Raw genomic sequence first — 72,089 nt, 5'->3', positions numbered from 1 at the left:
GAAGTTCAAAGTTCTGAGAACTTTGAAATGTTTCAGTTTAGAATTCCATTTGTAATTTCCTTCTTTCTCAAAGATTGAGGGTTTTGCTTTAGAGACCATGAAGTTTTTCAATAAGTAACAAGGCCTTGAAAATCTCTTAAGTGAGATCTCTAGCAAAATGGGTGCTCCATCACTGGAGAGATAGCAAATGAAAATCAAGCAGTTATTTCACCACCACCATAGCTCAGCTGTCTGGCTGGAAAACCTCCAACCAATCCTGAGAATAAACAATGGCCAATATATATTTAAAATTCATTTTATGGAGAGACAAAAGGTCCTTACTCTTTAGCACAGGAAACTATCCAAACTATTCAATATCCAGTAATAAACCATATGGAAAAGAATATTAAAAAATGAATGCATACATAAGTATAACTGAATCACTTTGCTGTACAGCAGAAATTAACACAACATTATAAATCAACTATACTTCAATTTAAAATTTTAAAAAATAAAATTCATTCTAGTTGTTTGTTAAATAACATTCATTTTGAGATTTTCATAGCTTTGGACTGCTGGGCACAACAAGGTAAGGGCCTTGATGAGTAAGCTGTGAAATATGGCTGATTTAGTTGTTTTACAGTATATCTCTCAGGAGCGAGAACATCCTGGAGAAAGCATCTGTTTTTTGCTTGATCTCAATATTTTTAACACAGAGACAGGAAAGTGGGCTTGGCCTCAGTAATACATTCCATGGGAACAAGAAGCTATGTTGGTTTCCATTTTCAAGAGCAAAGAAGTAAAAGAAACAAAACAGATCAGAGAACTATGTCTAGGAAAGAACTTTGGGAATGATTCCTGGCATCAGAACCTACTCAAAACAAATGGATCAGGAGCCTACTATATCCCTAAGACAAATACATTGCCAAAGAAACTCTGGGCTAGGTTTAAAAATTCTTTGATTTCTTTAAGACTTAAGACATCACTTGAGCACAATAAAATTGCACCAGCACAAACTGACTGTAAAGTTGTACAGCTCCCAAGGAGGGCATACTCCCCAATTCCTATTTTTGTTGTGGCCATGGAGGATAATGGACAAGGAAGAATCTTTTGTCCAATGGAAACAAGAGCGCTAGATAATGTTGGACAAGGAAGTTCCTTCCAAGGAACAGAATCAAAATCTAACAAATATCCTCCAAAGCTCAAATAGAGGGTCTTCGCCGTGCCTTCCACTAGAAAGCATTAATGTTGTGGACCAGAGACAACTGTGTCTTTCCCATTTGGGTAATGGAACTTTCTAGTGTGTTATTTTGTCTCTGCTTTGCCATTGTATATGAGACTTGTGTGGAACCATGGGTGTGAGGTGAGAAGGGTGAATAGTTTGTTTTAGTTTTGCTTTTTAGCTCACAGATGACAAGAAAACATGGACCTACATCTAGACTTATAAAAGAGGATGCTACATAACAATGAGATACTGAACTTGGATCAACAACTAGGTTGTCTCCTTTGGGAGGTGTATGGGCATAATTTCTTGTCCCTGTTTATATAATACTGAGACCAGGCATATTTTCTTGCCTCTATGTTAAAACAATATTGAGACCAAAGCAAAATTAACTTAGCTACTTGCTCTGGGACATAGCTGTTCCTAAAATAGAAGATTGGGAAACAGCTATCAATATATATAGATATATAGATATACATGCAGATGTAGACATTGAGTTACAGACATAGATATAGCTAATAAGCAACCAGAAGAGCAGAATGTGGCAGAGCCTAGACAACTGTTCACCGGAACTTTTCTTCTTCTTCCTGAGCTCACAGCCAGGTTATGTTTTCCATCCTCTCCTGAGGTTGGATGTGGCATGAGGATGAGTCCTAGCCAATAGAACATAAGCAGAATTGATGTGTTCCTACGCCCTTATACACTTCCTACCAATGATCCTCCATGCTCTCTTCCCCTACGTGGCTTGAAGTGAACAACCACAGTGACCTTAGTAAGAATAGTAGAATCACAAGATGCAAGGAGACTCAGTCCCAGAATCACTATATGGAGGAAAGCCATCTACAGACCAGAAATGTAAATTGGATGGTTTTGTAACCCAGAATTAAACATTTATTCTAAGTCACTGAAATTTTGGGAAATGCTTGTTACAACAGCTAACACCACCCTAATTAATAGATTAGTTAATTGCCTTTTGGAGCAGATTTAGACTCAAACACACACCTGGCTTGGTAAACAGAACAAAAGCAGGGTTTCCCACCTACACTCCCCTCCACCACACCCCCTACATGAACAAGTATACAGAGAGGCCCACTACTACCTTCATTCACCCTCCCTCTTCAGATAGACTATTGCAGCCTTCAAGGCAGGAAATGTGTGTTAGATTTCTTCTGTGTCTGCCCAGTAAAGCACAAGGTGGACACTCAACGATATCCATTGAATTCAACTTAATTTCTCAGTGCTTACAATCTAACACAAACTGCTTCTCCTTAGTAGCTTGAGGCCTCTCAAACTTCTTTCCAGCAAAGACTATGCTTTACTGAAGTTCTTCTACTTTGGGGGAAAGCATGAATTCAAATAAATTTCCAGTGGAGAAGAAAGAAAACACTACCAGGAAAACAAGGTTTTCAAGTGACAAGTCAGTACTAAGCTGTCAAAATCTTCCAAGCAGTTAAGAAAATCCTTAACTCTCATAAATCCTATAAATAGGTGTCAGTCTCAGGTCAGGATATTCTGTTCATGCTGCCCTGGAAGTGGATATGGGAGAGGAATTTCTGTTTGTGACCGTAGGAAATTCTATATACAAAATGAGTCAAAAATCAATAGATAACAGTCATTGAAATGTAGTTCAAAAACCTTGGATCCTTTATTTTTTAACATAGCATTTGCCATTACCTCCTAAGTAGATAGTTTGTGAAAACTGGCACATTAAAAGGTACTAAGCAGAATCTAAAATCTATACCAGGTTCTGAACTAGTCCTAATAATAAGAAAATTTAGCAAAAACACATCTGTAATTAGCAAGTGCCAACTAAAGAATGTCACTGGCCATCTGGCTCTACAAGAATGAAGTCACTAGCCACTTCAGTCGCTGACCTTCAACACACACTGAAAAGAGTTCTGGGCAGAGATCAGGAATGAGGCTTTCTGTTATCTGGGAAAAACTGGCAGAGCAGGCTTTCAGATGGTTAGATATTTTCAGGAGAAAATTTTATGAACCCAATTTCTTGCATCTTCTCACACCTAGAAAAGCACTAAAATCATTAACGGAAACATCTGCTCCTCGTGACTAGCACCAACCTTCTATTGAGATGTGTGCTTGATAACATGTACCCCTTTCACCAAAATCATATGTATACTGACCTTCCCCTGCCACCTCTTCACAGCAGTTCCTCAGAGCTATCTGAGAGTCTGTCTGCTAAGCTATAGTCCTCAGTAAAACCCAAATAAAACTGAACTCACAGCTCTCAGGTCGTGCTTTTTTTTTTTTTAGTCGTCAGTAGCCACTTCCAAAAAGTATAATGCCTCTAGAGCCAGCCAGAACAATTTCCCTTTTTTTGTAATCTACCAGCAACCCAAGATCCAAGAAAACAAAACTATTTTAGTCACAGTATTTCATCCTACTTCTTTGTATATCAACCAGGGAATCGAAGCAAACCACACCTCATGTCAGCATTCTGGAGAAGGCAACCCAGGAGTATCAGAGACTTTCTGTGCCTTTAACTTTATCACATTAGCCAAGAATAATTAGCAATGGTCTGAAAGGAATCGGATTTATTTCTTTTTAAGGCAACAATTCACACTTCAGCATTTATGCAAATTTGGGTAATTTAAATGTATGAGATGATTAAGAAAGAATCTTCTCTTTAATGCCCCAAGAGTGTGTATGTTCTTTTCTCCTTATGCAAATTTCTAGGATAGTCTGTTCTTTGATTCTTTTCTTAGATCCTCTCACTGCTTAAAATAAAGCACTGTAAATGTACATAGTAGAATCAGAATCTCGCCTATGGCTTCTTATGAGTCTATGTAAACACTTGGCAAGAGTGGTATTTTAACTATTTTTGAATTGTAACTTGCTTACTTGGAAAATGGTGGTGGAGGAAAATATAAACGCAGATATCTATGGAAACTCTTCAGGATGATTTGTCAAGTCTGATAAAGGTAGTGCCCACATCTAAACTCTTAAGTGCCTTACTGCTCTGTGACCTTGCATCAATTAACATTTAATTTGACTTTTTAACAACCTCACTTATCACTAGTGTTTTCATGCCTGTGAAGCTAACAAATGTTAGCTTTTCAAAGCTGATAGTTTATGATTACTTATAGCCAACACAATTTCAGGGCAATGCAATAAGAGATTAATGGACCACAGGGATGATGCAGCCACAGGGCTTGCTATTAAAAAAAACAGAGATGAACTACAATCCTGGCGAATGCCTCTTTGGAAAAAAATATATTTGAAAACCATGTAAACCAATGTCAAGAGGGAAAACTTCAACCTAATTCTATTAACAGTGCTTCTAATTGTGCACTTCAGAAGTGATTTAAGGCCCTTGTTTATAAAAATTCTTCCACTACATAACATATGTGGTATTGGAAGTGAAACGAAAAAATGTGTCAAGGAGAAGTTTGATTTAATAGCATGAAGAAAGCAATAATTTTAGACTCAAATTAATAAAACAGTATCACTATTTTGCTACAGGAGAAAGCAATAGATTTGAAAGTAAATATATATATATTGGTGTTTAGAAAACATACTGAGACATTAACTGCATTAAACGTAAAAAAACAATTCTAGTCCTGAATGAGTCAATGCCTAAGAGGAGTCACTAAGCCGTCTTTTCAAGGATGCTCATAGCATTTTACACTTCAAAAGGAAATTCCTTGAATAGAGAACCAGTGTTAAAAAGAAGATTCACGTAGGTATTTGGATATCACCCAGATATATAAAAATATATGATATATAAATATTTGTGACACTTATAATATATATTTATATATATGTATGTATAAGTATATTAATAGCATTACTTTACAAGAAATCAATGAACCTTGATACCACCGCATGTTTAAGTTTTCCTATCCTTCGAGATCCATCCAATAAATATTAGGTTTTCAGCACCTTTTCACTACCCCTCTCTCCAGAATTTCCAGAGCCCTTTATCTGTTCTCTCCTTGTACATTTTAATGTCTATCATAATTTTTTCTGTAAAAGTTTTCTCTCCACTATTAGATTGTGAGCTCCTTTCTTCCAGGGCCAACAAGAGTAATTGCTTTATGTAGAGCACCTGATCAATACATTTTTATTGAATGAAAGGAGACATATATATATTTGAAATATATGTATGAAATACAGATAACTGGATATATAACTGAACAAACAGCCTAAATGAAAGTATTAAAGCTCAAAAACTGCATATATCAAGGGAAAAAACTGCAACAAATTTCAAGAAATATGGTTGGATTTAAATGGTCTGAAAACATTTGTTTTAACAGTATATAACATATGTATCCTATAAAACATTTCTCATTGTCATTCAAAAAGATGAAAGAAACAAAGGCAGCTGTTTTCAAATTAGGCATATGTGGAATGTCTATTACCAGCCATGCACTGTGCTGAGTGTCAAAGGATCTAAAGATACATAAGACAAACTCCCCACCATCAAGAAGTATTGTTTAATTAGAAACAGAGACATCAATTTGTATAACTGATCAAGCTCCACTTCCAGTGGGTCCTTCCCCAAAGACAAACTTCAGCTTGGGAAAACTAGGGAAGGTGTCAACCACAGATCAACAGTGTGAAATTTCTAAAAAGCTATATTGCAAATACAGAAAAACGTAAAGGAAGCAATAATCTTGAATAAAAAGACAGCTTGGTATAGTGGTTAACAGCCCAAGTGTTGGTATCAAATGACCTGGGTTCAAATTCTACCTCTCCTACTCCTCAACAGTGTTATCCAAAGCCTCCTATTTCCCATCTTTAAAATGGTATCATTAAAATACTAATCAACTATTCAGCTAGGAAGCTGTTAGGATTAACTATAATAGTAAATACTTTCCATAATGCTTCCCAAATAGTAAATCCTTACATAGTAATAGGTGAAATTATTATAATCGATTAGTATTTTATTACTATAATTTCTTTGGGGAAAAGAATCTCTTCCAAAGAATAGATCTTCCCAAAAGAACACTAAAATTGCTCCCAATCAAAGGAGTATTGGCCTAGAAAAGGAGTAGACTAGGGAGTGATGGGGACTGTGACAAACAGGAGCACAGGCCACATCTCAAGGACAGGCTCAACTTAGTTCAAGTCAGTTGTTTCCATTCAGTAACACAGGCCCAGATTTTCTAGAGCTTCATATTTTCTAAAAAAAATTGAAATCATTAATTTCATATGAAATTTTCCAGTTGTTACGATAGTGGGTAGTTTGTGACCTCTGCTCTGAAGGAAAACTGACTATGCTGTGATGGGGTTCAGGACATACTACTCCAAAATACAGCATCTTGGCGTTTTGAATATTTTAAGGTGAAGGAGTTTGAGAAAACAGAAAAAGCAGGAAAGTCTCTTTGAATTTCCCCCCATCTTCTCCCCTGAAGCAGGTCATAAGACTTTCATGTGAGAGATACCCTCTCTATACCTGGAGGGAATGAACACCCTTATCTCTAAGATGGAGGGATGCCAAGAAGAATCGAAATGAACAGGACTTGCTCAGTTTCCCCCAGTTTACTGCACTTACCTTGTACTCTTTGTCTTATCATAATTCACCACAACTTTCCACTCTTCATCAAACCTGGCATAAAAACACTCAGGTCCAATCATTTCTTCAGGTCTTCATTTCCTTATGAAGGCTCCCATGTCATGTAAAACTTACACTAAACAATTTGTATGCTTTTCTCTTGTTAATCCATCTTTGTCAGTTTAATTTTTAGACCCAGCCAGGAACTCTTGGAGGATCAGGGAAAACTTTCTCCTCCCCTACAGCTGAAAGAATTTCCCTGTCCCTCACACTCAACAGAATTTGCTTTCACTCTCAGAAGAATAGAATTCTCACTGGGGCTCTAGAAATATAAACCAGCTACTAGCAGTAAGCAAAATCTTCATCTATGTAAACAAACAACCAAGAATCACCAAACATCTGAGGGAAACAAACAGGTGGTACCAAACACCACAAAGAGAAAAGGTAACTTCTGAGGAAACTTTAAGATTTAAGAAAAATAAAATATTCAATAAGTATAATGAATATATTCAGAGATTTTGGAGTCTTACAAAGAAGAAAAGAGAGGAGTAATTGGAGAAGGAGAAGGAAGAGGAGGAAAATAAGGAGAAGAAGGAAAAGGAGAAGAGGCTCCTATGATAAAGAAGCAGTGATTAAAACAAAGAATGAAATAATGCCACTTGCAGCAATATGGATGGACCTAGAGATTAGCATACTAAGTTCGTCAGACAGAGAGAGACAAATATTATATGATTTTTCTTACACGTGGAATCTAAAAAATAATACAAAGGAACTTATTTATGAAACAGAAATAGACTCACATATATAGAAAACAAACTTATGGAGAGGGACCTTCAAGATGACGGAGGAGTAAGACGTGGAGATCATCTTCCTCCTGACAAATACATCAAAAATACATCTACATGTGGAACAGCTTCTACAGAACACCTACTGAACACTGGCAGAAGACCTTAGACTTCCCAAGTCAAGAAACCCCCCACATACCTGGGTAGGACAAAAGAAAAAAGAAAAAACAGAGACAAAAGAATAGGGATGGGACCTGCACTTCTGGGAGGGAACTGTGAAGGAGAAAAAGTTTCCACACTCTACGAAGCCCCTTCACTGGCAAAGATGGGGTGGGCAGGGGGGAAGCTTTGGAGCCACAGAGGAGAATGCAGCAACAGGGGTGCAGAGGGCAAAGTGGAGAGATTCCCACACAGAGGATTGGTGTTGACCAGCCTGAGAGACTTGTCTGCTCACCTGCTGGGACAGGTGGGGGCTAGAACATGAGGCTCCAGCTTTGGAGTTCAGATCCCAGGGAGAGGACTGGGGTTGACTGCGTGAACACAGCCTGAAGGGGGCTAGTGCACCACAGCTAGCTGGGAGGGAGTCCGGGAAAAAGTCTGGAATTGCCTAAGAGGCAAGAGGCCATTGTTTCGGGGTGCACGAGGAGAGGGGATTCAGAGCACCGCCTAAACAAGCTCCAGGAGACGCTAATACTGCTTCTGCAGACACCAAGAATCCTGTGTGCAAGCACAGATCACTATCTACACCTCCCCTCCCGGGAGCCTGTGCAGCTCACCACTGCCAGGGTCCCGTGATCCAGGGACAACTTCCTCGGGAGAACCCACGGCATGCCACAGGCTGTTTCAACATCATGCCAGCCTCTGCTGCCGTAGGCTCGCCCTGCATTACGTACCCCTCCCTCCCCCTGGCCTGAGTGAGCCAGAGCCCCCTAATCAGCTGCTACTTTAACCTCTCCCCACATCTGGGCAAAGAACAGATGCCCTCAGGTGACCTACATGCAAAGGCGGGGCCAATTCCAAAGCCGAACCCCAGGAGCTGTGCAAACAAAGAAGAGAAAGGGAAATTTCTCCCAGCAGCCTCAGGAGCAGTGGATTAAATCTCCAGAATCAACTTGATGTACGCTGTATGTGGAATACCTGAATAGACAACAAATGATTTCAAAATTGAGGCAGTGGACTTTGGGAGCAACTGTAGACTTGGGGTTTGCTTTCTGCATCTGATTTGTTTCTGGTTTTATGTTTATCTTAGTTTAGTATTTAGAGCTTATTACCATTGGTAGACCTGTTTATTGAGTTGATTGCTCTCCTCCTTTTATATTTATATATATATATATATATATTCTTTTCCTTTTTCACTTTTTCTGAGTGTGTATGTGTATGCTTCTCTGCATGATTCTGTCTGTATAGCTTTGCTTTTAACATTTGTCCTATGGTTCTGTGTATCCATTTTTTTTTTTTTTTAGTATACATTTTAGTGCTTGTTACCATTGGTGGATTTGTTTTTTGGTTTGGTTGCTCTCTTCATTCTTTCTTTTTTAATTAATTTTTTATATTTTTTTAATTTTTTATTTTAATTATTTAATTTATTTTTTCTTTCTTTCTTTCTTTTATTTTTTCTCTCTTTTCTTCTGGGCTGAGTGGCTGACAGGGTCTTGGTGCTCTGGGCAGCTGTCAGGCTTGAGCCTCGGAGATGGGAGAGCCAAATTCAGGACATTCGTCCACCAGAGACCTCCCAGGCCCACGTAATATCAAATGGCAAAAGCTCTCCCAGAGATCTCCATCTCAACGCTAACACCCAGCTCATTCAATGACCAAAAAGCTACAGTGCTGGACACCCTATGCCAAACAACTAGCAAGACAGGAAAACAACCCCACCCAATAGCAGAGAGGCTGCATAAAAGCATAATAAGGTCACAGACCCCCAAAACACACCACTGCACGCAGTCCTGCCCACCAGAAAGACAAGATCCAGCCTCATCCACCAGAACACAGGCACCAATCCCCTCCACTGGGAAGCCTACACAACCCACTGAACCAACCTCACCCACTAGGGGAATATGTCAAAAACAATGGGAACTATGAAACTGCAGACTGTGAAAAGGAGACCCTAAACACAGTAAGTTAAGAAAAATGAAAAGACAGAGAAACACACAGCACATGAAGGAGCAAGGTAAAAACACACCAGACCAAACAAATGAAGAGGAAATAGCAGTCTAGCTGAAAAAGAATTCAGAGTAATGATAGTAAAGATGATCCAAAAATCTTAAAAATAGAAGGGAAAAAATACAGAAACATTTAACAAGGACTTAGAAGAACTAAAGAGCAAACAAACAATGATGAACAACAAAATAAATGAAATTAAAAATTCTCTACAAGGAATCAATAGCAAAATAATGGAGGCAGAAGAAAGGATAAGTGACCTGGAAGATAAAATAGTGGAAATAACTACCACAGAGCAGAATAAAGAAAAAAGAATGAAAAGAATTGAGGACAGTCACAGAGACATTCAGGACAACATTACATACACCAACATTTGAATTATAGGGGTCCCAAAAGAAGAAGAATTAAAAAAAAGGGACTGAGAAAATATTTGAAGAGATTAGAGCTGAAAAATTCCCTAATATGGGAAAGGAAATAATCAATCAACTCCAGGAAGCACAGAGAGTCCCATACAGGATAAAACAAAGGAGAAACACTCCAAGACACATATTAATCAAACTATCAAAAATTAAATACAAAGAAAAAATATTAAAAGCAGCAAGGGAAAAGAAACAAATAACATACAAGGGAACCCCCATAAAGTTAACAGCTGATCTCTCAGCAGAAATTCTGCAAGCCAGAAGAGAGAGGCAGGACATACTTAAAGTGATGAAAGAGAAAAACCTACAACCAAGATTACTCTACCCAGCAAGGATCTCATTCAGATTCGACAGAGAAATTAAAACTCTTACAGACAAGCAAAAGCTGAGAGAGTTCAGCACCACCAAACCAGCTTTACAACAAATGCTAAAGGAACTTCTCTAGGCAGGAAACACAAGAGAAGGAAAAGACCTACAATAACAAACCCAAAACAATTTAAAAAATGGTAATAGGAATATACATATCGATAATTACCTTAAATGTAAATGGATTAAATGCTCCAACCAAAAGTCATAGACTGGCTGAATGGATACAAAAACAAGACCCATATATATGCTGTCTACAAGAGACCCACTTCAGACCTCGGAACATATACAGACTGAAAGTGAGGGGATGGAAAAAGATATTCCATGCAAATATGAAAAAGATAGCTGGAGTAGCAATTCTCATATCAGAAAAAATAGGCTTTAAAATAAAGACTATTACAAGAGACAAAGAAGGACACTACATAATGATCAAGGGATCAATCCAAGAAGAAGATGTAACAATTGTAAACATTTATGAACCCAACATAGGAGCACCTCAAAACATAAGGCAAATGCTAACAGCCATAAAAGGGGAAATCAACTGTAACACAATCATAGTAGGGGTTTTTAACATCCCACTTTCAGCAATGGACAGATCATACATAATGAAAATAAATAAGGAAACACAAGCTTTAAATGATACATTAAAAAAGATGAACTTAATTTATATTTATAGGACATTCCATCCAAAAACAACAGAATACACTTTCTTCTCAAGTGCTTATGGGACATTCTCTAGGATAGATCATATCTTGGGTCACAAGTCAAGCCTTGGTAAATTTAAGAAAATTGAAATTGTATCAAATATCTTTTCTAACCACAACACTATGAGACTAGATATCAATTACAGGAAAAAATCTGTAAAATATACAAACACATGGAGGCTAAACAATACACTACTAACAACCCAGAGATTACTGAAGAAATCAAAGAGGAAATCAAAAAATACCTAGAAACAAATGATAATGAAAACACAATGACCCAAAACCTATGGGATGGAGCAAAACAGTTTTAAGAGGGAAGTTTAGCGCAATACAATTCTACCTCAAGAAACAAGAAACATCTCAAATAAACAACCTAACCTTACACTTAAAGCAATTAGAGAAAGAAGAACCAAAAAATCCCAAAGTTAGCAGAAGGAAAGAAATCATAAAGATCATATCAGAAATAAATGAAAAAGAAATGAAGGAAACAATAGCAAAGATCTATAAAACTAAAAGCTGGTTTTTTGAGAAGATAAAGTTGATAAACCGTTATCCACACTCACTGAGAAAAAAAGGGAGAAGACTCAAATCAACAGAATTATAACTGAAAAAGGAGAAGTAACAACTGACACTGCAGAAATACAAAAAGAATCGTGAGAGATTACTACAAGGAACTATATGCCAATAAAATGGACAACCTGAAATAAATGGACAAATTCTGAGAAAAGCACAACCTTCTGAGACAACCAGGAAGAAATAGAAAATATAAACAGACCAATCACAGGCACTGAAATTGAAACTGTGATTACAAAACTTCCAACAAACAAAAGTGCAGGAACAGATGGCTTCACAGGTGAATTTTATCAAATATTTAGAGTAGAGAAGAGATAACACCTATCCTTCTCAAACTCTTTCAAAATACAGCAGAGGGAGGAACACTCCCAAACTCATTCTACAAGACGACCATCACCCTGATACCAAAACCAGACAAAGATGCCACCAAAAAAGAAAACTACAGATCAATATCACTGATGAACATAGATGCAAAAATCCTTAACAAAATACTAGCAAACAGAATCCAACAACACATTAAAAGCATCATACACCATGATCAGGTGGGGTTTATCCCAAGAATGCAAGGATTCCTCAGTATACACAAATCAATCAATGTGATACATCATATTAACAAACTGAAGAAGAAAAACCATATGATCACCTCAATAGATGCAGACAAAGCTTCTGACAAAATTCGACACCCATTTATTATAAAAACTCTCCAGAAAGTAGGCATAGAGGGAACTTACCTCAACATAATAAAGGGCATATATGACAAACCCACAGCCAGCATCATTCTCAATGGTTAAAAACTGAAACCATTTCCACTAAGATCAGGAACAAGACAAGGTTGCCCACTCTCACCACTATTATTCAACACAGTTTTGCAAGTTTTAGCCACAGCAATCAGAGAAGTAAAATAAATAAAAGGAATCCAAATTGGAAAAGAAGAAGTAATGCTGTCATTGTTTGCAGATGATATATTATACATAGAGAACCCTAAAGGTGTTACCAGAAAACTGCTAGAGCTAAATAATGAATTTGGTAGAGTAGAGGGATACAAAATTAACGCACAGAAATCTTTTGTGTTCCTATACTCTAGTGATGAAAAATCTGAAAGAGAAATTAAGGAAACACTCCCATTTACCACTGCAACAAAAAGAATAAAATACCTATGAATAAACCTACCTAAGGAGACAAAAGACCTCTATGCAGAAAACTATTAGACACTGATGGAAGAAATTAAAGATGATACAAACAGATGGAGAGATATACCATGTTCATGGATTGACAGAATCAACATTGTGAAAATGACTATACTACCCAAAGCGATCTACAGATTCAATCTAATCCCTATCAAATTACCAATGGCCTTTTTCACAGAACTAGAACAAAAAGTTTCACAATTTGTATGGAAACACAAAAGACCCCGAATAGCCGAAGCAACCTTGAGAAAGAAAAACAGAGATGGAGGAATCAGGCTCCCCAACTTCAGACTATACTACAAAGGTACAGTAATCAAGACAGTATGATACTGGCACAAAAACAGAAATACAGATCAATGGAACAGGATAGAAAAGCCAGAGATAAACCCACGCTCAAATGGTCACCTTATCTTTGATAAAGGAGGCAAGAATGTACAATGGAGAAAAGACAGCCTCTTCAATAATTGGTACTGGGAAAACTGGACAGCTACATGTGAAAGAATGAAATTAGAACACTCCCTAATACCATACAAAAAATTACACCCAAAATGGATTAAAGAGCTAAATGTAAGGCCAGACACTATAAAACTCTTAGAGGAAAACATAGGCAGAACACTCTATGACATAAATCACAGCAAGATCTTTTTTGACCCACCGCCAAGAGAAATGGAAATAAAAATAAGGGGCTTCCCTGGTGGTGCAGTGGTTGAGAGTCCACCTGCGGATGCAGGGGACACGGGTTCGTGCCCCAGTCCAGGAGGATCCCAATGCCACGGAGCGGCTGGGCCCATGAGCCACGGCCACTGAGCCTGCGCGTCCGGAGCCTGCGTCCCACAACGGGAGAGGCCACAACAGTGAGAGGCCTGCGTAACGCAAAAAAAAAAAAAAAAAAAAAATGGGACCTGAGGAAAGCTTTTGCACAGCAAAGGAAACCATAAACAAGACAAAAAGACAACCCTCAGGATGGGAGAAAATATTTGCAAATGAAGCAACTGACAAAGGATTAGTCTCTAAAATTTACAAGCAGCTCATGCAGCTCAATATCAAAAAAAAAAAAAAACCAATCAAAAATGGGCAGAAGACCTAAATAGATGTTTCTCCAAAGAAGACATACAGATGGCCAACAAACACATGAAAGGATGCTCAACATCACTAATCATTAGAGAAATGCAAATCAAACTACAATAAGGTATCACCTCACACGGGTCAGAATGGCCATTACCACAAATCTCCAAACAATAAATGCTGGATAGGATGTTGAGAAAAGGGAACTCTCTTGCACTGTCAGTGGGAATGTAAATTGATACAGCCACTATGGAGAACAGTATGGAGATTCCTTAAAAAACTAAAAATAAAACTACCATATGACCCTGCAATCCCACTACTGGGCATATACCCTGAGAAAACCATAATTCAAAAAGAGTCATGCACCCCAATGTTCATTGCAGCTCTATTTACAATAGCCAGGACATGGAAGCAACCTAAGTGTCCATCGACAGATGAATCAATAAAGAAGGTATGGCACATATATACAATGGAATATTGCTCAGCCATAAAAGGAAACGAAATTGAGTTATTTGTAGTGATGTGGATGGACCTAGAGACTGTCATACAGAGTGAAGTAAGTCAGAAAGAGAAAAACAAATACTGTATGCTAACACGTATATATGGTATCTAAAAATAACAAAAATGGTTCTGACGAACCTAGGGGCAGGAGAGGAATAAGGATGTAGACATAGAGAATGGACTTGAGGACATGGGGAGTGGGAAGTATAAGCTGTGATGCAGTGAGAGAGTGGCATGGACATATATACACTACCAAATGTAAAATAGATAGCTAGTGGGAAGCAGCTGCATAGCACAGGGAGATCAGCTCGGTGCTTTGTGTCCACCTAGAGTAGTGGGATAGGGAGAGTGGGAGGGAAACACAAGTGGGATGGGATATGCAGATATATGTATATGTGTAGCTGATTCACTTTTTTATATAAAAGAAACTAACACACCATTTTAAAGCAATTATACTCCAATAAAGATGTTAAAAAAAAAAGAAAGAAAGAAAACTTATGGTTATCCAAGGTGAAAGGGGGGGGAATAAATTGGGAATTTGGGATTAACAGATACACACTACTGTACAGAAAACAGATAAACAACAAGGACCCACTGTATAGCACAGGGAACTATATTCAATAGCTTGTAATAACCTATAATGGAAAAGAATCTGAAAAAGTATATATATATATAATCACTTTTTTTATACCTGAAGCATTGTAAATCAACTATTCATAAAAAATAAACAAATGAATGAATGAATAAAAGAAGCAATGAGAATTCTTAGAAATTATATATCTCTTTTCCAAAGTCAAGAGATCAATAGACTAAATAGTATAAAAGTCTAAGTTGAAGATAAATTATTTCAGCTGAAGAAGCAAACACAAGAATAATCTTCAAATACAATATAAAAGGACAAAAAGTTGGAAAAGTTTAAAGTAATATAATTATCTGGAAAGTCCACAGTAAAAGTAATAGGGGCTCCAGAGGAAGAAGCCAGAGAGAGGGAGGGAAAGAAACAGTCTATGGAAGAAAATTTCTCTGACTAAGAAATGATTAAAGACTTCAGATGGAAAGAGTTCTGTAAGTAACTGAGAGAAATTTACCTAGACAAATGAAGGGTAGCAGAATGTGCCACCCCAAAAAATAACTCTTTGGCATAAGAATTTTTCTGAGCTGATTATTTTGAGAAACAGCAGATGCAGTAGAAGCTCTGAAAACAAAGAAGTTACCATTTTGTAAGGGAAATTTACATTTAAAACAGAAATCTCCATTTGTAGAAGTGTCTCTCTCACTATATCAGAAAAAGAAGGATGACTCCACATCACAAAAGAATCTCATCAAGGTAGAAGATACTAATTTATATCTGCACAGAAAACCTTGTCCTTGTTACCATACTTTTCCTGGTAAATTTCCCATAACTGGCCTATCTCACAGCTTTCTTTCTTTGTTCCTAAGCTGAAGGTGGTTCTAAGCCAACTCGAAGAGTTACTCATTTTTCCCAGAGTTCTAAGTTAGAGTTCTAAGCCACCTTGAAGAGTTACTCATCTTTTTCCTGGGTATCTCTCATGTATACATAAGGTATACATATTAATAAACTTCTGTTTGTTTTTCTCTCATTAATCTGTCTTTTTTTACAGGGATCTCAGACAAGAATTCAGAAGGGTAGAGGGAAAATTATTTTTCCTCCCTTACTCATATCCTGGGGAAATTTCTGAATTCCAAGGATAAAGAGAAAATTCTAAAACAATCCATAAAGACAAAACAGTTTCTTCTAAAAATTGACATTATATTTTTAAAGGATACTAAAAGTAAAATAGAAGTATGTTATCAAAACACAAGTTTGAGAAAAATTTAATGACATTTTGAAAGTTTATTGTATATTAGCTCTTCTGAAACAATTCCTTGAGAATTTACTCAATATTGTACTTCACCAAAATAAATAGATACAAGAAAAAGCAAGACATAATTTAAGAATATAGAGAGATCCAAAAATATTAATTATATAGTTCCAAACATCTGTTTTTTTAAACACATGGAATGTAAAGTTTCAAATAGATTTGTTAAAATTTTAAGATAAACATCTGGGAAGAAAAGAAGTGACTGGAGGAAGTAGAAAAGGAAGAGAAGAAGTAAAGTAAGCACAACAAATAGGTAAGACAAAAACATATGGTAGTAATAATAAATTCAAAATTATCAGTAAACATAAAATATATGAATAGGTAATATTATTTTTTCTTTTAAATTTTTATTGGAGTATAGTTGATTTACAATGTTGTGTTAGTTTCAGGTGTGAATCAGTTATACATATACATATATTTACTCTTTTTTAGATTCTATTCCCATAAAGGTCATTACAGAGTACAGAAAAGAGTTCCCCGTTCTATACAACAGGTTATTATTAGTTATCTATTTTATATATAGTAGTGTGTATATGTCAATCCCAATCTCCCAGTTTATCCTCCCCCCTACCCTTTATCCCCTGGTAACCAAAGTTTGTCTTCTACATCCGTGATGCTACTTCTGTTTTGGAGATAATTTCATTTGTACACCTTTTTTTTAGATTCCACATATAAGCAGTATCATATGATATTTGGCTTTCTGTGTCTGAATTACTTCACTCAGTGTGACAGTCTCTAGGTCCACCCATGTTGCTGCAAATGGCATTATTTTGTTCTTTTTTATTGCTGAGTAATATTCCATCATATATATGTACAACATCTTCTTCATCCGATCCTCTGTTGATGGACATTTAGGTTGCTTCCACATCCTGGCTTTATAAATAATGCCACAATGAACATTGGGAAGGCATGTATCTTTTGGAATTATGGTTTTCTCTGGTATATGCCCAGGAGTGGGATTGCTGAGTCATATTTTTAGTTCTATTTTTAGTTTAGTTTTTTTTTTTTTTTTTTTGCAGTACTCGGGCCTCTCACTGTGGCCTCTCTGGTTGCAGAGCACAGGCTCCGGACGCGAAGGCTCAGCAGCCATGGCTCACAGGCCTAGCCGCTCTGCGGCATGTGGGATCTTCCTGGACCAGGGCACGAACCCGTGTCCCCTGCATCAGCAGGCGGACTGTCAACCACTGCGCCACCAGGGAAGCCCTATTTTTAGCTTTTTAAGGAATCTCCATACTGTTCTCCATAGTGGCTGTACCAATTTACATTCCCACCAACAGTGTAGGAGGGTTCACTTTTCTCCACACCCTCTCCAGCCTTTATTGTTTGTAGATTTTTTTTGATGATGGCCATTCTGACTGGTGTGAGGTGATACTTCATTGTAGCTTTGATTTGCACTTCTCTGATAATTAGTGATGTTGAGCATCTTTTCATGTACTTTTTGGTCATCTGTATGTCTTCTTTGGAGAAACGTCTACTTAGACCTTCCACCCAGTGAATAGGTAATATTCTATCATAAATATACAGATTGTCACATTGGATTCAAAACTATTAATCCAGCTGTAGATTGATAACAAGAGATGATAATTAAAAGAAATGACACAGATAGATTGGAAATAATGAGAAGGAAATATATGTATAATTTAAAAATATATATGTCTCCGGACAAATGCTCACATCACCCCTCAAAAAGAGAAAAAAGCAGCTGTGATAAGATAGAATTCAATGTCTAGAAATTATTTAAAATTATAGGAGAAACAATCACAAAAAATTTTACAAATACCGTTATGCAACAAAAAAGCTAGCATCAAATATAAAACAAAATTCTAGAACTATAAGGATAAATTTACAAATTAATATTCATAGAAGAAAACTTACCACACATGTCTCCAAAAATGGTCAGATAAAATACATGCAAAATTAGGAGAAAGAGGATTCAAATAAGGTAACTTATAGGCACAATATAAGGTAAAATAAAGACTTTTTTACCCATCAGAGAATGCACATTTTTATATAGGAGCATTCAAAGATTGTTCACAAATCACTTAAAATTTAGAAAAGTAAAAATCATGGAAAACTATAATTTTTACCAAATACAAAACTAGCATCTAAAAACTGAAGAATTGACCAAACTATATAGTATTTGTAAATTTTAAAACAAATGACTTTGATCATCTTCCATTTACATCCTTAAATTACAGGAAATGCTTACACTTTGTAAAAGAAAAATCAATATTGGTAATAATTCTAAATACCAGGGAAACTTAAACAATTTAAATCCTGGGTCTCAGCCCCTGAGCGGTAATATTTTTAAAAGCTTCTCCAGGTGATTCTAAAATGCAGTCGGTTTTGAGAGGCACTATCCTATGCAATAGCCAGCAGACAATTTGCGATGCGGTGCTGAAGCTTTGGGGAGAGGCCAGTGAGAGATCACATATTTGGGAGAAAGAAAGTCAGATGCTAAGGGCAGAACTCATCTGGAAATAAGTTACACTTATTTTCCTAAGTGCAACTTTAAATGTCTTTAATCATTTCCAGAATGCCACAGGCTTCATCATTTCCTGTTGTTTGCACTGTTCCAATTCATATATTTAATTACCTGCCTGACTTCAGCTATTAAGGGTAGTAAAAATCATTAATATGTAAGATCACTCAAAGAAAAGGAAGAAGGCCAGAGTCCTGCAAGGACTTTGAGTGGATGGGCAGTGGAAAAAGACCCAGGCGGAAAAAAAAATCAGAAGGAAATGTAGGAGAGATAAGAGGGGAAACCAAGAGAAGGTTACAATTCAGTACTAAAATGAGTGTGGATCAGTGCCTATACATGTAACTGGAAACTTAAATTAATTTAGTCCTTATTTTATGGTCCTCAGTTTCACCACTGGTTGGAAGAGTTGAAAGGAATACAGTTGATAAAATTGTACTGTATGTATATATGTATTGCACAACAGGAAAAGGAAGTTTGCAAAGTCATGGATTGAGTCCATGGTTTATCTTTCACGAAACGCTCTACATCTAGCAAGTAAGATCTGTCAGTTTCTACCTCAAAATAAAGTGATTAAACAAGGTGCAGCTTTAATAACAACTTCATCCCTGCCCTCAACTGCAACAACCACCTGCTGGATTAAAGGATAAGAGAACATTCTCTTTTTCATGTGTAATTAATACTGTCTTGCTTAGACATTGTTGAAGTGAATGCCAATTAGAGTCACCAGCCAGCAACTGAATTTTCACACAGCTTTAGACAGCATGGAAAAGCTGATAAGTTCTGGAATACCATTATTGTTTGATCAAACTCTCTTCAATTTGTAATAATTAAGAAAATCACACATCTCTAAACATATAAACTTTCATACACCATTTCTAGGAAGAAAATACAAAATGCAGGAAGACTATGAATTCAAACACATGGCAGAACAGATGCATACTTTCTCTTTAATATCTGAATACAAGCTCCTTAAGGTAAAGGACTGGTCGTCCTTGTATCTGTACTGCTCAGCACAATCCCTAATACAGAACTGAAGATATTTACTATGCTAAACACTGGCCATCAAGAGCTGACAATTAGGAACTATAGGATCTGAGTAACCAACAACTGGTAAGTATCATAGAAAGGATTACATAGAGGAGACAAACAGCATTCCTCATTCCACTTCCAACCTCCACTTACCCTAGGCTTCAACCAGGATAACGTTGCATGCATTCTTGCCTTTGTCCACTATTTCCATACCAGTCACATCAAGCAATTCCCAATTGCCAGGAATAAGTCTAAAGGAGTGCATGTAACCCAATTCAAGCAAATAAAATGTAAAGGCAAAATGCTTGGGACTTTTGAGAAATAGTTTACTTCCTCAAAGAGAAAGTGGCTGAAAGGCAGTCTTTTTCCACTCTACTCCTTTCTTACTGATTGTGAAGATGTCATGTGTAGAGATGATGTTTGGAGGATCGGCAGCCACGTGATCAGATGGTAGATGTCACCAGCAGCGGAGATGGCAGGAAAGAAAGAGAAAGTGCCTGTCCTTGGTAACAGAGCTGAGCCAGCCGCTGAACCAATATGGAGACTGCCTAGCTGTGAGCTTCTTGTTAGGGTAACAAGAAACGTCCTTCCGGTTTAACTCACTGTTAGTCAGATACTCTATTGTTTTTACCAAAATATTCCTATATAATATTATACACTAAGGCAAAAACTACTGACAGCCATTCTCCCATTGTCTTTTTTTTTTTTTTTTTTTTTTTGCGGTACGCGGGCGTCTCACTGTTGTGGCCTCTTCCGTTGCGGAGCACAGGCTCCAGACGCGCAGACTCAGCGGCCATGGCTCACGGGCCCAGCCGCTCCGCGGCATGTGGGATCCTCCCGGACCGGGACACGAACCCGTGTCCCCTGCATCAGCAGGCGGACTCTCAATCACTGCGCCACCAGGGAAGCCCCTCCCATTGTCTTTTTTGCCAGAAAAGAGGCAGTTCGCTATGGGACTGAAAATGCCAGGGGCTTGCTTTCCCATTTTCACTTGCTCAGTTATGAGTATCTAATGCCATCCTGGCCTGTCATTCTGAGGGGAAATGTATAGGGGTTTTTCTTGTTAAGATTTTCTCCTTCCTAAAAGATGCCTAAGAAGAAGCCTTTGTTTCTTTTTAACATTTTAACATGCTGTGTGAAGATGTGAAATTGGAGCTATAACAGCCATTTTGCAATCATGAATGGAAATCCAACAGAACTAGAGAAAAGCCAACCAACATCCCTGACACCTTTGCGCAGTTGAACCAATACTGGAATCACTTGTCTTACTCTGTACTTGTGGTTATGTGAGCAAAATAAAGTCCTAAATTTAAGCCACTTTTAGTTGGACATTATTTTATTGATGAAAAAAATTATGAAACATTCATCTAATAGGGTAGTTGTGAGAATTCAATGAGAAAATTCATGTAAGCTGCTTAGCACAGTGTCTGTTACAAAATGAGTACTAGAAAACTTTAGCTAATATTACTAGTATTAGTAAGTATATGTAATTTCTGCCGAGACACTTCCCTTCTTCTAGTATTAGTCTCCCTCCTTATTTTGAGAAAATGGTCCCCTCTCTTTCCAGCTTCCATCACATTATCTGATGGGAACTGTCTTCTAAAAGGATCCAAATTCACAGGTCACACTATTGGTCCAGTAGAAATTAGTAACAAGCTGAGTTAAGCATCCTGCCCCCTCACCCTGGTTACATTCAACGGTCCAGTGGTCAACATATCGAGTGCAGCAGAGACCTCCAGGCACTCATGATTATAGGGTCATGGGAAAAGACTGCCTGAGAGGACGAAGCCAACACAGAGAGAAAAACAGTGATGAGAAAATAAAAATAACCTGATTGTGTTCAAACCTCTGGTTTCACTTTCTCAGGTCCCATTGTTGCTCTGGTTATTGCTTTCCTGAACTGTGGGTATATGTCCCTTCTGTGAAATACCCTAGTATCATGTTAACATATCAGTTAGAATTGAGTTAGAATTATCCGTTATTAATTAGAGTTCTGATTAACACCTTGTTTTCTACCTTATGAAATCTCACTCACCCTTTATCAAAGGTCAGTTGTCAACTCCATTCAACAAATATTGATTCAGTATACAAAATGTCAGGCACTGTGATAAGCACTACAGATACAAAGATGACAAAAACATACTCTTTGCCCTCAAGTTGCTTAATCTTCACAGATATACATGTGTCAAGATCATTACCAAAGAGGATATTATGTGCCTGAAAGAGCTGTGGAAATGGAGTGATAAAAGCAGGCAAGAAGGCTATTTACTCTAGCCTAGGATGATGATCCAGGTGCTAAAGAAAAATTTCCAAATGGGATGACAATTGAGAGTCTGAAAGGACAAACAATTTGGCCAGGAAGATTGCTCAGCGAAGTAACTGGATCAGCTATATGTTGCATCACCAGGACTTACAGACCAATGAAGCAAGGGGCTGGAATAAACTCTACTTTTACAACTTGGGTTAACTCTTGGCTTCATCACTAGGTTAGGAACTGTAGAAAAAGAAGAGAAGTGACTTGTGGGAGAAAAAAATGTAAAATATGGACACGATGAGTTTCAAGTACCTTTGAGAAATTCACATGTAGATAGTAGAAACTTTGATATATGGGCTGGACCTAATTTTTTTTTAAGTGGCTTGTCCTGAAGATATATATTAAGGAGTTATCAGCATATAGATGACAGTTAGAGCCATGAAAGGAAATGGCATTGTGAGAAGAGAGAGAAGAAGGTGGAGGAGAGAAAAGGTACGAAAATGGAACCCTAGGGAACACATCATGCCTCGAAAACCAATAGAGTAGAATTTCAAAAAGAGAGTAGTCAATAATTCAAACCCAGAGAGAGAGAGGAAAGTAAGATTAGAACTAAAATATATCCTTTGATTTTAGCAACAACCTTGACAACAGCAGGTTCCGTTTGTGGAATATGATTATACGGATTGAATAATGAATACAAGGTGTGCAAGTGTGAATGGAACTGTAAATTACTGTTACTCTTTTGAGAGGCTTAGTGATGAAGGGGAAGAGAAAGATCAGGTCATACGTAAAGTCTTTGTTTTTGCAGTTTGTTTATTCAGTATAGGATAGACCTTCACATGTCATGTTTATACGCTTAGAGGAAGATCCAACACGTAAAACAAAAGATGAGCCAAAAGAAACAGGGCAAAGAATTCCGAGAGTGAAGATGACGTCAGTGATGTCAACAGGAGTGAGATGAAGCTGGATTCAGCCGTTCCTCTATCCTAACCCTTCCACAGTCCGCAAGACCCTGCATTACTTGGTGCCAAGCTACTTCCCCAGCTATGCTTCTCCTCCACCGCCTCGTTTTCACTCCACTTCAGACGCACTGGTCTCTTTGCTGTCCACAAACAAGCCAAGCACACTCCAGCCTCTGAGCTTGTGTACTTTCTCTTTACTGCTCCTAGAAAGTGCTTCTTTCAGGATCTGAAGGGCTCCTTTCCTAATTTCCTTCAAGTCTCTGAGCAGATATCACCTCAACAGTGAGGCCTGCCATGACGACTCTAGTATATAAAGTAACCACGACTCCCTTGTCCCCCGCACTCTCCAGCCTTCTTAATTTGCTTCATGATTTTCAATAAATCTTATCACGTTCTGACATATTATAAATCTGCTCGTTTATCTGCTTATTGTCTGCCTTCTTTCCCTAATAAGTATATGCCATAATAAATTTAAATTTATTTGCAATGCCGTATTTCCAGTATCTAAACAATGACTTGCCCTTGATAGGTGCTCAATAAATAGTGGTTAAACAAATGAATGAATTAGTAAAAAGGATGTTTTAGAGAGAACAAGCTAAATTAGAAGGGAGTGAAGCCACAGGGGAGTGTCAGATGAGGAGGAAAGGAAAGAATAGAGAGGCCAAGAGCTAAGAAACTCTAAGCAATGAGGTAAGGGGTATGGTCAGAGCTTAGAGCACCCAGGTATAAGATCTCGGAAGGCATATGTATGGAGGTTGCCAACATCCACTGTGGTGCCTGGAGAGTGGATACCTGAGGAATGATAAAGGGGAAGCTCTTTGGGGTTCAGAGAACCAGAAAGCTCTTATGCTAAGGTGTTGGCTGTGTCATGGTCATTATAGTGAATGTTTCCTGGGGTAATGGCAGGAAGTGGTATGCAGAAGCAGACAACAAATGAGTACCATTTCTGAGTGAACTAGGGATATCCATGGAATAAGTGGTGATAGCAAGGGATGAGGTGGAGGGTGGGGTCAGAGGGTGTTGGGATGCAGCCACACAGGACAGATTTGAAGCAAGGTGAGGATGGCTGGCTTGAATTTTCTACAAATACACAGCTTGTGATATAAACAGATGAAGGTCTGTATTTTGCTTTGTTTTGTTTTACTATGGTGACCTATCTAAAAAACTTTTCTTTAAGTTTCAAATTAAAACAAAAAATGATGGAGTATTTTCTTGATGCCCCTATAGAATGGAATCCAGAGGAACCTTGCTGTAATAAAGAATCTGACTCTACTTTTGATGTTTGCTGACAGCTTTTAACTTTCCTCCTGCCCATGTGACCTTCCACTGGGAAAGCTGATAAGAAAGCATGGGTTCCCTCACCTTGGACCAGCAGGAGAGTCAAACCAAGTAAGCCCCTGCTCTGTGTCCAGCTCCAGCCCCCCAACCACAATGAAAACCCACACCGGTCTCCTTTCCTTGCTCTCACAAGCCATTTTCTGACCAGCTTGGAAAGCCTGCTCTGCTCTCCCCCAAAAGTCTCATTACATAAGTAATAAACCTTTTCACACCCTCCGTGTGTATCTCAGTCCTGACATCTGACCCAAGTTTTGGGTGGAGGTTGATTCTGTGTCTGCAGTATACCCACAAAACCTGACTACTAAGGACACTTTTCAGCAAAGCCCTCACTGATCTCATCAGGCAGAATTAGTCACTCCTTACCTTATGCTCTCACTTCTGTTTATTTATACCTTTAGTGCTCACTATAGTCTAATATTTATTATAATTGACTGTGCGTGTTATCTATTACTCTAAGATTCTTGAGGATAAAATGGTGTTTTATTTATCTCTATATTCTCCGGGACTTTAAGTCAGAATGCTTAATAAATATTTGATTTATTGAAATTTTCAGGAGGTACAAGGGCAGAGTGGCATTCCCTTGGGAACCTGGACGTTTCAGTTTTGATCTGAAGCTTTAAAAACACCGCTTGAATGTACTCTGTCCCTTTTATGCTCTCAGAGTTCATGGTATAGTTCAAATCATGATATAAAAACAGCAAAGCATGATATAAAGACCACTTTAAAAAGATCAATTCCTTCCAAGCTGCTTCCATTCCCCTTATGGAATTACTAAACAGAAGGCTTAGTTGAAGATCCCTGAAAGTTCATTCATTTTCTGTAAGAGCTATGAGAATGCTCGTAAAATCAGTTTTGAATAGGAACCCACCCATATGTTTTATGCTGTTTTTCAGGCAGTTAGCCTAATTAAGCCTCCTAGGCAGGTTAGAGTCCCCCTGTGGAAACTAAATTGAGTTTAAATATAGAATTATCTCAAAATCTATGAGCTTTTGCTTGATGCCCCCAGTTAATTTTGACAATTGAAGTGGCTTCCTGCTTATCTTCACTTTAGGAAGATGAATAGTTATGGAAACGACCTCATTAACTCTTTGATGCCAGTCATTGGAATTTATAGTAGTTATTATGCCTAAACTTGAGGCTAGGAGAGAAAAATAATCAGTCTATTAGGCATATTCACTTCATAATCTTGTTCCACTTCACCGTCATACCCACAGACACTGCCAGAAATGTGAAATTGTGTGTCCAATGACATAAGAGGACATTAAGAAAAAAGTCTCCAGATGAACACGGCTCTCACCGGTACCAGGACCCCTTACATCTCAAGATTTTTTTTTAATCTCAGGTCGCCAACAGATTGCATCCTCTGTGCCCTCATATCATCTCAGCCTGAATAAGCAAGGATTCAATCACCATAATAGAATCTTTACTCTGAAGAAAGGGGTACATTATGAATCATCTGAAAATAAAAATAAGTAAATGAATGAATTCAGGAGGGTAAAAATTATTTCCTGAAGGTAGTTTCAAATAGTTATAAAAAGAGGGAATTAGGCTAGGAACTTAACCTAAATTGTACAACTGAGGTTATACATCTAATATCTCCTAGGTTCATCAAGGCTAACTTGATAAAAGAGCTCTATATATTTTCATTCATTGTTAACACTTTACAAATAAAAATCTCACTCATTTTACATTTTTTACACTTTACTTCTTTTTGAAAAGTAGGTATATTTAGGGTGAAAATGATTTAAAAAAGAACTCTCAAACATCACTTATCACCCTCAATGTTTTCCTTTAGGAAATAATATTGGTACTACTTCAGAGAGGTCCAGGAATGATCTCAGGTGATTTTACTGCATTTGAAAATGCTTTTTAAATGGAAAAAAATTACTAAATCAATATTTGTTATGTAGAACAAACACTAGGCAGATTTGTCTTTCAAATGCTTAGATCGCTGAAAGTGCAACTGGGGAGAAAGGAAAGAACTTTGAAATAGAATTTAAAAGATTTAGATCCTTTTCAACTCCATTCTAAGAGCAAGTTACTTACTCTCTCTGAGCCTCGTCTCTAAAGAGAGTCCAGGGTATTATGATCACTGTGGTAGATTGTAAAAATGGTCCACATTTTTTCCCTCTTCTTGTCCATGTCTTTTGACCAGGTGGTACCTTCCCACTCAACCTCTGGGGTTTCGGTTATAGGACTAGATTTGGCCAATATAATGACCTAGGATTAATAATGTGCCAGTTCTAAGCATAGTTTTCCAGAGGCCTTGTGTGCTTCCATTTGTTCTCTTGCACCCTTGTCGTCACTCTGAGAACATACCCAGATTGGCCTCCTGGAGGATGAGAAACTTGTGGATCAGAGCCCAGTTGCTCAGCTAGTCCCAGCCCAGTCCATCCTAGTTCAGCCAACAGCCACCTAACACCCAGTCATATGAACAAGCCCAGCTACAATCAGCAGAGTTGTCTAACTGACCCCAGATTCATGAACAAGAAATGGTTATTATTATTTACCACTACAGTTTTGTGTCTATTTGTTATATAGCAATATTGTGGTGCTAAATAACTGCTACAGTCACCAGCTTCCCAAGCCAAATCATAGTATTACTATGTATCAGAAATAAAATCATATAAGGAAGAAAAATGTTTTATAAATCATAAAACTCTTTTCAGACATATAATTGATAGAGTTGTCTGGATGACCTAAAATTCTAGGTAAAAGTCTGCTATAGTTCCCTGGTACACATATGGTATATATTTTACCAACATTTCTAGTGTGGTTTTATACAATTTATTCACTTATTCATTCATTTATTCATATATGAAAAGTCCAGAAATATTTCAATTCCAGAATTCCAGTAAAAATATAATAAAATTACCTATAAATTATTTTGGGGGATTATTACATCAGTTTTTTTAATTGGAAATAAAACACTATAATTCTAGAGAATGATTGCATTCTTCCTATACATCCTTAAACAAGAGTACATGTAAATCATTCCAGACAGTTGTCTATCATTCTCTTCAAAAATCTTCTGGGAAAGAAGTCTATATCTACTTATTAATTATGTCAGGTTTTAACGATCCTTTCTTTCAGAGATGTTACCAACTCATAAATTTCTTCTGAATTCATCTAAGATGCAATATTTCTTCTATTGCAACCAAAGTAAAAGTTAAAATGACTAACTGAATTCTCACAATCATTCTTTATATATTCTTCAGGGCAACTAGCCTTTTTTGCCTTTAGGCTTACCAGCAATTGATTTTATTTTCATTATGAGAACATGTATTCTAAATATATAATTACTAACCAAGAAAGCTTTTAATAGTCTATCAGTAATCTCACATTTTCAGTTCTAGAGTTTTTAATCTATAAAATGGAGATACAATCCTTCCAACCTTGAAGGACTTCCCTCAGGGACACAGATATCCCAATATACCCCTAAGCATATTCTTATCTTTCATGTTCAACCATCTTTCTAAGCACAGTACCTGCTCTGATAATAATAGTTAATGAGATCCCCTAAACCAAAATGGTGGGGGGGTGGGAGTGTATGCCTACAAGGAATTCGTTAGAAATTTTAGAGCAGTTCTGGTGGCCAAATAGCAAAACTCAAGCCCCCTCCCACAGTCATGATTCGTGGACCTCCCATCAATGCCCAAGGGCAGAGGAGTAGACTACGTTCTTCCCCTGTTCTGAAACTCCCCCAGGTACTTTCAGGGCTGTTTATTGGTTGTTACTATACCAAGAACAATTTTTCTAGGAGATTATCCAATACTTTCAATGATGGACTTTGCTTAATGAAGGCAAGGGACATTAAGTAGAATATTCCTTCATTTTCATTGCAGAGCATGGGATCAGATAGAATTCTAACAGAAGCATGTTAAACAACTGTGTTGAACCAGGATTATTATTATATTTAAGATTTTATTCAACTGGTTAAATGCCTTGCCTTATGTAAAACAGGGTACCTCTAAAAAATACCAGTAAGGATTGTGTTCCCACAAAATATTTAACTTGCTTTGGGCAACAGTACAAGAATTCATAGAAGTAGAATTATGCTTTAATGAACCATGCAGAACATCAAAGTTGCCTCATGACATTACAATTTCACTTAAGCAGAGAATTACAACTGCTAGTGTACAGAAAAGTACACTTTTCTGGAGTTTGGATTGTTGGTTTTTCTTACTTATTTTTGCGAAAATATATAGGGTAAACTCTTCCCCCCCCATCTCTTCTCCCTAAGTACTTCAGGAAGTATTTTAAATTAAACTCTGTTATGTGCCCTGTAATATCTGAAAAATAGCAATGTCAATTTCTATAACATTTGTCAGCGTTCAAAATTCATATGTACATCAATATTCCTTAATCTTTTCTTAAGTTCCAAACCTCTATTTTCAAATGTCAGCCTCTGCCATTGACTGACTATGTGATTGTAGAAGAGGACATTTACTGTTCTGGACTTTAGTTTCCTCATATGTAAAATGAAGGCATTAAATGATTAAATCACATTTATGATCACATACAACTTCAATAGTTTGTGATTCTAGCACCTCCTTAAGGATCTAAAAGGTATATCCTACCCAAAACAACCAAAAATACAGTTAGATGTTTTATAAACCTGATTATTCTCAAGTATTTCCAATTTTGATACCAACCAGGGACCGCTCAGTGTTAAAAACTCAGGGTAATGGTTGATTTCTTAACCTTCTGTCAATCCGAAGGCCACAGTGTCCCTCAAATGCCACTTCTCTCTTTTTCGTCTTCTTTGGAGAAGCCATATCTTAGTTACTTTTCCTGAATTAGGGAAATGGTCTCCTGACTGACCTACCTGGTAGCAGTTTCTCTAACTTATAAACCATCTATCACCTCAATATCAAAGTCACCTCCCTCAGTCATAGATTTGATGAAGCCATTCTCACTGCAAATGGTTCCTCATGTCCTTGAGAAATAAGTTCATATTCCTTATCCTGGTTTAAAAAGTGTCCCAAAATATAAACCTTTTTATTTCTGCTTACTACCCACCTTATATAGCTACCATTCCCCAATCAGGGTGATAATGAAGCATCTACTTTTCCCCGTGGTAGCGAAGATCAAAAGACATGATGTGTGTGACACAGGCTTAAAACTGTACCTAGTACAGAACAAGTGCTCAATTAGTGTTAACTATTTGTACACGTCCTCTCACTCTGACCTAAACTTTCCACACCTGCCTTTTCCTTGCCTATGCTTTATATCCAATTCAAATACCTCCTCTTCTGTGAAGTCTTCCTCATGATGTGTTAAAATTAACCTCCCCTTGCACTGTTTCCACAGCATCGCCCTTAAAAATCTGCTGTATCAATGTTCAGTACGCCCCACAGTATAGACAGTTCATCCAGTCATTCATTCATTCAATGAATATACTATTTCAAGTGCCTACTATGTAGCCAACATTGTTCAAGGTTTTAGATATAAATGAGTAAATAACAAAAAATATGTGTTCTGCTTCCACCGAGCTCGCATTCTAATGTGGAGAGATGGGTAATAAAGTAAATACATAATACGATTAAGTGTTCTGAAGTGCCCAGGGCAGGGACAGGAGCACTTCTTCCACACTGGAAGTTCCCTGTAGCCTGAGCCCATCTCATTCTCCTTTTCTGCCTCTAGTTACCAGCACTGTTTGCCATTGTGTACAACGAATGCGTATTGGGTCGAACTTGAGTTTGTAATGAAAACAACATTTTAGGCAAAAGGCTTAAACTCTACGATTCAGTTGCCCCCTCTGAAAAAGAAATTAACAATATTTATTTACATGTTACTGGGGAAAAGAAATGAGATGTCTATAAAATACCTATATTTTATACTGGCAATAAGCAGACTCCATCAGATGCCACTATTGTTGTTTTTAATAAACTTTTCTAAAAATCTTGTAATAGTTGATTCATAAGAACATGACCTGGTGAAAACATTCATTTTAAAGACTATTTTGAAAATTTTCAGTAAAATATTGTTATTCTTGGCCACCTGTGGAGATGTGGAAATAGTCTTGTTATATGAAACTAGACATTTTTATGGCATTTATTAAAACCATGTTTTACTCAGAAAATATTTTAAAATTTCCAGCAGATTTTTAAGACAAGGAAGGGTCAAAGAATTACTTTTTGAATGAATGATTTAATAAAATAATAACCGCGTTCAGGAATAGCTAGAGATATTAACGTAAATAGTAATAGAAAAGCCATCAGCCCAACTCAAGGGCTATTTATGATCAAAGAGACCTTCAAAATCTTTTGATCTAACCTTTAATTTTACAAATGAGCCACAGAGGAGAAATGACTTGCCACATACATCACAAAACTTCGCAGAGCAGGCACTAAGTTTCACCTTCCAGCACTTCCCTTCAAAGAAAAGAAAAACAGCTCTGCGTTTTCTCCTTCAGACTAGAAAGTGGTCTGTTTCCTCACAAAGGAAAATTATTTCTGTCCACCACGCTCTAAGACTTTTCTGAAGTACGTGCATGTGTATACTTCCGTAGTTTCCTGCCTTCGGGTAATCTTTGACATTGAAGAGTGGCTTTCTAGTATTACCCAAGTGATCCGTTTGGGCGTTTAAAGGTTTCCTTGAACTTTATTCCTACATGGTAAGCACGGTGAACCATTTTCCTACCCAGCCCTCTAGGCAGTGATCCGGCACATGGTAACCAATGCTAAATATTCTTTCTTATGCAGCACTGCTAAAGAAGATGGCCTCCCCCTCCCCCCAAAAAAACGAACAAACAAACAAAAAACAGAAAATCAGCAGTAAACACAGGCTTTTTTTTTCACATAATAAAGTCTTGAGAAGGAGCAGAGAAGCAAATGAATTTAATACAGACACTGGATCACAGATGAAAGAATCCAATCAAATACTGACAAAAGAAAAACGTCCAAACAGGGTAAAATATGAGAAATCACAACAGTAATAAGCCTCACTCCCATACAGCTGTGATGGGAATAAAATAAGGCCACTTCATGACATTTCTCCTTTAGGATATTTCCCTTTCAAAAATACCAAAAAACCTCTTCAAAAACCTTGTTTAGGGAAAGACTAACTTGCATTTCTATTGCTCTAAATGAAATGAAAGTTGTCTTAGGCTAACAACACTAGTAATCACAAGCTAAAATAAATAATACCGTTAGTAATAATATTTGCAATCATGCAGTCTCAGCATCTTCATCTCTACTACTTAGTCCTGGCCACCATCATTTGTCTCATTTTCTGAAAGAGACTCCTACCTGCTCTCCCTTGCCCTGCTACCAACTGAGCTGAGCTTTTAAATGAAGATTAGATTATGCCTTTCCATCTACACTCTGCAGTGGCTCCTCATTCCTCTTTGAAGAAAACCCAACATTTCTCCCTTGAGTAGCCAGGTCCTGACTGACCTGTCCTCTCCCTGTCTCTCTGACCTCCACCCTTCTCCCATTGTTTACCACCATAGGGGAGGAAAAATTTTTCCTCTACCCTTTATGGTTCTTAGGCTGATCTAATAAATAAATTAAAATAAGGTAGATTGGTAGGAAAAAAAAACAAGTTCAATTATATATGTATGGAGGCCCCATAAGAATATGGGACCCAAGGCCAAGTTGGGCAGTTATGTCATCCGGAGGTAAGGAATGGGTTAGGGACCTGGGCCTCAAAGGGGAAAAGGGCAACTCACAGGACAATAAGAATTTTGGTAATTAGATGCTTGTCCTGCCATACAGATAGGTCATTCAGATAAAAAGTATCTCTAGTAACAGCCCTTTTTCTGGGCCAGGTGCCCTATCTAAATTCTTTCAGGTAGTTAAGGGACAGGTAAAGTTCTTCTTGAGCCTGTGAATCTTGCTTGCCTTCAGCTCAAAATAATCCACACACCAATGTGGCACATTTGGGGAAGGCTCACTCTGAACCCCTTCACTATTCTCCTGTCATGTTGGGTGTTTTACTGTTCTTCACACATGCCAAGCTTTCTCCCATCCTCAGGGCCTTTACCTTTGCTATTCCACTTGCCTGGAACACTTTTCCTCCCCGGTCTCTGCACCTCTCCCTAATTCACCTTATTCTAGCGTCTACATAAATGTCACTTTCTCATAATGACTGCTCATCCTCACCCTATCCAAAACCAACCTCAGTCTCGAATTACTCTCCTTGTCTCACCTGGCTTTACCATCTCGCTGGGGCTTTTCACCTCATTGCAGTTATCACTATCTGATATTCGAATATATAGGCATGAGTTTATTTATTTACCATGTGTCTTTCTTCACACAGGTCAGCAGCAAGCAGCAGGGACTTGGCTTATTCTATACCATCTCTCCAAAGCCCAGAATAAGGCCTGACCCATAATAGGTGCTCTATAAATAGTTACAGAATGAATCAATAAACAATAATAATTTAGTAAGTATCTACTACGTGCTGACCGCTCTATTTAAAGTATTTCTAACACTAAGCACATAAAACCCTGCCAGATAAAAATCATTCCCATTTTCTTATCTGGGGAGCAGAGAGTTCAGAGAGGCTGTGTAACTTTCCCAAATTCATACAGATAATAAGGGGCTGAGCCAGAAATGAATGCAGATCTCTCTGACTCAAAAGTCTATTTTCTTTCTGTTATACAATACAATGTTGAAGATATCAATAAAGTTGATATTAATATTAGTATATATTTATAAGGAACTTACCAAGCACCAGACACTGTTATAAGTACTTTATATGTATCAGTTTATTTAAAGCTCAGGAAACACAAAGTATTGCTGCTTTTATCTCATCTCATAGATAAGGAAGCTGAAGCTCAAAGAGGTTAAGTCATTTGCCCAGGATAAAAAGCCAGTCAGTGGAATAATTAGGATTCTAGCTGAGGTCATCTAGACTTAGAATCTGTGCTTCTAACTGTCATCCTATAAACTGAGATTAGATGCTTCCTTTGTGTCATTTCTAAAGTAAAACAGGTGAGGCACAAAGTGGTGTCAATTTCTCCACAAAGGTCACACTACAGCAGTCCTGCAACAGCCCCTCTGCCATTCAGAGTGTCCAGTCCCCAGAGCACACACAGAGCTCAGAACTATCTGGAGAAGGCCATGGTCTACCATGCTGGGAGCCGAAAAAGTAGGAATAAAAAATAATATTTTGGAGAGCATTTTAATGTATAGTTTACAAAGCACTTTAGCATAAACGTCCTGAACTAATTTTTAGAAGGTATTCATTTCCGATAAAATCGTCATACTGAAATAGGGCAGGACCCTGTGGGGCTCCTGGGCATGGAAGTCTTTCAAACAGTTGCCAATCAGGCCAGGGAAGGGATGCAGAGACAAGGGAGGAGCAGTCAAGAAACCATAGTGCAGCCTTGGGGCAGGGTCCTGGTTCCACCTCAAGGGATACACATAATATCTTTGAGCTGTTTACAGAACTAAAACCCCCAACAAACGGAAGATGTTAGCATTTTTCATTCCAGAGAGAAGGTCATGGTTTGATAGCCTTGAGAACCAGAGAAGCTCATCAAGAGACCACCTGAGGCCAGATTAAAGGAGTGCAGGCCCTGCACATACCTTCATTCTCATCAGTAACCTCGCCCTTGAATCATTACTACAAAACTCCTCACCAAATCCTCCTGAGTTGGGACACACAGTTTTTAAGGATCATGAGCCCGCTGTGTCCCCCTTTGCCTGACAAAGCAATAAAGTTATCCTTTTCTGCTTCACCCAAAACTGTGTCTCTAAGATTCAATTTGGCACCAGTGCACAGAGGTCAAGTTTTCAGCATCAATATAAATCAACCTACTTTATAACCTATTGCTTTGAATTAAATAGTTTTGTGCCAAATCACTGGTAACTGGATTCCAAACCTATTTTCCAGGTGAGAAAACTGAGGACCAGTGAAGTTAACAAACAGACATCATATATGTCTTCAGGAGTCAAAATAAATCATTGCTTCCAAAGCAACTGAAGTAGGAAAGTTTGCAGGAAAGAGCTAATGCAACTTCCCTGAGGCTGCTATCTTTAGAAGTTCTTGCTTTCAAGACTGGCCCTTGGCTGGCATCTGGGAACATGGCTTTTAAAATGTTCACTAAGTGTAAGGTTAGACTGCTGTGCCAGCTTACTTAAATTGTACAAAAAATGTTTTTTATGGTGAGCACCTACCCTTTTTCTGTATTAGAGTCTGGAATTTTATTGGGCATGGGTGTCTCTGTGATCAGCCCCCAGTGAAAACCCTGAAATCAGTCACAAGCAGCCTTCCCTAGGCAGACACATTGCACATATGTGGATGTACTTTTATTGCAGAGGGAGAGTGTGCTGTGTGCGACCCCTCCCAGGAGGAAGAGGGCATAGGACGCCTGCACATGGATTTCTCCAGTCTCTGCCTAATATGTTTTACCCCTTTCTGATCTGGTTGTGTATCCTTACTGTGCTTCTCTAATAAATCTGAACTGTGAATATGAGAGTATGACGCTGAAATCTGTGAATACTTCCAGCAAACCACCAAATGTGTGAGTGGTCCAGTAGGGCCATGAGACAGAAAGCCAGTAGGAGAATGAAGGGCCCTTGACAAATGAGACAAGGGAGAGTAGAGAGGCCCCTCTGTGGATAAATCTGGAAGCTAAGAGATTCACTGGGGCTACACAGACCTTGTAATCTACACCTGAGTAGGAAGCCTGCCCCATGGCTATGGAATTCATTGATACAAGAGCAGGGATGTGCCTCTAATAAAGAATTGTTAGTATTTATTCACCATCTGTCAAAACGAGGAGGGGAGGCTACCTGAGCAGTTGAAGTATAAACCCCAACACTTTCCAAGAGAGTTAAAAGTATAGGAGAGAAATTGGCTTTTCTTGGCTAAAATTCTGCATACTGATTAGCAGCCCAAAGAGGCAAATTTATTCAAATCTACCTCCCTAAAACAAACGTCATCTTTCCCGGGGGAGTAAAATGGTGTGGAACTATATATAGGGTACACCATTTAACATTACATTCCTTTTTCAGGAAAATTCCTCTCCACACTCCTTTGCATTAGATGTATTTGGAACCTGGATAGCAGCTGAACCGCCTTTCAAAAGTATTGGCTAACTAATCCCTTAGGTCTTACCTGATCCCACGCTGTGCAATCTGTGTATACACTGCAATTTATGTTGTGTAATCTCTTAATAGATGACTACCTGACAGCAAATTCATTTTGGTATTTTAATAATCAAGCTCACTTCTAGTCCAAGACACACCAGCTTTCTTTTAACACTTCCCCCATATTAAGCTTTTCAGAAAGAAAGTGACCTCCCCATACACTTACGCACATATACACTGTTACAAGTTCCTTCTATCAAGGGAGATTTGGACTCAGAAAGCACTTAAACAGAGTTGGAACCACTCATCCAAATGGCCAAGAGAGAGCCAATTAGAGCAAGAATGGTGACTCTTATAATATAAAAAAGACCTAGGAGTCCACTGCTCCCATCACAATATTTACAGGGAGGACTTCCCTGGTGGCGCAGTAGTTAAGAATCCATCTGCCAATGCAAGGGACACAGGTTCATTCCCAGGTCTGGGAAGATCCCACAAGCTGTGGAGCAGCTAAGCCCGTGCACCACAACTACTGGGCCTGTGCTCTAGAGCCTACGTGCCACAACTACTGAGCCAACATGCCACAACTACTGAAGACCACGCGCCTGTAGCCCGTGCTCAACAACAAAGGGGCCACCGCAATGAGAAGCACGCATGCTGCAGCAAAGAGTAGCCCCCGCTTGCTGCAACTAGAGAAGGCCCACGCGCAGCAAAAAAGACCCAATGCAGCCAAAAATAAATAAATAAAATAAAGTTTTTTTAAAAATTAAATATTTACAGGGTTGTCATTTCACAAAGGGCAGGGCTAAAGTCATGACAACAGGGGAAATATCCCTTCCATATATTAGATATTTTTTTCTTGGAGAAAAAAAAAAAGGATGCTCAGACTAAAAAAAAAAAAGTGCTTTCTTCTTGGTTAGCTGGGAGGAAAAGTGAATATAATTTAGGTCATCCCGTCACCTTCAAACACAGGGCTGAAGCCTACTAAAACACCTACCCTGACTTTGGAGTCATCATATGGACTGCATGTGTCCCCCCAAATTCATATGTTGAAATCTGAACCTCCAGTGTGATGGTATTAGAAGGTGGAGACTTTGGGAGGTATTTAGGCCAGAAGGTGGAGTCCTCATGAATAGGATTAGTGCCCTTATAAGGAGAGACGTGAGAGCTTGCTACCACTCTCTGCCATGTGGGGAAACAACAAAAAGGAGGCCATCCACATACAACCCAGGAAGTAGGATCTCTCACCAGACACCAGATCTGGCAGTGCCTGGATCTTGGACTTCTTCACCTCCAGAATGTAAGAAATAAATGTTTGTTGTTTTAGCCACTCAGTCTAAGGTATTTTGTTACAGCAGCCTGAGCTGAATAGGACACCCTGATCATAAAAGGAGTATCAGTCTCTTGCATTCACAAGCTATCAGGATGTTCAGAAAGAGACAGAAAGTTCTCCTTAAGTGAGAAGTGAAACTTCCTAAGAGATGGCAGTGTACCAGACTCCATGGGTCTGAAATCAGGGTTCTCGAGAAAGAAGGGAGAAGTGGGGTTGGAGGGAAGTCAGAATGAAAGAACATTCACATAACTCACACTATTGTAAAAGGTCTGCCTTCAAAAGCGTTACCTTCCCATTACATATCTCCATCAGTGCAAAGTAACTGGATCTGAGGAAAACTAGTGAGTTGGGATATAAATTGGAAAGAAAGGCTGAGGTTTCTCCAATCATCTTATGAAGAATTTGTGGGTAAGAATTGGAAGGATTTTTCCCACTAAAATTACTAAGAGCACCACTAGAACATCGATCTCCAGTAGCAGAAAGGATCCCTCCTGGCACACAAATCCAATAAGACAAGTCTGCCCAGGTAGGAAGTTTCTAGAATCAGAAATCAGGTTTATTCATTTTAGGATGCCATTTTCTACACCAGGCAGGTATGCAGTAGATGCTTAACAATTTGTTATAGAAGAATGAAAGAGAGTTGATTCCTATATCTAAAATGTAACCATCTCTACCTCTATTTTGGTCTATTGAAAATGTATACATCTTGGAATCCTCTGCAACGTTTTCTCTAATTCTCCTGGCTGTGTACAGTCTCTTTCTCCTTAGAATGCTTATTGCACTCCATTATTAATGATAATTATCTTAATCAAGCTTGAAATAAAGACATCTGTTTATTTTGTTCTCATCCTTTTCTCTAGTCCACTCCATCCCTGACCCCATGTACTATAAGCTCCTTGAATATCATCTCTCTGCCCATAGACTGTTCTATTATAGTATAGAGCAGAGTGCCTTACCTATAGGAATTTCCGATTTTTTAATTTGATTTTATACTCATGCAAAATAGTCTACAGATTATTTTTTTCTGCTTTCACTTCTCACATGATAGTACTATCCCTAAATAACACCACAATATTCAGTCCCAATTTATTTTGTAAAGCAAATAATTACTGCTATATTTATTATGCACATTCCATAGTTGTATCATAATATCGCACATTTTTCTATTCCTTACCACTAACAATAAAAATCTCTTCATTTATGAATATTTTTACTGTTTTGGAACGTCTATTTCTTCCATCCTGTGCTGGATAAATAAGCTCATTTTATCTACTCACCTGATGTTGCACCTCAGGTCAAACTGGATATATTCTGTGGGGATCCTGAGGATAAGGTTTGACTCACTAGATGACTTGTTAATCCACATCGGCCAAAACACTTCTGACTTCTCATTTGTAAAATGAGATTTAAAAACCTTCATCATTATTTATTAAGCATCCACTATACCCAGGGAACCTAATAAAAGAGACTGCATTCAAAGAGCTTAAAAATAAGACCTCTGCTTGCAGCAAGGGGACATGGCAGGAACTCTCACCGGGATCATTCATTTCAAGCATTTTCCATATTAAAAGGTTCCAATCATATATGAGTTCCGGTGCACAGTTTGTGAGAAGGCTGGCAAATGATTCCTAAGGGAGAGGTTGTATGCTAGTGGCAGAGAAGGACCAGGATTTGAGACGCCCACAGCTGGAGCAGTCGAATAACATAGGGAGAAAGGAAGACAATATTAGAGGTTAGTTCAGAGCATTAAAAAATTTGTAGCGACACTAAGGCCGTTTCCTTTGCAGAGATATTAACAAGTTGTACACATTAAGACAAATACTTTAACCACTTCTTGTGTTACCTATAAGGATCCATTTCATTTATAACCACACTGAGTACAATAACCACCAACTCTTTATTCAGGTCACAAAATTCCACCCCAAACCAGTCATGACCAGACTCCAAAACAGGATTTTTTTTTTCTTTCAAAAATAATTCTAATTTTTCTACTTTTCACTCCAGACAATGAGTCAGACCCTTTCTACCCTTAGCTCCCTCATATATTAAATCAATCAGAGAGTGTCAGCTTTATTTACAGAATTGATTCACCAAAAATTCTCTCTTAGAATTGAGAATTCATTTTTATCTTTGGCTCTGTTCCCTTTATTCCTTTCCATTTATCTGAGTGGGGTAGTTCTTGTTTTCTCTAGCTGTGAAATTAATAAATTAAACCCAAGGTAATTGTTTTCATGTAATCAACACCAGTGGTACAAGCACCAAAGAATTCTAAGAAACATCCACGAAGAAGTCAAAGTTTTTCATTGTACAGCCCTATTTTTTAGTTTCCTTTTCAATTGATAGCTTAAAGAAGTATCAATTATTTTTATTGTTTCTACCCTATTTGTCTCATAGTCACAGAACTTAGAGCTCAGGGGAACTTTGGAGGTCATATAATCCAATTCGTTCATTTTACAGGTAAGAAAAAGAAAGGTATTTAATAGCAGAGCTGGATCCCATGATCCCAGACCAAGTGTTCTTATCCCTTTATTGCCCCTCCTCCCTGCTCTACAGTGTTCCTAGGGGGGAAATCTTAAGCTTTATTTCCATCTCCCATTTGGAATGCAGCTTCCAAAGACAACTACAACTACAAGTCCCCATATAAATCACGTCTTATGATTTGGAATGTGCTTGTGGAGCTTCATATCGAAGGTTTACCTCTGAAATCCACACTTCATGTTCAATAGTTAATGTTTCTTAGGCAAATACATCCCTTCCTGAGAAATTAATTAATCCTGATTATAAAAATTCAGCTCCCAAGGATTTGAAATCACACTTATCCAAGAGATTTAACTTAGGTAAATGATTTCCTGTTAATTAACCCTTAAATGCATGTTCATGTTTATAGAAAAAAAAAACTAAAGTTTCAGTTAAAACTCCAGGAAAGCATACGCTATTTGCAAAACATAGCTTCTGATGAAATGTTATTTTCTATTTGTCAAATATAATTTGCAGCTGTGTATAAACAAACTTTCCAATTGCTATAGAAAGTCTAACTTTTTAATTTCCTTAAATTAAAAACATAGAGGGCTTCCCTGGTGGCACAGTGGTTGAGAGTCCGCCTGCCGATGCAGGGGACACGGGTTCGTGCCCCGGTCCGGGAAGATCCCACATGCCGCGGAGCGGCTGGGCCCGTGAGCCATGGCCACTGAGCCTGCGCGTCCGGAGCCCGTGCTCCGCAACGGGAGAGGCCACAACAGTGAGAGGCCCACGTACCGCAAAAAACAAAACAAAACAAAAAACCAACCAAACAAACAAACAAAAAAAAAAAACATAGAATATGAAGCAAACAGCTAAGAGGAGATATATTTAAAAGATGCAAATTTTTATTTTGTTCTTGCCATAGTTTTCTCAAAATGAAGCATCTGGTGTCAAACTCAAGAATTAGCACTAACTTTTAAAAGGCATTGTTTCACTGTTGAGTGGTGAAACAGTGTTCCTAGAAGAAATAAAATCATCTGATAAGTATAACAAAAGTATATTAGACTTAACATTAAAAACAAAAAAAAATTATACAAGCTATAAAAATGTTTTCTTGCTTATTTATATTTCTGGTTTAATCTTTGAGTTAAAATGAAAATAGCTTCCATTATGAAATGTCATATAAATAACAGATACACATATTTATTTCTGAAATAGTATCTCAGAATGAGTAGCTTTGTGGTATACATTATTGGAATGCATTAAATATAATGAAGGGTAGCAGAATATGCCACCCCAAAATATGCCTCTTTGGTATAAGGATTATTTTGAGCTGAAGGCAATTAAAATGATGTGGATATGAAAAAATGCTCTCTACCCTTCCTCTGTTTTGCCTAAAAGCGGGACATAAAATTTGTAAAGATGTCTCTCCTCCCCTTTCTACCAGGAAGATAAAAGTTAACCACTGGAGACAACTCTAGACGCTTATCAACACAGAGATATCACCAAATGAACCTACATAACAATCATTACAACTAACCTTTATACAGTCAATCATCCATATCCGTGGTTTCCACATCCACAGATTCAACCAACTTCAAACTGAAAATATTTCCAAAAAATTCCAGAAAATTCCAAAAAGCAAACCTAAATTTGCCACACAGCAGCAACTATTTATATAGCATTTACACTTTATTAAGTACTATAAGTAATCTAGAGATGATTTAAAGTATACAGGAGAATGTGAGTAGGCTATATGCAAATATTACATCATTTTATATAAGGGACTTGAGCAACCACAAATTTTGGTATCTGGGTGGGGTCCTGGAACTAATCCCCGTGGATACCAAGGGATAACTATTTTCCATTTGTTCCCCAAATTATTTATCTTCCCACAATTTGCTACCCTAGAAACTGAAGGTCTCTTTCCTTTGTCTTGTCACCTCTCTAAAAATTTGTTGTTCTTTTGTTAAGATGCTACAAAAGCCCAAGTTTTAAACACCTCTTTGATTTACTCATCAGTAAGTGACCCCATGTATATGGGTAATGCACATGTTAATAAATTTACATTTGTTTTTCTGTTGTTAATCTGACTTTTGTCACTTTACTTTACTGGGCCCCAGTTGGAGAACCTAAAATGGGTAAAGGAAAAATAAAAATTTTCCACCCCTACAAAAAATTTATAAATATTTGCAAAAACAAACAAATTTAAAGAGCTTCCTGAAGTCAAAGTCCATGCCTGTCATGTTCACAATTGTATTTTCAGGATCTGGCCCAGTACCTGACACACAGTAAGTGCTTGTAAAAATGTCTCAGTGAATGTGAAAGCAGGCATACTTTCTGCGTTAGTCAGCATCCTCATTGACTAACAACAAAACACACAAGGTAACTTTAAGCAGAAATGAAATTTATTGAATAACTTTAGGTAACTTCCAGAACTAACTTGAGAACCAGAAGGTCAGGATTCAAGTCTCTGCAGGCAGAAAAAACTCCCAAACCACAGAGTGGGACTCTTCCAGGGAAGAACCCTGTGCCGCTTTCACTGGATACAAGCCCTGTAGTTTGCACTGCTGATAATTGGGTGGCATGGTCCCTGAAGCTGTACATCAAAATTATCATCTTTTTCTTGCTATTCCTCACCAACATGCAAAGCTCATATCCTACTCTCTAATCTCTTACTCTATCTAGCATACTAATCACTAAGGACATGATCTGCTCCCTAGGTGAGAGTTTTACCAAATATTTCCTTCCTGAATGCCACGAATCATGACTTTAGCTTCTGTTTCCTCATCGCCAGTCAACTAATCATGCTGTTAGCTTCTGCTTCCTTATCGCCAGTCAACTAACCATTCAATCAACACTACATAACTTAGGGTCTTGTTATAGTGGCATGCCAATTCTGACAACAAATGTCCATACCAGTCAGGATAGACGAGGTCTGGCTGCAATAATAAAAAAAGCTAAAAATAGCAGTCACCTAACACAACAAGAATTCATTTCTCATTTCAGTATGGAGACTCTGCCCACTGCAATCATTCAAAGATCCAGGCTGACAGGAGCCCCTTTGTGACATATTTTTTCAAAGATTTTGAGTCAGATAAAGATGAATATGCCCATGGACATAAAAGCTCCCACCTACATTTTGTTGATCAAAGCAAGTCACCTGATTATACCTACAAGTCACAAGATAACACCCAACTAGAAAAGGGACAGGGAAATGCCATCCCGTCATTGACTAGAAAAAAATTCAGACATATTTGGTGTACAGTATTTATGACAGAACACCTTTAGTAGGCAGGATTGATCATGTAAAATATTTCTGAAACATAAGGAAACATGTTCTGAAGTTCTGAGTGAATACCAAAAAATGATAACATTTTCTTCAGTGTCTAAAATTGTTTCTCTCAAATATATAACGTCAATAGTTCTTAGAAAATAATTTTACCATTTCTTAATTTAGTTTAAATTGAAGATAGAAAACTATATAGAAATGGATGAATCACATTTATTTGACTTAGTAATTTCATGCTGTGGTAGACCAACTCTAGAGTGCCACCAGTAATTCCCACTTTCTGGTGCCCTCTCCTTTGTGTAACCCTATTCCCTAGAGCATGGAAGGGTCCTGCAACTTGTTTCTAACTAATAGAATATGGCAAGGGATGGACAGTCACTCCTTTGATTATGTTATGTTACATAAGAGTCTGTCTAAGCACACTGGAGTCAGACACTCTTCTGCTAGGCTTCAAGAAGTGAACAGCCACATTGTGAACTGCCTACAGAGAGGACCACACAGCAGGGAATTGTGGGCACCCCCTGGGATCTGACAATAATCTTCATCTGACAACTAATAAGAAGTTGAGACTGTCAGTCATACACCAAAAAGAAATGAACTCTGTCAACAACTTTAATGAGTTTGGAAGCAGACCCTTCCCCAGTCAAGCCTCTGAATGAAAACGCAGCCCAACCAATATCTTCATAGCAACCCTGTGGGACACTGAGCTAAGCTGAACTTAAAATCCTGCCCCATGGAAACTGTGAGATAATAAATGTTTGTGTTTTATTAAGCAGCTAAATTTGGGATAATTTGTTACAGTGCCATAAAAATGAATACACCTACTTATTGCAATTCAACTTTACTACCCTTATTTATCTTTTGCATTGTTTTCCTTTTCTTATTTGAAACTTTTTATTTTGATATTTTAAACTTACAATTATGAGAATCCTGCAAGAAAGTCCAGTATGTTCTATATCCAGATTCATCAATTGTTTATATTTTGTTCACTTGCTTTATCATCTTCTCTCTCTCTCACACGCACACACATATGTGTGAATGTGTGTGAATAAATTTTTTTCTGAATCATTTGAGAGCAAGATGAAGAAATGCCTCTTTATCTCTAAAACCTTCATTTCTTAAAAAAAATAAAAGTAGTATTTTCTTACATAGCAGTATAATTATGAAAAACAGGAAATTTGTTTAATTTTTTAATCCACAGTTGATATTCAAATTTCATAAATTGTACCAATAAAGTCTTTTGTAGCTATATTTTCTTCTCTCTCTCAGTCCAGAATTCACATTAAACTCATGTCATAACACTTTAGTTTCTTGTATATTTCTTAGCCTATCTCAGTCATTCTTGACTTGAGACTTTTGAAGCAATAAATACCAGAGTTTATTTGAGGTTTCCTCATGAGTGACTTCAACATATGCATTTTGGGCAGAAACACCATAGAAGTGATGTTGTGTCCTTCTCATTGCATTGTATCCAAAGCCACTTGATGTCTGTATGTCTCCTTATAGGTGAGGTTAACCTTGATAACTTGGTGAAGGTGGTATACCCATTTTCTCCATAGCATAGTTACCATTATTCAGTTTGCAATAAACGATTTGTGACAGAATCTTTGAAGTAATGTAAGTTTCCCGTTCCTCAAAAACTTTACCTACTAGTTTTAATACCTACTGAAGATATCCTAACTCCATAATTCCTTCTATATTTATTTGTTAACATTCTGTTGTACGGAAGAGCTTTTCTTGTTCCTTATTTTTTTATTTATTTCTTACTTATATCGTTATGGACTCCTGGATTATTATTTTATTACCATGTGTAAAACAGATAGCTAGTGGGAACCTGCTGCATAGTACAGGGAGCTCAGCTCGGTGCTCTGTGATGACCTAGATGGGTGGGATGGGGTGGGAGAGGTCCAAGAGGGAGGGGATATATGTTTACATAGAGCTGATTCACTTTACTGTACAGCAGAAACTAACACAACACTGTAAAGCAATTATACTCCAATAAAAAAAAAATCTATTATTATCTTTTTTTTTTTAATTTAGAAGCCCAATTTGTCCCAGATTTAGCCGGTAGGGAGACCCTTCAAGTTGGTGCCCGTGTCTTTTTGACAAGTCCCCATCATTCTCTAAGTATTTCCTTACTTTCTAGCATAGCAAGATATCTCAGGCTTATCTTATATTTTCCCCACATTGGCCCTTGATATCAACAACTTCTCCAAGGAGCTCTGGTTTCTTTTAGAGAATAGTGTTTAGTGACCAAGAAACGGGTGCTAGGTGTACTCACTGCTACTGGAATGGCATTGCTTCTAAGTCTCTTCAGTGTACAAACCTAGAAAAGAGAAGACATATATAATGTATACACACAATGAGTTCAATTTAATACCTCCAAATCTAATTCAGCACCACAGGGTGCATTCTAGTCTTCCATCTATCCCTATTTGTAACTCCCTTCTCCAACATTTAGACACTGGGTTTCCATTATGCTCAATATATTTACTCATTTTTCTCAAGCTTACACTACACTAAAAGGAATTTCAGAACCACTAACTCATACCTCTGTGGCAAGCACACCTATTATTAGAATTCAGTAGCTTGGGGGCAGGGGGATATTGAGGGGTGGTAAAATTTAGATCCAATGTAATGAGCAAATGTTAAGGGTACAATTTGATGAATTTTTGACAAATGGATACACCCACTAACCCCCATTCCTATCAAGATATAAAATATTTCCATTACTCCAGAAAGTTCACTTATGCCCCATCTCAGTTAATCCCCATGCTTTTCTGGGTTTGTTTGTTTACTTGTTTTACCATAGACTAGTTCTCAAATAGTTAGTTATGATTTGCCTGTTCTTAAAATTTAAATGAATTTAATTACATAATAAACATAATTAATTTAAATGAATTTAATTACATAATAAAAATTTAATTACATAAATAAGCTTCTTTCACTTGGCAAAATATCTGTGAAATTCATTCACGTTGTTGTGTGTATAAGCAGCTTGCTCCTTCTTACTGCAGAATATCTGCCCTGTGTGAATATCCCTGTTTTGTTTACCTGTTCTCTTGTTGATGAATATGGGGTTGTGTCTGATATTGGAGTATAATCAACCACATGCTATGAACATTCTTGTACAAGACTTTTTTTTAATGTTTTTATTTCTCTTGAGTAAATATCTAGGAGTATAATTGCTGAGTCATAGGACACATATACGTTTAACCTTTCAGAAATCACCAAACCTTTTTCCAAAGGGTCCCTTTGGAGTATACTACTTATATTCCCAAATCTAGCAGTTCCGCCTTCTCATATACTTGCCCAAATTTTTTGTTGGCCTTTTTAACATTAGCTATTCTGTAGATTGGTAGTGTCATTTCACTTTTGTTTCTATTTGTGCTTCCCTAATACCTGATAATGTTGAGCATGTTTTCATGTGTTTACTGACTGTTGTACACATTCCTTTCTGAAGTATCTGTTCATGTCTTTTGCCCATTTTTAGCATTGGCTCTTTTTTACTATTGAGTTGTAGGAAATCTTTATACATTCTGCACATAAATTCTTTGCTAGATATATGTTTTGTAAATATTTTGTCCACATTTGTGATCTATTAATTTTCTTAACAGTCATTTGATAAGCAGAAGTGTTTAAAAAAATTTTGATGAAGTGCAATTTATCAATCTTTTCTTTATGGTTATTTGTTTCTGTGTTTTTATTTAATTTTGGAGGTTTCTTTCTAGCTATCTTGAATAATTTCCTAAACAAGAAAGAGCATTAGTGATTTTAATAACATGTTTGGAATTTTAAATTGTTGTGTTCTCTTTAACTTGCTTTTTATTGTACTTCATCTAACCTAGTGGTTCTCAGTTGGGAGAGATTGTGACCCCCAGGGAATACTTGGCAAGGTCTGGAAACATCTTTTATTGTCACAACTGTAGGAAAGTGGTGTTATTAGTACCTAGTGGGTAGAGTCCAGGAATGCTGCTAAATATCCTACAATGCACAAGATGGTCCCTCATGACAAAAATTATACATCCCAAAATGCCAATAATGCCAAGTTTGAGAAACCTTTGTCTAACCCAAATTGGTAGGAGGGGAGAGAGATGGAACACAATACATATCTTGGTTTCATTAACTTATAACTGAGATGATTAAATGTTTGAGCCAGTGGAAAGCAAATAATAACATGACTCAGATATAAGTGCCTAGGTTGATCTGAAGTCATTGGGGCTTCCTTAGTGAAAGGAATCTAAGCCAATGTTTTTCTATTACTAAAAACACAAAAATGAGAACATGTTTGCCTCCTACTGAAGGAGTCACATTAGTAAAGGGTTACTGCTCAAGCTACATTAAATCAGTGACATTTTTCTCTTCATTATGTGCACAAATCTCCCATAAAAATCTATGAAAGCCACATCTGTGTAACAGAGATCAGAATGCAGCTAATTCCAGCTCTAACTTGCTAACACTTCCAGGGCTCATAAACCTCACAGTTGTTGCTCAGGAACAGGAGGACCGTGTGATGAGCACAGCAGCTCAAGCCAAATCCTGGATGAATCATCCAGATCATTCTGCTCTCTGGTTTATTAGGCAGCTGAGAAATTTTAAGTTTCTGGATGTGATCACAACTGGAGCAGAGCTCCAGGGAGTTCCAAACCAAAGGGGGAGCCACTGCACTTAGGAAAACATTTTTTCTCCCAATTATCAACATGGCCTATATTTACTGTAGAAAAAATAAAAATATATAAAACTGTAAATAAAAACATTATCTATTAATTCATCAACCAGATCACTATTTCCTCTTTGACAGATCTCGCTTTAGGTGAAATCTGTCTATGTAATTCTTTTTTCACTTACTCAGGGCCTAACTTGATAACAATTTTGTACCTTGGCACTTTCACAGAATATTTTCCCTTGTGATTAAGAAAATCTTTGAAGTATCATTTTGATATGTACCCTACTAGTCAGTTACCAGGTTTTATCATAATTTTTTTTTTTACCAATTGTTTATTTCTTGTTGGACATCTAGATTGTTCCCATGTTTCACCATTCCAGTTAATGCAATGGCAACCGTCTTTGTACAGATATACTTCTCTGCATTTTGTATTATTTTGATAGCATGCAATCCCCGAAGTGTAACTGCGAGGTATGATTTAGACCATTTTAAGACTCTTTATATATATTGCCAATTTTTTTCTGATAAACACTGCATTAATTTACCTTCCCTAGAGCAGTGTCTTCCCTCATCACCTTACTATCAACTCAGCATATTTTTAACCTTACTAGTTATATAGGTACTTTGATACTTATTTATTTCACCTTCTCCCTCTCAGAGGAAGGTGACAGAAGAAGGAATCACAGCAGGTAAAACTGTTAGGATTAATTTACCCTTGAGTTGATAATAACACATGATGCTTTGCTGTCAAATGTCATGATAGAAAACAAAGAATTCTAACAGCCTAGAAAATACTGAACTGAAATAACAATCTTACCTTCTAAGGTAAGAGAAGTTTAGGCTTCAGATGATGGAAAAAGGTCTCCAAGTATATCCGCATATGTAAAGTCAAATATAATAATTTTTTTAAGAATCGATCTTTATGTATGTGGGGGTAAAAGGCTACAAATCACCAATACTATAATCTTTTCCTGTATCTCTGTGTAGTGAAATGATTCAGCTTTAAATGTGGTTAGTGTGCAGGGTCAGCTGTGTCAAAGAGTGTCAGAACGGATGTTGAGGACTAGAAAATTATCCAGTTAGAGGAATGAGCACTCTCTGATGGCCTAGGGCTGAGCATTTTCACCTGTGTAGGATCAACTCCAGAAAGTCACTTTGTCTACTATTCCCTTTTCACCATTCCCCACATTTGACTATATTACACTAGCTCTGGGAAGTAGAAAATGGGGAGAAAAAAGCAAGATAGAAGGAAGAAAGATGGACTTTAAGAGACCAAAAAAATAAGTATCAATATAGGACATTGAGAGAGAAACAAATCCTTCAAAGTAGCACAGAAACCTGAAGATCAGGTTTGTCTTGGCTAGTGTCTTATAATCTTAAGTTTACCTTGTGATCTTGAGATCCATCTTGAGGGCAGGGGCCATTTCTCAAACTTTATTTTAGATCATAGTAAAAAAACTCAGCATTTTATCCATGGTAGATATTCATAACTATTTAAAACGTTGAGATAAAAATTATTTATTCAGTAATTCATGAAACATTTATCGAATGCCTACTGTGTCTCCAGTACTGTTCTAAGCAGGCACTGGAAAAAGAGTGGTGAACAAAGCAAGGTCTCTACCCTCATAGAGATCAGAGTCCAGTGTGAACTTTAAACTTTATTGACAAAGGCAGGCACAGTTTTGTTTCGGCCACTGCTTGCCAATTTGATTTTTTAATAGTGCATTTTTAAGATATTTATATTATAATAAAATATTATTTATTTTGATCATTGAGTTTTTTTGGCACCCAGTGTGAGTGCTTCACTCAGCGTATCATAGTCCCAGCTCTGATGAGATGTATCTTTGAAAAGCTGACAAGGCGATTATAAATTGTCTCAATATAGTTGAAAATTCCTTGGGGATGATGTGTCAAGGACACTGTTTTATCCAGGCCACAAAGCTACAAAAGCTCCAAAGCAGTCAGTTACCTGTGGTTGGACAACTTCTCAGGAAAAGAAAAAGTATTCAAAGACAAATACTTATTAGTGCCTACTCTGTGCCAAACAATATTCTGGGACTGATGATACTGCAGTGAGCCTATTGACAGAGACCCTACCAACAGTGTTTATAGTCTAGTTAGAGTCAAGGGTGAGGCAGTAAACAATGACAACAAACCATACATATTATCAGATACTATTAAGTCCTGTAAAGAAAACAAAGCAGGATAATGGGATAGCCCGTGAGTCAAGCCAGAGGGGTGTACAGGGGTTACATATGGTTGGGGCATTGACTCTAAGGAGATAACAATTGAGATGAAACCTGAATGAGGGGAAAGAGCCTCACACACATTAAACAATCTGAGGAAAAATTATTCCAGCCAGAGAGAAGAGCAAGTAGAATGGCTTTGAGGTATGAACAACTTTTCTTTTCTCAAAAACTAAAAAGACCAGTGTGACTAGCGTCAAGGGGATGAGGGAAAAAAGAATGGTTCAAGTGAAGTTGAAGAGGTTAGAAAGTGAATCGTGTAGGTTCTTGTAGACCCTGGGAGGAGCTTAGTTTTTTTGTTGTTTTGGGGGGGGCGGATTTTGAGCTCCGTGGGAAGTCATGGCAGTGTTTCAACTTGACTTGCATATGAAAAGACCGCAGTACAGTGGTTTGGATTGGACCAGGAATACAAGCTAGTTGGAAATGTTGATGTAGTCTAGCAGAGAGAGGATTGTGACTTAGACTACATTATTAGCAGTGACAATAGAGATAAGTGGACAAATTCTGGGTAGACTCTGGAGGTGGAACCAAACAGCCTTTCTCCTGGATGGGACCTCTGCTCCACCACTTAACCGAGCAAGTCAAAAAACTTCTTTCTATCTCAGTTTTCTCATCTGTGAGATGAAGACAATTACTGTGCCTATTTCGTAGAATTGAAGTCCTCAGGAGAGGGTCTGGCACAGACTAAAGTGCTCAAGAAATGTTAGTTATCACTATCCTCATCATTTAAACATGGAGGAAGAGAGGAATTTAAAATGGCCTTTCAGTCTGGTCTGAGCAACTGGGTAGACAAGGCTGTTTTTGAGATGGGAAAGACTGGGAAGACACGTTTAGAAGACAGGAAATCCAGTGTCCTCTTTTGGACTTGTTCATCTGAGGTGCTTGTGGGAAGTACAAATGGAGACACAAGTCTGGAGTTCAAGAAAAGGCTAAGGCTGAAGACACAAATTTGGGAGTCATCCACATATAGATGCATTTGAACCCAGAGAACTAGAACAGGTCACCTAAGGAGGCAGTGTAGACAGAGAAGGAAAAAGAAAAAAAAAGGACAAGGTCTGAGCCCTCAAGAATGCCAAATTTAGAGCTGAGGAAGGAGAAAAGAGTCAACAAAATAAGCTTGGAGGAATAGCCAGAGAGATGGGAGTAAGCAAGGAGTGTGGGGTGTTATGGAAACCAGGGAAGTATCCTAGAGTTTGAACCCACACCCATTACTTTATAATGAATGGTTATGCTTTTCCAATAAAATAAAAGTTAAAAGCACAGAACCAATTTCAACTTCTCTATAACAATGCTCCATACCAATTTTAAAAGCTTGCAATGAAAAAGTTAAGGAAACGCCTTGTAATTTGTTTTGGGATATATACTCTTTCCTAGCTTAGAAAGAAATCCTCAAAGCAATTTCTCCAGAACTCTGTAATTCACTGGAGTAGAAGACAATAGGTGCAATAAATAGAAATTATCATATAACTGCCAAGTCCTATTACTCTATATGAAATAAATTCCCCATGTGACTGCAAAGATATGAAAAACAATGCATAATTTTATTACTCAGTTTAAAAAGATCAATGCAAGAGATTGATAGAACTTTTATTGAAAGCTAGATTCCATGTGACTGTTAGGTAATGGAAAGCATCTTTGGGGAATGCACATTATAGAAAAAGTAAATAAATTAAATTCATGAACTCATACCTAACAAGTCACGTACAAAGGAAAACAAGTAGAAAATCCCATTGAGAGCATGGACAGTAGCCTTTACTTCTAGCCTAGCAGGACCTTCTATGTGCAAGAAGTACAGGAATTCTTGTTGTTTAATTAATGATAAATATCATAGATTAAGCAAAGTAAAATCTGTAGTTTCCAAGGAATTTTATCATTGTGCTTCTTAATTTTCAGTTTAGAAAAGCACTTTTTATAATCACATGTTAGTTTGTACAGCATCATTTTCCCAAGGTCAAATCATTCCATGTTTATTTACACCTTGCTTTGTTCACAGGCACACAAAATTAGGTTGTTTTAATATTGTATAAAACACACAAGAATAAATTAATTGAGAGTATAGGAGTGACAGGAATTTAAGAGGAGAAAAATAGTAATTCCACTAGTAAAATTAGAGCACAGTAATTTGAACAATTTTGTCATGTACAGGCCTAAAAAGGGCCACAAATTTGGGTTTACATTTCCAAGTCATCACAACAAAGAGGAGACAAAATCAGAAGATTCGGTCTCAGTGAAAAACAAAAGATGAAGAGGAGGCATAGCTCTGCCTGACATTAAGGCCGCAAAGAAATTTCTATCATAAGACCTTAAAATTTCATATAATTTCCCTCATTCTCACAAAAATTTTTCTAAGGGAGATTTTAATCTTAAAAACTATCACCTTAAATGACTATGTATTTTTTACTCTTTGTGTAGATATTTTTAGCATTTTCACACCTTGAAGTAATCTTTGACTCCACCATCTATCTTCTCCTCCCACGTCCTATCAATCTCAAATCCTATTGACGTTTCTTCCTAAATTTTCCTCAAATCCTTTTAATTTCTCCTTCTCTTCACTATGCCTGCTAATTTCAGTGACTATCCTTACACCTGGATTCCATGACAGCCTTGTAACTGATATATCACTGCCCACAGACATTCCCACCATCCACTTTATCATGCCACTCCATTCTTCAAAATTTCTTTACTTTGACCTCATTATCTTAAGAAAAGAATCCAGACCCCTTACCACAGCTTATAAGTCCTTCATGACTGGGTCACACTTATTTTTCTAGAATCATTACTCCTCCGAATCTCTATTCTTTCTCTCAACTGTACTATAAATTTTGAGCGCAAGCTCTTTCCCTCTCACCTCTGACTTTTGCACTGGTCCCTCTGTTTGGAATAAAGACCCCACCTTCACCTAACTAACTCCTCCTCAGCATTAGGATTCAGGTTATTTCTCTGGAAAACCTATCTTGACTTGCCTCCCCCCAGTCAAATGTCTCTATATAGCCTTGTACTTTCACTGGACTTTTTTCCCATTGCAGCCTTTATCATTCTTTATTTAAGCACTGCTGTGATCTGAATGTTTGTGTCCCCCCCAAATTCATATGTTGAAAACCTAATGCCCAAGATGATGGTATTAGGAGGCAGAACTTTTGGGAGGCGATTAGTTCCTGAGGGCAGAGCCCCCATGAACGAGATTAGTGTCTTTATAAAAAGGTTCCAGGGAGCTCCCTAGCTCCTTCTGCCATGTGAGGACACAACAAGAAGTCTGCGACGTGGAAAGGGGCCCTCACCTAACTTTGCTGGCACTCTCATCTCAGACTTCCAGCCTCCAGAACTATGAGAAGTAAATGCCTGTTGTTTATAAGCTACTCGGGTATTTCATTAGAGTAGACCCAATGGACTAAGGCAATCTCCTTACTTACTACTCAGTTGTGCGTCTCTATGACTATCCTGTGCTCCAGTTTTATTTTTCAAAGTTTAGTCCTCAGATCACATCTAGGATACTTGTTTAAAAATGCAGCAGATTCCTGGTTCCTAACCCTAGACCAGACTCAGAATCTCTGAGAACGGAATATGAGAACACACTATTTTAATGAACACCCTAGATCAGTGCTATATAATACAAGGCCCCTATACAATCTTAAATTGTCTACTAGCTACATTTAAAAAGGTAAAAAGAAGTAGGTGAAATTAACTTTGCTAGAATATTTAACCCAATATGCCTAAAACATTATTATTTGAATGGGTAATCAATATAAATATTAATAGGTATTTTACATTTTTTATACTAATTCATCAAAATTCAATGTGTAATTTATGCTTGCAGTACATCTGAGTTCATATTAGCTACACTTCAAGTGCTTATTGGCTTTGCCAACTAAAGAATGTCACTCGCCATCAGGCTGTACAAGGATTAGGTCATTAGCCGCTGCAGTCACTGACCTTCAACACCCCCTGAAAGGAGTTTGGGACAGAGATCAGGAATGAGGCTCTCTGTGCTCTGGGAAAATCTGGCTGAGCAGATAGTTAGATATTTTCAGGAGAAAATTTTATAAACCCCGTTTCTTACATCTTCTCATACCTAGAAAAGCACTAAAATCACTAATAGAGACCTGCTTCTGGTGATGACTAGCGGCAACCTTCTAACAAGAAGTGTGCTTGACTGCATGTACCCACTTCACCAAATGATATATATATATACTGACCTCACCCCATCTCTTCAGAGCAGTTCCTCAGAGCCATCTGAGAGGGTGTCTCCTAGGCTATAGTCCTCAGTAAGCCTCAAATAAAACTGAACTCACAGCTATCATGTTCTGCATTTTTTGGTTTTTGGTTTTTTGGTTTTTTTTCAGTCGACAGCCACATGTAGCAAGTAGCTGCCATTTAGGACAGGATAACCCATATGGTTCTGTCACAGAATACTGACAGTTTAACTCCAATAAAAGGGACCATGACTGCCTCTCAGATAATTTTAACTCTAACAAATATGCCAAGCACATAGTAGATGATCAATAAATTCTTGTTTTGCTGTTGAATATTACACTTTTTAGTTTAAAAAGATCCTGAGAAATCAGAACAAGAAGCAGTCTTTGAGAGATGGTTTACATATAGCAAGTTACAGCATCACAAAGATAAAATTAAAATGTCTCTATTCCCACAGCCACTTCCATTATGACTGTCACGTTGCCCTGTTGTGATTACACTGAACCCAAAAGTGTAATGGCCACTTGAAACCATCTTGAGCTGGAAAAAGTTGGGATAAGAAAATGGGAAAAGGGCAGGAGGAACCTACAGGTAATTATATATATCACCAAAAATTATAACAAAAACACACTCATCCACATATACATTTCAGCAGCGTCCTTCTCTACAGCCTGCATCTCCCAGGCCATGAATTCAGCCTCACCTTTTGCACCATGTTCCAACTTCAAGGTTGATGATTATTTCCCCAGAAAGAAAAGAAGCAAGGAGCTATGATCTAAACACTGAGATGTTAACTATCAAAGACTTTGTTAAATCTCATATTAACCTGGTAAATTTCTGTTTTCTCACTTTCTGCGAGAAAAATTTTAAAAAGAAACACCGTGCTTATATGATTTATAACAAAGAAACTCATTTTTTCCAAATGTCAGCAGATACTTTTCAAGTCTATCCTGAAAGAGTAAGACAGCAACCTTGAGAAAGGAAAGGACTGAAGAACAGAAGCCCAGCTTGACCCCAACTTTGCTTATCTCTATTATTTTTAATGTGCAAAACAGAAGCAACAAGGAACACTAAATTTTTCTGCATCCTGTTGACTTCCGTGTAAGAAGGAGAAAAAAACTTCTCATTTTCCATATGGTAATCCAATTCATGTGTTGTTTATGCTATTTGGGTATGTGAAACACTTAAAATTAACATCTTCAAAAATTCCATCAACATTTCTGCATTCAAAGGGAGAGAAATTTATGTAAAAATGACCTCTGCTGCTTCAAGGGTCATGAGAAGAAAAGAAAGAAATAAGAGATGCTGCTCTCAAAGTGAACTCAGAAAACACTGAAATTCCAGCTCTGCCTTTAGTCTCTGCTCGTTCACTCCCTTCCTATACCCTGCACATTGTGGAGAGAGGGGGGTGGTACCTGTCTCCTTTCTACATAAGCAGCAAACACATAATAAGCTCCTGGCTAGATGAGAAATTTGCTGAAGAATCCAGAATTTCTTCATTGCTGGTACCTATTCTTCTTCCTGCTCTCCCCAGTTGTTTCACCTGTGTGACTCTGTTTCCTAAATTTGTGCCCAGACTTCTGAACTCCCTTCTGTTTCCTCCTGGTCCTCCTCTGCTTAATCCCAAGGCATCAATCTGAAAGCAGCTCTTTTGCCCCTGTCCTGTATGCCCATTTCTGCTCCCCTCTAACCTTAAAAGAACCTAATTATACGACTGAGATCACTAGGCCAGTTAATCTAACTCCTGACTTATGCTCTCCTGAGTGCACACCTGTCACTTCTTTATCTTAGATAAAAAGAAGAGTGGGGCTTCCCTGGTGGCGCAGTGGTTGAGAGTCCGCCTGCCGATGCAGGGGACACGGGTTCGTGCCCCGGTCCGGAAAAGATCCCACATGCCGCGGAGCGGCTGGACCCGTGAGCCATGGCCGCTGAGCCTGCGCGTCCAGAGCCTGTGCTCTGCAACGGGAGAGGCCACAACAGTGAGAGGCCTGCGTACCACAAAAAAAAAAAAAAAAGAAGTCAGAGTGAAGAATTAACCAGTTAAAAAAAATGACTAGCTCTCTATACTCAACAGCCCCCTTAGCAATCCTGCAGGTAGATCGTGCAGGCAAGATAACATCTGAGGAAAGAGTCAGCCAGTCTGCACTCAATGGAAAATGATGCAGAGCCCAACCTCCTGCCTCGATGATTCACTTCCTTTTTCTTCCTCCTTTTTCCCCTTAAAAACTGTCATGAGTGAGCAGAACCTTCAGAGTTGGTCTCTGGACACAAGTCCACTTTCTCCCCAGATTGCCGGCTTTTCTGATTCAAGCACCTTTCCTTTCTACTGACATTTGCCCCTCAAATTATTGATTTTTGAGCAGCGAGCAGCTAAGTTCACCTGAGTTCAGTAACAACTCCAACCTGGAGGGTGGACCTCGCAGTGTCTTACACACCTAGTTCTGGTCCTTCTCTGTGTTCTGCACCAACCCACAACAGTCCTGGCACCGAGGAACTTGACTTCAGAAGAGCACATGCAAGCTGTGGTTTTCCAGTGACAGTTCCAGGGACAGTGCAAATGGAATCATCATGAAGCTGAGGAAACAACGGTACTCAGATCAGAGAAAGTTCCTGTGCTAAAGGAAAAAGCATATGGCACAAAAACAGAAAGATAGATCAATGGAACAGGATAGAAAGCCCAGAGATAAACCCACGCACATATGGTCACTTTATCTTTGATAAAGGAGGCAGGAATGTACAGTGGAGAAAGGACAGCCTCTTCAATAAGTGGTGCTGGGAAAACTGGACAGGTACATGTAACACCATACACAAAAATAAGCTCAAAATGGATTAAAGACCTAAATGTAAGGCCAGAAACTATCAAACTCTTAGAAGAAAACATAGGCAGAACACTCTATGACATAAATCACAGCAAGATCCTTTTTGACCCATCTCCTAGAGAAATGGAAATAAAAACAAAAATAAACAAATGGGACCTAATGAAACTTCAAAGCTTTTGCACAGCAAAGGAAACCATAAACAAGACCAAAAGACAACCCTCAGAATGGGAGAAAATATTTGCAAATGAAGCAACTGACAAAGGATTAATTTCCAAAACTTACAAGCAGCTCATGCAGCTCAATAACAAAAAAACAAACAACCCAATCCAACGATGGGCAGAAGACCTAAATAGACATTTCTCCAAAGAAGATATACAGACTGCCAACAAACACATGAAAGAAGGCTCAACATCATTAATCATTAGAGAAATGCAAATCAAAACTACAATGAAGTATCACCTCACACCAGTCAGAATGGCCATCATCAAAAAATCTAGAAACAATAAATGCTGGAGAGGGTTTGGAGAAAAGGGAACCCTCTTGCACTGCTGGTGGGAATGTGAATTGGTAAAGCCACTATGGAGAACAGTATGGAGGTTCCTTAAAAAACTACAAATAGAACTACCATATGACCCAGCAATCCCACTACTGGGCATATACCCTGAGAAAACCATAATTCAAAAAGAGTCATGTACCAAAATGTTCATTGCAGCTCTATTCACAATAGCCCAGAGATGGAAACAACCTAAGTGCCCATCATCGGATGAATGGATAAAGAAGAAGTGGCGCATATATACAATGGAATATTACTCAGCCATAAAAAGAAACGAAATTGAGCTATTTGTAATGAGGTGGATAGACCTAGAGTCTGTCATACAGAGTGAAGTAAGTCAGAAAGAGAAAGCCAAATACCGTATGCTAACACATATATATGGAATTTAAGAAAAAAAAAATGTCATGAAGAACTTAGGGGTAAGACAGGAATAAAGACACAGGCCTACTAGAGAATGGACCTGAGGATATGTGGAGGGGGAAGGGTAAGCTGTGACAAAGCGAGGGAGAGGCATGGACATATATACACTACCAAACGTAAGGTAGATAGCTAGTGGGAAGCAGCCGCATAGCACAGGGATATCAGCTTGGTGCTTTGTGACCACCTGGAGGGGTGGGATAGGGAGGGTGGGAGGGAGGGAGATGCAAGAGGGAAGAGATATGGAAACATATGTATATGTATAACTGATTCACTTTGTTATAAAGCAGAAATTAACACACCATTGTAAAGCAATTATACCCCAATAAAGATGTTAAAAAAAAAAAACAAAAAAAAAAACAAAAAAAAGGACAAAGCATGGCTGAGGATCTGTCAGACTGACCCAAAGTTCCAACCTTGCCTCTGCCCTCTGCTTTCAATAAACATGACGTGAAAGTATATGAAGCAGGGAGATGTGTGGCAGTGTGGAGCCAGAATGCTACTTCACTTCATTCACAAAGATCCACAACCATGCAGCAAGGATTTTACAGTAACTTAGGTTAAATCTAGGACGATAGATAAGTCTTAACATTTGACTCCTTTATTTCTCCAACTGAAATATATCAACCATCTCTTCTCCATTTCCTGTTACTTCAGTATTGTTTTAAGCCTTATGAAAATTAAATAATCTCTCTCTTAAATGAGACTTATATAAGAGTATATATGTTCTTAGAATGGACAATCGATTATAAAGCTTTACTTTCCAAAATGTGGCTGCAAATTGACACCAAACTGGGAGAGAAGGACTGAGAAGAGTCCACTGTATGTGGCAAATTATGAAATTATTGGTTACTGGGTGTGCCTTTTGGGAATGAAAGATAGACTGCAATACATTAAAGAGAGAATGGGAAATTCAGAAGCAGACCCAGCAAGTGGTCACTCTTTCAAGAGCCTTGGCAATTTAAAAGAGGAGGGACTGCATATCTAGAAGAGGATCCCAAAGTCCTGGAGGAATTTTAAGAGCAGAGATTTAGGCATTATTATGAACTCAGTGGAAGGAGTCAGTTAACTAATAGGTCTTAAACAATAATAAGCTTTTAAAACATCTGCGAAACACATCTAACAAGCAAAATTTTAAACTCAGAAACATAAAAATTATGCAGGACATATATTCTAACCAGAATATAAGACTCCCTTTCCTATGCATACACACACACACACACACACACACACACCCATCCTCTAGGAAGTTATAAACTTCATTCTAAATCAAATTATAAACTTTTTTAAAAAACAAATGACAATGAAAGCACTACATGTCAAAACCTACGTGATGTAGCTCAAATAACATCCAGAAGATAGGTGGATGAAAATGAATTTAATAAAAAGTAAGAAGACAAAAAAATGTACAAAGTAGAATTCAATTAGAGAAGCCAGGAAAAGGAAAAATCAAACAAGCATAAATAAAGTAAAAGAATATTAACTGAAGGAAAACATCCTACCTAATGGTGAAATATTAAAAGAGGCTGTATTAAATTCAGAAACACTATTATTTAACATTATCCTGGAGATTATTAGTCATTGCAAAACCAGACAGGAGAAGAGTGAGCCATCAACATTGAAAAGGAAAATAAAGGAGTTATTATTTGAGGATGATATGATTGTCTTATTACAAATACAAGAGAGAGAGAGAAATTAAAATATTAGCCTTGAATAGAAAAACATCTCATTAGTTGATTCTGTAGGGAAGGAAATAAGAGTGCAGCTGCATGAAGCTGAGACAGGGAACCCAACTGACCACCATTTTCTCTCTGAATTAGGTGAGAATCTCCTAAGTGAGAGGAAGCTGGGGGTTGAGTAGAGACTTGAGAGTTTGTGAAAATCTGGAATAACCACAGAGGGCAATGTTTGATGACCAAATTTTGGGAATCCAGATGAATTTATACACCATAAATTCAATGATGGAGATATCAAATATGTTTGCATTTCTAAAATATTTGTAGTGAGCTCAGAAACTGGTGGAGCACAAAAAGTTATTGTGTTTGGGGAAAAGGAAATTTTGAGATAAGGGGTAAAAGAAAGTAGAAATGATAGAGAACTGTAACAAGTGCCATAATCATTGATTTGCTTTGCCAATATCAATCTACGTGACTTTGCCAAATTACCACAAGAAAGTAAAACATCTCATAGCTATCTTTTTCCTCTGTGCTTTTATTTCTGCCTAATCTGCAATATAGATGAGTTATTGAAAATTTGCAGAGAATAATATTACATTATTGTGTAACTGCTGAGCTTGTACAACGTTACTTGTAGACTGGGAACAAAAAGGGTAAATCTGCATTATTTAAATTCTATGTACATGACTAAGTAAATGAAGATTTGTTTTTTAATCAAACAAAGCATTTCTCCCTTTAAATGTGTAATAGAAATGTATAAATAGAATCTTTCATTGTTATGACCCTACTTTTTGTGAGGGTCATAGATATGTTTAAAAAATCATCTCCTATTATCCCAGGTACAGCTTGACTGACATTTATGCACCCATGTACACACACACACAAGCACAAACACACACATACTCCCTCTCCTCTCTACATATGAAGAGTACTGATGTAGCTGCTCACTACACAATTAAATACCCTCCCTTCTCCATCTCATTAGGCCACTAAAAGTTATTTAAGCATGTCTAGTGTATTTCTCTCTCCTTGCAGCACATTACAATGAAATCCCCTCTTGGTGAAAAGTGTAACAATAGTAGTCACCACTTTCTATTACATTTGAAAGTGGTGGGCATGTGGGTGAATTCACTGGGGCAATAATTTCAAAATTTTGACGGAGGATTTACATGTCAAAGCTCTTATCACTGCTAACCAAATTTGTGCACATAACTCTTCCCGAACTCTTTAGAATCTAAACGTCAGGAACTGTTTTAAATCAAGGTTAATACCAAAGTACAGGTTGCTGTGAATGTTCCAGGTCCGCAAAGGCACTGGGGACACAAAAGGAAGCAGCTTTATTGTAATGCATCTGAAATTCAGTCATCTTATGTGAAACAGTATGTGCTGTAAATTCACAAGAATAATCTGTGCTAGGAATGCTCAAGCTGTAGTGTAAATTCAATCTCATGCTCTCTAATGGGAATTTATCCTGGAGATGAGTACAGTATCTGTTGCCTGGCTGTGTAATTGAATGGGGCAAGGTCTAACTGAAAAAAAAATAATCTGCATTTAGATAGCCACATGTATATAAAAAGTCAGAAGAATACCATACTTTAGAGACAAGATAACTCTGCATGTGCAGAGAAATGTTAAATATTAATATTGCTTGTGGTTCCATATGAAAACCAATTCCTTACCTTGTTTTTAAGGCAATAAGAGGACTAAAGTCAACACTTGCCTTTGTTCAAATATTGCAAAGTGTTAATCACCTTGCTTTTAAGAACTCTGTAAAGGCTGCAGCTGTTAAAACTACATTTATAACCTATAGCTTATGAGATATAAATTTATGTGATATAGTACATCAAGCTGATTGCTTGGAAATCTCAGGTCTCTTATTGACTTGTTATGATTTTACCTGTTATGATGGGCCTTGAAAGGAGTCACCACCTTTTGTTGTGGTTATTAATTTTACCTCCTGGGAACAAAGCTGCAAGTCAGCTATTCTTCCTCTTAGCAGGAGAGTGTTCTATATGTTACAGACCTACATTTCTCTGAAAATGTATAGAGTGACCAAACATAAACTGGCATCGTTACATGGATTATGTAAAACAATGTCAGCTGGGGTCATCCCTGAGCTCTAGAAAAGATTAACTCAAGACCTCTATAACTGAGAAAAGACAGAAGTGGATCTTATTTTGAAATATGCAAGGACAAGGTAGTCCTTTGCATTAGGCATTTCAGGAATACAGAAGAATGGAGATTTCTTAATCATGGCTGCTTCCCAGGAACACAGGACTCAGGTAAAGCTCAGCTTTGTCAGTCCCCCCTTTCATAAGATGAACGCTATCTGCTGCTGAACAACTCAGAGGAGATCATAATCGTCCTGAGTGGGACGGAACAGGGTCTAAAGAATAGTCTCTGGAGGACTCTTGTTGGCAATTTTCCTATAAAAGAGGAAAACTCTTTGTTGAGAGGAGATGGCAAAAGTCCATTGTTTTAAGGTTCTGGAGATAAGCCATCTTAAAAGAGGGATGCCTAAAATGAAAAAGAGATATATTGATATAAAAGACTGTTTTGTAAAAAGAGCCAGGAGTTGAACCCTGCACTGAAAGTAACCAGTTCATTGGATTTCAACAGATCAGCGGAGGAAAATCTTTCAGTTACGTATTCCACTCATTGAGTTCTGTGAAGCTCTTGAGCTAGGATGGTGTTGCTCTTGGTGTTATGCACAGTCTTAGTTACCTCTCATATAAGGGCATGCATGACCAGAACATGTCACCAGACTTCCAAAGTGGCCCAGGCAGTGGCTTGTCCAGGGAGACTTCAGGACTATGCATGGCCTGCTGAGGTGTAGAGGATTATGTCAAGTTTCAGGCTCCAGAGTTTCTTCAGATCCTGGGGAAAAGGGCCAGCTGCCAGGCAACCTAGAGTCCTAGCAGGGATTTTAGTTCACAATGATGCTGAGCCAGGAAGTGAGAAAAATTTGAAAACTTTGATGAATCGCAGCCAGATTTGAAGGGAATGGAAGATTTGAATATTTGGTAATGATTGACAATTTGGGCAAGGTAGCAAGATTCAGTCCAGTTTATGATTAGGTACCAAAACTGGTTTATCCATAGGTGGAGACAAAATCAATTAAATCTCTATAGAAAAGACAGAGTTTGCATAGCCATCATTTACCAACAATTTAAAAGAGGTGCAAAATACCCCAGTGTTCATAGCATCACTATTTACAATAGCCAAGACATGGAAGCAACCTAAATGTCCATTGACAGATGAGTGGCTAAAGAAGATGTGGTATATATGTATAATGGAATATTACTCAGCCAGAAAAAAGAATGAAACAATACCATTTGCAGCAACATGGATAGACCTAGAGATTACCATACTAAGTGAAGTAAGTCAGTCAGAGAAAGACAAATATGATATGATGTCATTTATATGTGGAATCTAAATAAATGATACAAATGAACTGATTTACAAAACAGAAATAGACTCAAAGACTTAGAGAATAGACATGGTTACCAAAGGGGAAAGGAGGGGTGTAGGGATAAATTAGGAATTTGAGATTAATAGATACACACTACTATATATAAAATAGATAAACAACAAGGTCCTACTGTATAGCACAGGGAACTATATTCAATATCTTGTAATAACCTACACTGGAAAAGAATCTGAAAGAATATATATATAACTGAATCACTTTGCTGTATACCTGAAACATTATAAATCAACTATACTTTAATAAAAAATAAATTATAAAATATACAAAATAAAAATAAATTATAAAATATACAAAATAAAAATAAATTACAAAATATATAAAATAAAAATAAAAGAGGTACAAAATAGCTCAAAGACAATGAACGAAAGTGTGTGCTATAGAGAATGCATAGTTTTCCATTGAAACACAAAATTTCTCTTTATCACACCTAAGCCAAGACAAGAACTCTCCAGCAGATCTCACCAGTAGTAATCAAAAATTTGCAAGAAAAAAAAAAATTTGTGAGAATTCTCCTCTTGAGTTTCCTGAAAGATCCCAAGTTTCTTGGGTGGTGTTTGGGATCCCCAAGAACACTCTCTGGCTCAGTGATTCACTAAAAGGATTCACAGAACTCAGAAAACCCATTATATTCACAGTTGTGGTTTATTACAAAAACAAGATGTAGACTAAAAACAGCAAAGGGAAGAAGTACATAGGGCAGAGTCCAGGAAACACTAGGTAGAAGCTTCCTGTTGTCCTCTCCCAGTGGAGTCCTATGGACAACAACTTAATCCTCCCAGAAATGGTGGGTGTCAACTCATAGGAGTGTTGCCAACCAAGGAAGCTGATCCAAGCCTGGTGTCTGGGGTCTTTATCGGGGTCAGTCACATAGGCAGGGTTGACTGCCTGTGTAACTGACCTTAGCCTCCAGCTCCTCCAGAGTTGAAGCTGATACCACATGATGGCCCAAGGTCCCCACCAGAAGTCACACTGTTAGAATAGAATATGTGACATGGTTGTGGTCCCCCAGGTAAACAGACACTCTTAGTAGCCAGGATATTCCAAAGCTGAGAGTTTACTGCCCAGGAGCCAGGGCAAGGACCAAATCTTTCTTTAGAATATGCAGTGTATAAACAAACCAGTTACTGAATTTACCCTTTACTTCTCACTGGGCCAACCAGGAAATGACTTCCTTACACATTTATGAGGTTGGGAACCTCAAAAGCAGGTACCAGGCTAGTTTTTTCCAGGAGGGCGTTGTAAGAATTGGCTCCATAGAGTCAAACTGTGATCTTTAAAAGTAGCTGGTCATATCTGATTAAATGAGCATCATTATCAAATATGATATTCCAGGTAAGAACTTAGTTACAGAACCAATGACTTCAATTATGTCCTCATAATGAGAAAAACAGATTCTTATTGAGACTGTATAAATAATTATATTGTCCTGAAAATAAGAATACTTGCAGTATTCTTCAAGGGGAAAAAGATATAATTGACAAAATTTCAACTTACAAGAGCATAGTCTACTAAAGAGTAATGCATTATACATAACTTGAAGAAAAGGGAATGGGATTCTTTATATATCCAGAAAATAGAATATTAAAATCTCAACAATATTCCAAAGAAAATCCACAATCATCCTTGATCAGTTCGTTTAGTCTTGTATAACTAATTCTCATTCTGCTTGATCTTGGGTCAGCAGTCTCACGAATCTATCAGCTTCTCAGCTAGAATTCTAAAAATCCTGACTCAGCCACTGGTCTCAAATTTATTTAAATGATGCCATCAGAAAACAAACTTATGTTACCAAGGGGGAAAAGGGGGAGAGGGATAAATTGTAAGATTGGGATTGACATATACACCCTACTATATAGAAAATAGATAACTAATAAGGACCTACTCTATAGCACAGGAAACTCTACTCAATACTCTGTAATGATCTATATGGGAAACGAATCTAAAACAGTGGATATATGTGTATGTATAACTGAGTCACCTTGCCATACACCTACTATACTCCAATATAAATTTTTTTAAATATATTGATCGGGCTTCCCTGGGGGTGCAGTGCTTAAGAATCTGCCCGCCAATGCAGAGGACACGGGTTCAAGCCCTGGTCCAGGAAGATCCCACATGCCACGGAGCAACTAAGCCCATGTGCTACAACTACTGAAGCCCGCATGCCTAGAGCCCGTGCTCCACAACAAGAGAAGCCACCGCAATAAGAAGTCTGTGCACCACAACAAAGAGTAGCCCCGGCTCGCCACAACTAAAAAAAGACTGTGCACAGCAATGAAGACCCAATGCAGCCAAAAATTCATTAATTAATTACTTTAAAAAATAATTCCGGGCTTCCCTGGTGGCGCAGTGGTTGAGAGTCAGCCTGCCGATGCAGGGGACACGGGTTCGTGCCCCGGTCCGGGAAGATCCCACATGCCGCGGAGCGGCTGGGCCCGTGAGCCATGGCCGCTGAGCCTGCGTGTCTGGAGCCTGTGCTCCGCAACGGGAGAGGCCACAACAGTGAGAGGCCCGCGTACTGCAAAAAAAAAAAAAAAAAAAAAAAATTTCCAATTAGCTTTATGTATGACACATAAAAAGAATTTAGTCCAAGGACTTTACCAAAAATATCACTTTCTTACTCATGTTCCCGATAAGTCTCAGTATAACATATTAAAATGAATTAAAATCTTAAAAAAAAAAAAAAAAGAAGAAGAAGCCTATGCCCAAATGTACTGTGTATAGTCCTTTTCCTTGGGCCTCTAAAAGAATCCTTTATTGAAAACAAAGTGCTCTGGCCTATAGCTGATTGCAAGTGCTTTTAGGAAAGTATTAAAGAAAAACAAACAAAAAACTATTTCTAGATGACAAAAGATTTAAAATAGCTGTGGTTAATATATTACTGATAATTTTCAAAAGAGAAAGATCTGATGAGAGTTCATTATAAGACTAATGCAATTGAAAAGAAATTTGGTTGTTTCCATGGCATGTAACACTAGATAAAAGTCAATCTAAAAAGTTTTAGACAACATATCTGTAAACATAATCATTATCCCACTTTCAAAGAAGAGTAGGTATTGTACCTAATTTTTAAAAATAGATAAACATAATCTTTACAAAGGAAAAAATCTTCAGTTATAACATATATTAATCCTGAGACATAATTTACTATGAATATATCAAGCATGTAGTTAGAATATATTAAGAAAATATCAAGAATATCAAACAAAGAGACTGTCTAAGTCCGGAGTAGTTCCTAAGATCCATACATTAATAAAACTCCTTAAGCAAGTGATGTAAATCCCCCATTGAAAGCCACTGGCATATGAGATGCTAAATTCAAGTTAAAAAGTAAATCTAGACCAAGCTGGTATTTTAAAATATAACTGACATTATGACGTGAAATATTTTTTTAAATAACTGAAATTATGTTATGAAAATATGATAACCCTATACTGCTGTCTAATATCAGGCAAAGCAGCACCAGTACCCTGATAAATAAAAATATCTCATGGACACAGGATTAACAAATCTCTAGACCTTCCCATACAGTATATAATTTCTGAAATATTTTGTTTTTATAACACTTAACCATACAAATATAACCTAGGGATGGTTAAACATCTCTTCGGATTTGACAACACTTCCCATGCAGCTCATCAATAGTAACATATCCCCCCAGATTAACAATTTCTAACACCATTTTTTTACAAGGTGAAAGAAGAAATCCTTTGTGATTTTCCAAAGGCCCCTCTTAGAAATATCAAAGACAATTTCAGGTGCAAGAGATATGACTCAATTTTGGAAAGGAAAAAATTCAAAAGCTGTCAGGAGATTTGAACACTTCAGACAGGAATTGGATCATGGGTACCTGAAAGACAATACTTAGCAACTCATTTCAAAGTAGTAACAAAATATTTTAAAATAAACATAAACATATGATTGTAGAGAATTTCGATGAGAGAAGTCTTTGTTTTCTTAAATAATCAAGGAAGTAAAAAAGTCAACATAAACCACAGAACATTATTCTGGTAAGATATAGAATCTTTGTTATCTAGATAAACTCTGCAGAAGTTAAGAACCTTTTACAACCTATTACTAAGAGCAGACCAATAATCCAAGAAAATTTTGTCATTTTGAAAGAAAGAAAATCAAATTCTAGTTTTGCATTAGTATTATTTGATACCAAAACTCCTTTTGAAAATCCTTTTGAAATTCTCCTTTCTGGGATTATTGAATTATAAGTGGAGGAATGAAACCTTCCTATTCTCCCCAACACATTTGTGGAGGGTGTCAGGCTCTTTTAAGTTTATTGAGGAACTGGCAAATAGTCATTTTGGAGCTTTGTCCAAATCTTTGCTCAGCAGAGGGAGGCCCACAGCTGAGTTGGCTGTTTGCACTGGAAAAAGTGAGCTAAATTTCCCTGCATAAAAAAGTGGAAAATTATTTTGTCTCCTGAAAAGATGCTGACAACAGAATGGATTCAGAGGGAGCCAAGAGATACGTGTGTGACTGAGCAGCATGAGAGAATGACCGAAGGATTTAAGAGCAGGGAAGTGCAATCAGTTTTGTTTGTTTTGATCGGAAAGGGAAAGGAGATGATCAGAACATGTGACACTGTAAGGTAATTACAATTGTCCTTCAAGGATGGCACCCCTCTGTGAATGCCCCCTGTCTTAAACCTTTTGTAATGACTCTTCCACAGTCACAATGTTGCACTTTTCCTGAGCCCTGTGCTCCCAAAAAGCAACAAAAGTAACATAACTTGTTTGTCATAGGAGTCCTTCTACTCCTCCTTTCTAGGTATGTATCCCACTCTTCTATGTTCCTCTAACATACTCAACACACTTTGGTAAACTGCATTCCCATACTGTACCTCATACTCTGATCATCTCAAATTTCACCCCAGGGGAGGACGACGGGAAGATGGCGGAAAGGGAAGATGGCGGAAAGGTAAGATGCGGAGATCACCTTCCTCCCCAAAGATACACCAGAAATACAACTACACGTGGAACAACTCCTACAGAACACCTACTGAACACTGGCAGAAGACCTCAGACCTCCCTAAAGGCAAGAAACCCCCCACGTACCTGGGTAGGGCAAAAGAAAAAAGAATAAACAGAGACAAAAGAATAGGGACGGGACCCGCGCCAGTGGCAGGGAGCTGTGAAGGAGGAAAGGTTTCCAAACACTAGGAAGCCCATTCGTGGGCAGAGACTGCGGGTGGCGGAGGGGGAAAGCTCCTCCGCGGAGGAGAGCACAGCAACAGTGGTGCGGAGAGTAAAGCGGAGAGATTCCCACACAGAGGATCAGAGCCGACCAGCACTCACCAGCCAGAGAGGATTGTCTGCTCCCCCACCGGGGCGGGTGGGGGCTGGGAACTGAGGCTTGGGCTTCAGTCGGTCGGAGCGCAGGGAGAGGACTGGGGTTGGCGGCGTGAACACAGCCTGCAGGGGGTTAGTGCATCACGGCTAGCCGGAAGGGAGTCCCGGAAAAGTCTGGACCTGCCAAGAGTCAAGAGACTTTTTCTTCCCTCTTTGTTTCCTGGTGCACGAGGAGAGGGGATTAAGAGCGCTGCTTAAAGGAGCTCCAGAGACGGGCGCGAGCTGCGGCTAAAAGCGCGGATCCCAGAGACGGGCATGAGACGCTAGGGTGCGGCTGCTGCCACCAAGAAGCCTGTGTGCGAGCACAGGTCACTCTCCACACCCGCCTTCCCGGGATCCTGTGCAGCCCGCCACTGCCAGGGTCCCGGGATTCAGGGACAACTTCCCCGGGAGAAGGCACGGCGCACCTCAGGCTGGTGCAACGTCATGCCGGCCTCTGCCGCCACAGGCTCGCCCCGCACTCCGTACCCCTCCCTCCCCCCTGCCTGAGTGAGCCAGAGTCCCCGAAGCAGCTGCTCCTTTAACCCCGTCCTGTCTGAGCGAAGAACAGACGCCCTCAGGCGACCTACACGCAGAGGCGGGGCCAAATCCAAAGCTGAGCCCCGGGAGCTGTGAGAACAAAGAAGAGAAAGGGAAATCTCTCCCAGCAGCCTCAGAAACAGCGATTAAAGCTCCACAATCAACTTGATGTACCCTGCATCTGTGGAATACATGAATAGAAAACGAATCATCCCAAATTAAGGAGGTGGACTTTGAGAGCAAGATTTATGATTTTTCCCCTTTTCCTCTTTTTGTGTGTGTATATGTATGCTTCTGTGTGAGAGTTTGTCTGTATAGCTTTGCTTCCACCATTTGTCCTAGGGTTCTAGTCCATGTTTTTTTTTTAAAGAAAATTTATTTTCTTAATAATTATTTTTCATTTTAATAACTTTATTGTATTTTATCTTACTTTATTTTATTTTACTTTATCTTCTTTCTTTATTTCCTTCCTTCCCTCCTTCCTTCCTCCCTCCCTCCTTTATTTCTTTGTTTCTTTATTTCTTTCTTTCTACTTCTACTAATTCTTTCTTTCTACTTTTTCTCACTTTTATTCTGAGCTGTGTGTATGAAAGCATCTTGGTGCTGCAGCCAGGAGTCAGTGATGTGCCTCTGAGGTGGAAAAGCCAACTTCAGGACACTGGTCCACAAGAGACCTCCCAGCTCCACATAATACCAAATGGCGAAAATCTCCCAGAGATCTCCATCTCAACACCAGCACCCAGCTTCGCTCAATGACCAGCAAGCTACAGTGCTGGACACCCTATGCCAAACAACTAGCAAGACAGGAACACAAATCCACCCATTAGAAGAGAGGCTGCCTAAAATCATAATAAGTCCACAGACACCACAAAACACACCACCAGACGTGGACCTGCCCACCAGAAAGACAAGACCCAGCCTCATCCACTGGAACACAGGCACTAGTCCCCTCCACCAGGAAGCCTTCACAACCCACTGAACCAACCTTAGCCACTGGGGTCAGACACCAAAAACAACGGGAACTATGAACCTGCAGCCTGCAAAAAGGAGACCCCAAACACAGTAAGATAAGCAAAATGAGAAGACAGAAAAACACACAGCATTGAAGGAGCAAGATAAAAACCCACCAGACCTAACAAATGAAGAGGAAATAGGCAGTCTACCTGAAAAAGAATTCAGAGTAATGATAGTAAAGATGATCCAACATCTTGGAAATAGACAAAATGCAAGAAACATTTAACAAGGACTTCGAAGAACTGAAGATGAAACAAGCAATGAAGAACAACACAATAAATGAAATTGAAAATACTCTAGATGGGATCAATAGCAGAATAACTGAGGCAGAAGAACAGATAGGTGACCTGGAGGATAAAATAGTGGAAATAACTACTGCAAAGCAGAATAAAGAAAAAAGAATGAAAAGAACTGAGGACAGTCTCAGAGACCTCTGGGACAACATTAAACACACCAACATTCGAATTATAGGGGTTCCAGAAGAAGAAGAGAAAAAGAAAGGTACTGAGAAAATATTTGAAGAGATTATAGTTGAAAACTTCCCTAATATAGGAAAGGAAATAGCTAATCAAGTCCAGGAAGCACAGAGAGTCCCATACAGGATAAATCCAAGGAGAAACATGCCAAGACACATATTAATCAAACTATCAAAAATTAAATACAAAGACAACATATTAAAAGCAGCAAGGGAAAAACAACAAATAACACACAAGGGAATCCCCATAAGGTTAACAGCTGATCTTTCAGCAGAAACTCTGCAAGCAAGACGGGACTGGCAGGACATATTTAAAGTGATGAAGGAGAAAAACCTGCAACCAAGATTACTCTACCCATCAAGGATCTCATTCAGATTTGATGGAGAAATTAAAACCTTTACAGACAAGCAAAAGCTGAGAGAGTTCAGCACCACGAAACCAACTTTACAACAAATGCTAAAGGAACTTCTCTAGAAACACAAGAGAAGGAAAAGACCTAAAATAACAAACCCAAAACAATTAAGAAAATGGGATTAGGAACATACATATAGATAATTACCTTAAATGTAAATGGATTAAATGCTCCCACCAAAAGACACAGACTGGCTGAATGGACAGAAAAACAAAACCCATATATATGCTGTCTACAAGAGACCCACTTCAGACCTAGAGACACATACAGACTGAAAGTAAGGGGATGGAAAAAGATATTCCATGCAAATGGAAACCAAAAGAAAGCTGGAGTAGCAATTCTCATATCGGACAAAACAGACTTTAAAATAAAGACTATTAGAAGAGACAAAGAAGGACACTACATAATGATCAAGGGATCAATCCAAGAAGAAGATATAACAATTGTAAATATTTATGCACCCAACATAGGAGCAACTCAATATATAAGACAAATACTAACAGCCAGAAAAGGGGAAATCGACAGTAACACATTCATAGTAGGGGACTTTAACACCCCACTTTCACCAATGGACAGATCATCCAACATGAAAATAAATAAGGAAACACAAGCTTTAAATGATACATTAAAAAAGATGGACTTAATCAATATTTATAGGACATTCCATCCAAAAACAACAGAATACACTTTTTTCTCAAGTGCTCATGGAACATTCTCCAGGATAGATCATATCTTAGGTCACAAATCAGCCTTGGTAAATTTAAGAAAATTGAAATTGTATCAAGTATCTTTTCTGACCACAACGCTATGAGACTAGATATCAATTTCAGGAAAAGACCTGTAAAAAATACAAACACATGGTGGCTAAACAATACACTACTTAATAACGGAGTGATCACTGAAGAAATCAAAGAGGAAATCAAAAAATACCTAGAAACAAATGACAATGGAGACACGACGACCCAAAATCTATGGGATGCAGCAAAAGCAGTTCTAAGAGGGAAGTTTATAGCAATACAATCCTACCTTAAGAAACAGGAAACATCTTGAATAAACAACCTAACCTTGCACCTAAAGCAATTAGAGAAAGAAGAACAAAAAAACCCCTAAAGTTAGCAGAAGGAAAGAAATCATAAAAATCAGATCAGAAATAAATGAAAAAGAAATGAAGGAAATGATAGCAAAGATCAATAAAACTAAAATCTGGTTCTTTGCGAAGAAAAACAAATTTGATAAATCATTAGCCAGATTCATCAAGAAAAAATGGGAGAATACTCAAATCAATAGAATTAGAAATGAAAAAGGAGAACTAACAACTGACACTGCAGGAATAGAAAAGATCATGAGAGATTACTACAAGCAACTCTATGCCAATAAAATGGACAACCTGGAAGAAATGGACAAATTCTTAGAAATGCACAACCTGCCAAGACTGAATCAGGAAGAAATAGAAAATATGAACAGACCAATCACGAGCACTGAAATTGAAACTGTGATTAAAAATCTTCCAACAAACAAAAGCTCAGGATCAGATGGCTTCACAGGCGAATTCTATCAAACATTTGGAGAAGGCTAACACCTATCCTTCTCAAACTCTTCCAAAATATACCAGAGGGAGGAACACTCCCAATTCATTATACAAGGCCACCATCACCTTGATACCAAAACCAGACAAGGATGTCACAAAGAAAGAAAA

Source organism: Orcinus orca, chromosome 5 (assembly GCF_937001465.1).
Source record: "Orcinus orca chromosome 5, mOrcOrc1.1, whole genome shotgun sequence".
In the NCBI taxonomy this organism is placed as follows: Eukaryota; Metazoa; Chordata; class Mammalia; order Artiodactyla; family Delphinidae; genus Orcinus; species Orcinus orca.
Note: the sequence above shows the minus strand (reverse complement) of the source record.